The sequence below is a fragment of the Macaca thibetana genome, chromosome 18, assembly GCF_024542745.1.
Source record: "Macaca thibetana thibetana isolate TM-01 chromosome 18, ASM2454274v1, whole genome shotgun sequence".
In the NCBI taxonomy this organism is placed as follows: domain Eukaryota; kingdom Metazoa; phylum Chordata; class Mammalia; order Primates; family Cercopithecidae; genus Macaca; species Macaca thibetana.
In genome coordinates, this window is record NC_065595.1 from 36,225,204 (window position 1) to 36,297,292 (window position 72,089).

General features: G+C 37.1%; 1 long non-coding RNA gene across 1 annotated transcript; it reads right to left on the reverse strand.

The window, feature by feature from the left end:
- Positions 1 to 14,507: 14,507 nt before the first annotated feature.
- Positions 14,508 to 52,323, reverse strand: LOC126941349 (uncharacterized). Its single transcript, XR_007721270.1, has 3 exons — positions 52,130 to 52,323; positions 18,469 to 18,664; positions 14,508 to 15,678 (listed from the first exon to the last, which is right to left on the reverse strand). It is a non-coding gene; the product is annotated as an uncharacterized LOC126941349 (long non-coding RNA).
- Between the last annotated feature and the right edge of the window lie 19,766 nt (positions 52,324 to 72,089).

Below are 72,089 nucleotides of genomic sequence, written 5' to 3' on the forward strand. Positions count from 1 at the left end.
TGTGCTCTTGAAATTGCCGTTCAAATAATTTCAAGGTCTTATGAAGGATATCATATTTCCTTTGCATTTCGTGTACCCACCTCATGATGTCACTGGGATTCCTTTAGCTGATCCTCAGGAGAAACTCTCTCAACTTACAAGCTCTTCTAATTATGCTGTTCCTCTCCCTGAGCCATTCTTTCTTATTCCTCCCAGAACACACATCTGGTCACCTTGCAGTTATAGTTCAGCTCTGACATACATTGACTTTTCTGAAGAAGTCAAATCTATCTCCAGTTCTCAGTATGCTGCAATTACAACACCATGTTCTCTTCTTCTTTGCACTTGTCACAATGGTAAACTTAGATTTATTTTACTACAATTGTTGATTGTCTGCCCTCCTAGTTCATTACAAATGCCCTAAAATCAGAGAGCAAATCTACTTTGCTCACTGTTGTTTTCTCAGAGCCTCTCTCGGTGCTTATGACTGTAGATCAGTGAATATTTGTGGAAAGGATGGTTCGTTCCTGCTCCCCCACTGGCTTAACCAGGGTTATCCAGAGCTAGGAAACAGTACAGTGCTCAAGGAGTGACTCATCACTCAGCTCATTCAGTGCACATGCAGCCATTATGTCCCCGTTCTAGGCCAGCCTATGGGATGCAGTCATTCAGTGAGAAATGAATCACTTTGGGGAAATTTAAATGAATAGGATTTAAATGACCAGAAAGAAAAAATCAGAGGGCATTCTAAGTCAAAGAGGAAGAACAGCATCACAGAAATGGGAGAGTAAAACATAGTCAAGTGGTAATGCCTCAAGGGGAGTGATGTAAGGAAGACAGAAAATATGTGTAAGAATCATATTGTGGGTTATCTACACAGTTACAAGATGATTAGATGTATCCTTATGGGCATTTGGCAACAGTTGAAATTTTAGTCTTGGCCTAGTCCAGTTGCTTGGAGTTCTTTATAACTTTATTTGTGAAATCTTTCTATTCATAGTTTCACACACTTCATACATAATATTTAATCCTCAGATCTGCCATTTGCCTTTTACAGAGGAGAAATCTGAAATGTATAGCTGCAAATTAACTTGATCTAGGTCCTTGTGTAGTAAATAGTAGAGCTAGAAGTTGAGTCCAGGCAGTCTGTCTCCAGAACCCATACCCTTAACTTGGATGTTGAGTTGTTAGATGTCATTTTCATAAGAGGGCCTGAGGTCTCATCATTTCACTTTGCACCACAGTGCAGATTGTGGCTTCTGTGCACTACAGACTTGTAACAACTTTTGCATCTCTGAAGGAATGTAAATTTCATTTAATAAATTGAATTTCAAAAAGACACAGCACAAGCTTATGAAAATTATTGTTTTACCAATGAGGAGAAAAGAGGCAATACATACTACTGGCTGAGGAGCAATTAACACCATTCTAGCTCTGTTGCCATCCCTAATTATCATGGAATCTGCTCTTTGGCCTGCAGTTTCCTTACCCATAAAATACCAGGGTCAGCTGGATTATCTCTAAGATCCTTTATCACACTACTTTTATGCTCCTCTTCAAATCCTCTTGGTCTCAATCGCTTCTGACTTTGGCCTCTGATACAGGGACTCACAGGCTTTGATCAGCTTCTTGCAGATGTACCTCCCTGGGGCCATGCTGTAGCCCTCTCTGTTTCTGGCCTGGAGCTGTGCTTATGCTAGAATCTGCTTGCATGACGCTGCCTGGAACTCAGCATGCACAACCTGGAAGTCGCCTTTCATCCTCTGGAAGATGATTCTGAATGCAATTCATGAGCCTACTCCAAAGCTCTTGCAGAATTGAGAGTGAGCAAGTGGTCCTGTGGTAACCAGCTCAACAAATCTTTTATTGACTACCCTTCTTTCATGCTTGATTCCCTCTCTTCCTCATTCCTCATAAATTACTCTCATGCAAGGCTTTGTGTTACATTCTCAGTTGAAGATCACACAAGCTAAGAGTGGTGCCTTCCACAGTCAGGTTGTTGACTCTATGATCTAGTAAAATCGACTCTAAGAACATCTTGGTGGGGCTGAGTTGACTGAATAAATTCCTCAGACCCTTTCCAGGCTTTCCAGTTTAACTTTTGGAAAGTTGCTAAGATAATTGTTGGATACTCCTTTAGGAAGTGTTGCATATTTACAAAAGTCAGGAAGAATAAAACAGGTATTCAAAGGATTATTCTAGTCACCCATCAAAGACTACAATGTCACTTTTCTAAAATTAGTTGGAAAGAGATTTTGAACTCTTTCCAACTAATTTGAAAGCTCAAACGTTGAAATTTGAAAGCTCAAATTTCAAGGCATTGTAATTTTTAGCATGAGTTTTCCAAATACCTGAGAAATTATATGTTCATAATATTATCTTTCTTAAAGATTATTTCCCAGTAAATGTATATGAGTGTGAGTTTTCAGAAGGAAATATTAAAATCTAGCAAGTTTTGGTTAAGGAGTAATGAAGTTTATGTGGGAAACGTGAGGAGGGAAGAGAAGGAAAGGAGATTAACGAGCCAGTAGGCAGACAGAAGAGACATGATGCTGTGCAAAATTTTAGGATCCCTTGAGGCAAATCTTTTTAATGGAACCTTCATTGACCCCAATAAAGTATTATTATTTCCAAATTCTAGATAAAATCATCTTCATAAATAAGTCCTCAAATATATTCCACAGCAAAGCAGGAAAATGGAAAGAGCATTCAACTTGCGTGATATTGGGTAGTTCATGAACCTTTGTTTACTTATCCCTACAATTAAGATGTTGAATCGCTCAGTTCTTCAAACTCCAGTCTAACAACTGGGTCCTAGAAAACAAATGTCTGTGAGTTTAGACCACTGCTGCCTCTGCTCTTGGTGTTTTTTGAATAACACCGACCATTCTTTGTACTTGCATAGCCTTGAGTTAATGGATCAAACCTTGCAGCTTGTGACATTGTTGTGAAGATCATATGTAATACACATAGAACGATACTTAGTGTACCATGAACCTTTTTGAATTTTAGCATTAAACATCCATGGAAAAATTAAACATAAATGGCTACTGTCTAAGGTATTCTATTATAATGAATATGAAAAGTAGAGTAGAATTGTCTAGTTATCAAAATTATTGGCTCAATAAACAAAACCAATGCTGAAAATTGTTTGAAGAAAATGCAAAATGTCTTAGTTGTCACTACACTCAGGAAGACTTAAGAGTGTGATACAGAGGGCAAAATGGCTATTTCATTGCAAGTTTTCCCTTAACTGCATAGTATTAATGATCAAGTACTCACAATGTTCTGGGCATTTCTATAGATACATTACATGAAATCGCACAACAACCTTACATAGTCACTTGCTGTTCACTGTTCCTAGAGACAGTGTGCTGAGACACAGAGGTTAAGTGACCTGCCCAAAGTAACATAGCTACCAAGTCGGAGAGTTTGGGTTTGAACTTACACAGTCTGTCTTTGGGATAGGTGCATGTAACCAGTATTTTATACAGACTCTAAAGTTGGCCAAATGGAATTTATAAGCATACTCAAGAGAGAAATACATTACTACTCTATAATCAAAGTTCAAGTCACCTTTTCATCCCCATTTTCTATTACACTCCAGCCCTACTCCATGTTTCAATAAGTAGAAATGTATTTCAAAATCTTATATGTACCACTCTATCTCTTTTTAAAACATTGCCTCAAATATCCTTTGTACTTGTTTTGCCATTATTTAAGGCCTGTCATGTGGCCCAATTATTTCAAAAGGCTTTCTCAAACTTTTTCAGCCCAAACTGACACACCTCTCCACTGAAAAAACACCACATTTCCAGTTTTTATTGATAATATTTTAAAAATTATCCTACGGGTTTTAATTTCTGGTAGGTCAAATATCAACTACCATAATCCATATAAACTAAAAGTTATCTGGCATTCACTTCTTTTGCTTTAGTTAAAGAATAAAGAATTCTTAGGACCAAAAAGTGAGAAAACCACTGTGTGAATTAGTCTCAGGCATGATAGGTCCATTTCCTGCTGTAATTGTTATGAAATTCAAAGTACTTATATTATTTGTCCCTGGCTGGGCATAGGTTTTAGTTCTAGCTCTAGAAGGTAACTTTTGTTGCCCTGAAGGACTTGATCAAAATTAGTTTATTCCTTCCTTGGCTTTTCTTCTATTTTTGTCTACTTTGTTTTCCCTTTTTTTCTCTAGTTCTTTTTTTTTTAATCATTTTTAAAAAATCTAATTCATTAGTATTTGTTTTGTTTATCTCATTTTTGTCTAATATTGTAATTTGAAACCACTGTACTGATCAGTTCATTAGATAGACTTTGTACCTGGTTTTCTTTTGAGGCAATATGGACCTAGCTTGTTACCAGCTTTTCCCAATTTTAAGCTGTCCACGGGATACCTTGCCACCAAAGCCAACAGTAAGTCTAACATGCTGAATGGCCTTTCAGCCATCTCTGCTAAGGAGGAGACCCATATTAGCAACTACTGGGTCCTCAAGATCATTGGGAAGAATACCTTCACAAAGATGAAGTTGTCCCTGACTACAAGACCAAGGAAAATGAATTAATGTCCCTGGGTTACAAAAGGGAAGATATACAGGACTCATTAATGGGCCACAAATACAATGAGGTAATGTCTACCCATCTGTTCTTGAGCTATAAGAAAGTTGAGCTGGAGGACTATACCATCACCTTGAAGTCCCTGCCTCACCTACCAGCAGAATTTGTGGTATGGCATGACCCCAGCAATAGCCAGAGCCAGAAAGGGACACTGAAAGATTCTTCACCTTCATCTACAGACACCCGTGTTTTGGGTCCACCAGAAAGAATTGGCATGAAGCTGAAAGCAGTGTGGAGATGATTGAAAGTAATGTGATGAGGAGCCAAAGTGGCAATAAAAAACAAGAATGAATGAATGTGGGGAGGTCAAGCCATACTTCCTGAATTTTACATGGAATATGAAGATCATGAGAACCAAGGAATATAGTGAGATAGTGTGAGCTTCTGTGCCCTCTCTGGACATGCTACCCTCAATCTTTTCTAGACATTCATGATTTTTATGTTCAGGAATTGTTTGTGTTCAGGGATTTCTATGGATACGTCATCATGTAGCATGATCAATTATTAACTCAATCACTAGCATCTCTTTTTATTTTCTGGAGGATGGGGCAGCTGAATGTTCTAAGCTTCTAATCACAGCTTGATCCTCTTGGTGACCAGTCCCATTCAGGTGCCCAACAACAGTCTCTTCATCAGAACAAAACACACCCCAATCACCTAGGAAATTCCAAAGGATAAGATACTTTGTGTCAGAAACTGGGGTCAAACACAGTGTATAGAAGAAAAGATGCACTTGGTACCTCTATCACCCAGAAAATTACAAAGGATTTAGGAGCTTGGTGGCAGTTATTGGGGCAGAGACCACATACATATTTCTTATTATACCACAAAAACACATCTTTACAGCCAAAATTGTTAAATATGTTTTAGAAGGGGTATTTGAAAAGAGATATTGAAAGTTGTTTTGAAGGAGCTGGGTTGTGGGGAAGAAATGTAAGAAATTGGGAATTACCCTTCTATGCAGACTTTCCTAACAGTTTTAGAAAAACTCACAAGAATTTTAGTGCTGCTGACATGTTTTAATTACCATCAAAATGTCCACAATAGGATAATGAAGTCCTAGAAACCAGAATGTTGGGAGTTATAAAAGTGATGTGATTATGGTCACCCAAAGTAGCTTGGGGAGTCACTTAACTGTGACCAAATTTTCTGACTGTGTATTATAGCAAGAGTTAGGCCTTCACAGTGAGATTTTTTTTTCTCTTTATAATAGAAGTATGGAGTAGTCACTCTAAAAAGCTTAATTGAGGTAGGAGCCAGCCTGAGTTTCCAAGAGGTACTCCATGGTCAGTCAGATGCCCTGGAGTTCCCAGAGCTAAGATTTATGGCAAGAGACAGCAGCCCAGAGGGATGGAGTGGATGGCAAGAAAAGTGGCTTTTAAAAGCAAGTTGCGGGTTCTCAAGTTCTCATCTCCAATGTGGGCACTGAATTGATGATATTAGAAACCCATAAGGGAGCTTCGCCAAGGGTTCCTTTGCAACCTAAGGAGGATCCCACAAAGCCAGCAGGTACCCATCACCCTCAATCTGCCTCCTCCACAGTCTTCTGGGTGTTGATCATCTTGACATCCCATAATGTTTTGCATTCTAAGTACATTTTATGAGCTTTATTCTCTTCCCACACTTGGATCAAAAAGTCATTGAGTTTAGAACCAAGCTTTATTCCTCTTTTCTTCTGTGTCCAAAGCCTTGTAAATTTATCTATAAATAGTTGACTTAATAAATAAATATTAATAAATTGATGGTACTAAACCAAAGGTAAGATATTTTATAGTTATTTATTAAAGACTTGGGCTGAGTCTTTGAAGAATGTAATTTAAATATAAATAGGATGAAGGATGGGGTTGCAATTTTATCAAAGGCAAAGAAGATGCACATAAAATGGAAGAGTTGAAGTAGGGGCATTGGGCATGTGATCCAATGAACTGGCTCACACCTGAGGCATAAGGAATATAAAATAGGTATAGTTTATTCATATTTTGTAAGTCCTACTATAATATTGGTATTTGTGGAAGGTGCACAGAGAATGTACATGATATATTAAGTGGTTTACATTTATAGATATCAGTTGAATACATGAAGAACATCAGTGAGTCAGGATATTTATAGATTGAGGTACACTAAAACAACTATAAAACATAGAGATTTTGTAGAGTGGAAGGAAAAGTATAATTTGAAGAATGTCTAGATACCTATTGCTGCAATATCTATTGCCCAAAACTTAGTAGCTTAAGACAATCCATCTTTCATGATTCTATGGGTTGACTGGAATCAGCTAAAAGGCTATTACTTGGGATCCATCATGCAATTGTCATAAAATGGTGTCTGAACCTGGAGTTGTCTGAAGGTTTGACTCAGCTGTGTACCCAACATGGCTTACTCAGTTGATTCTTGCTGTCAGCTGGGAACTCAGCTGGTCTGCCAACTGGAGAATTTACATGTGGCCTTTTTTTTGGCAAATTGGCTTTCAGTATTTTAACGAGCTTCCCAGTGGAGAGTCATATAATTTTTTCTAAGATATTTGGATGGAAGTTGCAAGTCTTCTTATGACTTTCCAATGAAAGTCTCAAAACTTGGGGTGGGGCGGAGCAAGATGGCCGAATAGGAACAGCTCCAGTCTCCAACTCCCAGCGCGAGCGACACAGAAGACCGGTGATTTCTGCATTTTCAACTGAGGTACTGGGTTCATCTCACTGGGGAGTGCCAGACGATCGGTGCTGGTCAGCTGCTGCAGCCCAACCAGCGAGAGCTGAAGCAGGGCGAGGCATCGCCTCACCTGGGAAGCGCAAGGGGGAAGGGAATCCCTTTTCCTAGCCAGGGGAACTGAGACACACAACACCTGGAAAATCGGGTAACTCCCACCCCAATACTGCGCTTTAAGCAAACAGGCACACCAGGAGATCATATCCCACACCTGGCCGGGAGGGTCCCACACCCATGGAGCCTCCCTCATTGCTAGCACAGCAGTCTGTGATCTACCGGCAAGGCAGCAGCGAGGCTGGGGGAGGGGCGCCCGCCATTGCTGAGGCTTAAGTAGGTAAACAAAGCTGCTGGGAAGCTCGAACTGGGTGGAGCTCACAGCAGCTCAAGGAAACCTGCCTGTCTCTGTAGACTCCACCTCTGGGGACAGGGCAATAACAAACGCAGCCGAAACCTCTGCAGACGCAAACGACTCTGTCTGACAGCTTTGAAGAGAGCAGTGGATCTCCCAACACGGAGGTTGAGATCTGAGAAGGGACAGACTCCCTGCTCAAGTGGGTCCCTGACCCCTGAGTAGCCTAACTGGGAGACATCCCCCACTAGGGGCAGTCTGACACCCCACACCTCACAGGGTGGAGTACACCCCTGAGAGGAAGCTTCCAAAGCAAGAATCAGACAGGTACACTCGCTGTTCAGAAATATTCTATCTTCTGCAGCCTCTGCTGCTGATACCCAGGCAAACAGGGTCTGGAGTGGACCTCAAGCAATCTCCAACAGACCTACAGCTGAGGGTCCTGACTGTTAGAAGGAAAACTATCAAACAGGAAGGACACCTACACCAAAACCCCATCAGTACATCACCATCATCAAAGACCAGAGGCAGATAAAACCACAAAGATGGGGAAAAAGCAGGGCAGAAAAGCTGGAAATTCAAAAAATAAGAGCGCATCTCCCCCGGCAAAGGAGCGCAGCTCATCGCCAGCAACGGATCAAAGCTGGACGGAGAATGACTTTGACGAGATGAGAGAAGAAGGCTTCAGTCCATCAAATTTCTCAGAGCTAAAGGAGGAATTACGTACCCAGCGCAAAGAAACTAAAAATCTTGAAAAAAAAGTGGAAGAATTGATGGCTAGAGTAATTAATGCAGAGAAGGTCATAAACGAAATGAAAGAGATGAAAACCATGACACGAGAAATACGTGACAAATGCACAAGCTTCAGTAACCGACTCGATCAACTGGAAGAAAGAGTATCTGCGATTGAGGATCAAATGAATGAAATGAAGTGAGAAGAGAAACCAAAAGAAAAAAGAAGAAAAAGAAATGAACAAAGCCTGCAAGAAGTATGGGATTATGTAAAAAGACCAAATCTACGTCTGATTGGGGTGCCAAAGTGAGGGGGAAAATGGAACCAAGTTGGAAAACACTCTTCAGGATATCATCCAGGAGAATTTCCCCAACCTAGTAGGGCAGGCCAACATTCAAATCCAGGAAATACAGAGAATGCCACAAAGATACTCCTCGAGAAGAGCAACTCCAAGACACATAATTGCCAGATTCACCAAAGTTGAAATGAAGGAAAAAATCTTAAGGGCAGCCAGAGAGAAAGGTCAGGTTACCCACAAAGGGAAGCCCATCAGTCTAACAGCAGATCTCTTGGCAGAAACTCTCCAAGCCAGAAGAGAGTGGGGGCCAATATTCAACATTCTTAAAGAAAAGAATTTTAAACCCAGAATTTCATATCCAGCCAAACTAAGTTTCATAAGTGAAGGAGAAATAAAATCCTTTACAGATAAGCAAATGCTTAGAGATTTTGTCACCACTAGGCCTGCCTTACAAGAGACCCTGAAGGAAGCACTAAACATGGAAAGGAACAACCGGTACCAGCCATTGCAAAAACATGCCAAAATGTAAAGACCATCAAGGCTAAGAAGAAACTGCATCAACTAACGAGCAAAATAACCAGTTAATATCATAATGACAGGATCAAGTTCACACATAACAATCTTAACCTTAAATGTAAATGGACTAAATGCTCCAATTAAAAGACACAGACTGGCAAACTGGATAAAGAGTCAAGACCCATCAGTCTGCTGTATTCAGCAGACCCATCTCACACGCAGAGACATACATAGGCTCAAAATAAAGGGAAGGAGGAAGATTTACCAAGCAAATGAAGAACAAAAAAAAGCGGGGGTTGCAATACTAGTCTCTGATAAAACAGACTTTAAACCATCAAAGATCAAAAGAGACAAAGAAGGCCATTACATAATGGTAAAGGGATCAATTCAACAGGAAGAGCTAACTATCCTAAATATATATGCACCCAATACAGGAGCACCCAGATTCATAAAGCAAGTCCTTAGAGACTTACAAAGAGACTTAGACTCCCATACAATAATAATGGGAGACTTCAACACTCCACTGTCAACATTAGACAGATCAACGAGACAGAAAGTTAACAAGGATATCCAGGAATTGAACTCATCTCTGCAGCAAGCAGACCTAATAGACATCTATAGAACTCTCCACCCGAAATCAACAGAATATACATTCTTCTCAGCACCACATTGTACTTACTCCAAAATCGACCACGTAATTGGAAGTAAAGCACTCCTCAGCAAATGTACAAGAACAGAAATTATAACAAACTGTCTCTCAGACCACAGTGCAATCAAACTAGAACTCAGGACTAAGAAACTCAATCAAAACCGCTCAACTACATGGAAACTGAATAACCTGCTCCTGAATGACTACTGGGTACATAACGAAATGAAGGCAGAAATAAAGATGTTCTTTGAAACCAATGAGAACAAAGATACAACATACCAGAATCTCTGGGACACATTTAAAGCAGTGTGTAGAGGGAAATTTATAGCACTAAATGCCCACAAGAGAAAGCAGGAAAGATCTAAAATTGACACCCTAACATCGCAATTAAAAGAACTAGAGAAGCAAGAGCAAACACATTCGAAAGCTAGCAGAAGGCAAGAAATAACTAAGATCAGAGCAGAACTGAAGGAGATAGAAACACAAAAAACTCTCCAAAAAATCAATGAATCCAGGAGTTGGTTTTTTGAAAAGATCAACAAAATTGACAGACCACTAGCAAGACTAATAAAGAAGAAAAGAGAGAGGAATCAAATCGACGCAATTAAAAATGATGAAGGGGATATCACCACCGACCCCACAGAAATACAAACTACCATCAGAGAATACTATAAACACCTCTACGCAAATAAACTGGAAAATCTAGAAGAAATGGATAATTTCCTGGACACTTACACTCTTCCAAGACTAAACCAGGAAGAAGTTGAATCCCTGAATAGACCAATAGCAGGCTCTGAAATTGAGGCAATAATTAATAGCCTACCAACCAAAAAAAGTCCAGGACCCGATGGATTCACAGCTGAATTCTACCAGAGGTACAAGGAGGAGTTGGTACCATTCCTTCTGAAACTATTCCAATCAATAGAAAAAGAGGGAATCCTCCCTAACTCATTTTATGAGGCCAACATCATCCTGATGCCAAAGCCTGGCAGAGACACAACAAAAAAAGAGAATTTTAGACCAATATCCCTGATGAACATCGATGCAAAAATCCTCAATAAAATACTGGCAAACCGGATTCAGCAACACATCAAAAAGCTTATCCACCATGATCAGGTGGGCTTCATCCCTGGGATGCAAGGCTGGTTCAACATTCGCAAATCAATAAACATAATCCAGCATATAAACAGAACCAAAGACAAGAACCACATGATTATCTCAATAGATGCAGAAAAGGCTTTTGACAAAATTCAACAGCCCTTCATGCTAAAAATGCTCAATAAATTCGGTATTGATGGAACGTACCTCAAAATCATAAGAGCTATTTATGACAAACCCACAGCCAATATCATACTGAATGGGCAAAAACTGGAAAAATTCCCTTTGAAAACTGGCACAAGACAGGGATGCCCTCTCTCACCACTCCTATTCAACATAGTGTTGGAAGTTCTGGCTAGGGCAATCAGGCAAGAAAAAGAAATCAAGGGTATTCAGTTAGGAAAAGAAGAAGTCAAATTGTCCCTGTTTGCAGATGACATGATTGTATATTTAGAAAACCCCATTGTCTCAGCCCAAATTCTCCTTAAGCTGATAAGCAACTTCAGCAAAGTCTCAGGATACAAAATTAATGTGCAAAAATCACAAGCATTCTTATACACCAGTAACAGACAAACAGAGAGCCAAATCAGGAATGAACTTCCATTCACAATTGCTTCAAAGAGAATAAAATACCTAGGAATCCAACTTACAAGGGATGTAAAGGACCTCTTCAAGGAGAACTACAAACCACTGCTCAGTGAGATAAAAGAGGACACAAACAAATGGAAGAACATACCATGCTCATGGATAGGAAGAATCAATATCGTGAAAATGGCCATACTGCCCAAGGTAATTTATAGATTCAATGCCATCCCCATCAAGCTACCAATGAGTTTCTTCACAGAATTGGAAAAAACTGCTTTCAACTTCATATGGAACCAAAAAAGAGCCCGCATCTCCAAGACAATCCTAAGTCAAAAGAACAAAGCTGGAGGCATCACGCTACCTGACTTCAAACTATACTACAAGGCTACAGTAACCCAAACAGCATGGTACTGGTACCAAAACAGAGATATAGACCAATGGAACAGAACAGAGTCCTCAGAAATAATACCACACATATACAGCCATCTGATCTTTGACAAACCTGAGAGAAACAAGAAATGGGGAAAGGATTCCCTATTTAATAAATGGTGCTGGAAAAATTGGCTAGCCATAAGTAGAAAGCTGAAACTGGATCCTTTCCTTACTCCGTATACGAAAATTAATTCAAGATGGATTAGAGACTTAAATGTTAGACCTAATACCTAGAGGAAATCCTAGGTAGTACCATTCAGGACATAGGCATGGGCAAAGACTTCATGTCTAAAACACCAAAAGCAACGGCAGCAAAAGCCAAAATTGACAAATGGGATCTCATTAAACTAAAGAGCTTCTGCACAGCAAAAGAAACTACCATCAGAGTGAACAGGCAACCTACAGAATGGGAGAAAATTTTTGCAATCTACTCATCTGAGGGCTAATATCCAGAACCTACAAAGAACTCAAACAAATTTACAAGAAAAAAACAAACAACCCCATCAAAAAGTGGGCAAAGGATATGAACAGACATTTCTCCAAAGAAGACATTCATACAGCCAACAGACACATGAAAAAATGCTCATCATCACTGGCCATCAGAGAAATGCAAATCAAAACCACAATGAGATACCATCTCACACCAGTTAGAATGGCGATCATTAAAAAGTCAGGAAACAACAGGTGCTGGAGAGGATGTGGAGAAATAGGAACACTTTTACACTGTTGGTGGGATTGTAAACTAGTTCAACCATTATGGAAAACAGTATGGCGATTCCTCAAGGATCTAGAACTAGATGTACCATATGACCCAGCCATCCCATTACTGGGTATATACCCAAAGGATTATAAATTATGCTGCTGTAAAGACACATGCATTTGTATGTTTACTGCAGCACTATTCACAATAGCAAAGACTTGGAATCAACCCAAATGTCCATCAGTGACAGATTGGATTAAGAAAATGTGGCACATATACACCATGGAATACTATGCAGCCATAAAAAAGGATGAGTTTGTGTCCTTTGTAGGGACATGGATGCAGCTGGAAACCATCATTCGTAGCAAACTATCGCAAGAAGAGAAAACCAAACACCGCATGTTCTCACTCATAGGTGGGAACTGAACAATGAGATCACTTGGACTCAGGAAGGGGAACATCACACACCGGGGCCTATCATGGGGAGGGGGGAGGGGGGAGGGATTGCATTGGGAGTTATACCTGATGTAAATGACGAGTTGATGGGTGCAGCACACCAACATGGCAGAAGTATACATATGTAAAAAACCTGCACGTTATGCACATGTACCCTACAACTTAAAGTATAATAATAATAAATAAATTAAAAAAAAAAGGTCTCAAAACTTCACTTCTCCCGCATTTCATTGGTCAATACAAGTCACTAAGATCAGCATAAATGCAAATGGATGGAGATTGAACTTCATTTGATGTGAATAGGAGCAGACACATAAAGAGAAGGAAGAAATTGATGATAGTCATCTTTTACTATCTGCGACAGAGAATTAAAAAAAATTACTGAATAGCTTTTTTAAAAAAGTGTTGATTTAAGAGGTATTTCCTGACCTCCTGTAGTGTTCCAGATTTTAGGAATTGTAATAGCAATATTACAGTGGAAAAAATAAAAGTTTTGACTTTGTGAAGGTTGTATCCAAGTACAGAAAACAATTAGAAGCAAATAATCCATGGTCAGAGAATGATGAATGCTATGAAAAAAAATAAAATAGGGTAAATAATAGAGAATAATGGGGATAGCAACTTGGAGTTATCAAAAAGACCTCTCTTAGAAAGTAAAATAAGGATAGATTCTTAATCTATTCTTATACAGGGAGTGGGCTGTGTTATTATCTGGGGAAAGGTGGTATAGGCAGACAGGTAGGGATATGCTTGGCAGAGCATCAGGGCAGCCCGCATGGTTAGAATTATATGAGAGAGGAGAAAGAGGTTAAAAGTGAATTTGGCAGGAACCAGATAATTTAGCAGCTTGTAATCCATGAAGAAAAATATATTTTCATTTTGATTTTATTTTAACTATGAAGAGAAGCCATTGAAGAACAGGGGAGACCTATGGTCTGACTTATATTTTATATGATTGAATATAGCTGTTGTGTACAGACTAGACTATGGGGCCGAAAGAGGTGGGTGGGCATCAGGGCAAAAATGGAAGCCAAGAGAACAATTAGGAGGTTTGCAGTGGTTCAGGAAATAGTTGATGGTGGCTTGGCTTAGAATATTGGTATTGCAAAACTTAAAACAAAATTTATTCAGTTATATTTTGAAGGTATAGACAACATTATTTGTTGATAAACTGGAGTGGTAAGTCAAAGACGACTCTAAGATTTTGGCCCTGAGTGAGTAAGTGAATAGTGGTTTTTTTCTGAGACAGAATTTCTGAGGAAACAACAGCATTGAAGGGATAGAAGGCAATTGATTGCTTTTTTCTTCCTTTTTTTACCTTAAATACAATGAAATGCACAGATCTTAAGTATACTTTCACTGAGTTTTGACAGTTGCATACATCTGTTTAACCTAAACTCCTACAAAACATTAAACATGACCTTCACCTTAGAATGTTTCCTCACTCCTTCCCAGTTCATCTTCATTCTATCCACACAAATGACTACCTTGACTCTTTTTTCCCCATTTGAGGCTCCTTTCACTTGTTCAAGAACTTTATATAGGTGGAATCATATGACTCTGCTTACTCAGGAGAAGTGGCTTTTTGAAACACTATGTTCAATATCTTCATTAGATATCCATGTGAAAGATGCCATGCAAGCAGGATCCACTAAAGACAGCCAGTAAGGAACCTTATTGACAAAGGTAGTAGCATAGGGTCTAAGTGAAAATGTACGAGAGGAGTCTTGCAGGAGGTGAGTTTTGAACATAGTTTTCTGAGATGATGCTTTTTAATTGGTAGACTATTTGAGAAATGACACCAGGATGGCAACATGTTTTGTCAGAAATCCATATTAGGAGGAGCAAAAAAATTGGATGAGCCTTTCAATGACAGGTCTTGTAAGTTAAAAAAAATAAAAAAGGGCTAAGAAGAGTGAATTAAATCTCTTAGGCAATGTCAGTAGATGAACAAAATAATGTGTAGGGAAATTATTCCTGCAAACTTCTATTCCAGCATTGATTTGATAATCTCAGGCTAGTTGTGGAGTACCAAACTCAGCACATGGAACTTTGTCCATTCAACATAGTCTTGTAAAACCATGGTGAGGGGCTACAGTTTGACAGCACCCTTGTTATGTGAAAGAAATTGCAATTTTTAATCACTTGCTTTGGGTGATACAGTGGATAACCGACTCAGAAGAGATGGTTGTTATTTATTGCAGGTTGTGGGTGGTCTGTCTGCTTGGCACAGTCAATCTGGAGCTCTGAAAGTAAGCCAGAAGAAGGTTTCGTTTTGCTTTTTTTCTCTTTTCAAAGGCAATTGGAGAGTGGGTCTTAATCCTGGAACTGATATCACAGAAAGTCACAACTTTGCCCTTTTCTCTTAAGATACAAAATAGCAAAAGAAAGCTCATTTAAGAATATATTATCTATCAGACAGATGTCTGTAGGGAGTGATTTGATGGATCCTGGAAAACTCTTCTGCCCCAAAATATCTCCTCCTCCTTGAAATCTGTCGTGCTTTACTTTGGAGCGTGAAGGCTTTGGGGATTCCGAGAGTCTCTGCTGCCTTTGTAAATACCTTGGGGAGGGAGAACATATTAAGTTCTCATCAGTTGGGGGATTTATTTCATTTATCTTGAGGGCAAAGCCCTGTGGGAACAGAAAAAGCAGAAGGGAGGTGGTGATGCTAAAAGGAATAGAGCCTTGAAGTGGGGGCAGTTTGTAAGGGCGCACCCCAGGGAGGTCTTGTTGACTTCAGCATTTCACCACGGTCTGGGTGTGCCCATCTCACTGCACTCAGATTCCCTTCTGAGGCTGTTCATCTATTTCTCTCCTCCCCCTCTTTAATGTGTTGCAAACTCTACCTCTTAGCCATTATCCGAAGCACTTATGCATACTCATCCATCAGGAAGTGTCCCTTTCTCCCTTTTGCCCTCTCTGTGTCCTTTTGGCTCGCCTTCTTTCTGCTCCATTTAGAAATGTTGACAAGGCATTGTTCACTGCTGACTAGTTTGGTTTTTAAGTTTAGTTATTAAGCGGCTCTTTTGTTGTTATTGTTGTTTTCTGCAGCATTGGATCTTAATAGCTGCTGAACTGCAAATAATGGAAAAAGCAAACAACTAGAAAAAGAATGTTGAGAAGTAATATTTCCCGAATAATGACACCTGAGTTGGCAGAGCAGGGGACATTTCAGTAGTTTGGGTTGTGGAGGAGATAACTGTTAAAATCATTGAGGCTGGAATTCCATTAGGTACAGTGGGGAATTAGGAAGTTTATGTGTCTCCTATTTTTAGTGGAGAAAACCGAGAGACACTAATAGCACTGGCTTGCTGCATGTTTGAAATATTCACAGGTATTAGTAGAGAAAAGGGTTTAAGTAAAGAATAATATTGGAAAAAGAGGGCAAATGTGTGTGTGTGGGGGGGTGTTTGAGCTCGGAAAAAAGGAGATGTTGGTGGAGTCTATAAAGTACCTGATGATGGTGGCAAAAAAGTATACAAAATCTTATACATTTCCCCATTTGACTGTGGTTAAAGACAGGGGAATACAGAGAACAAAAGTAAGCCTTAACCAATTTAAGAACCAGTTTTCTATTCTTCTTTCTCTAAAACTTTGCTTTTATGATCATGAAAAATCAATAATTTGGGGATTTAAAAAGTCATATACATCCCATAGAGAAGGAAGGCTTCTTATTAGGGTGTAGAGTAATTACGCTAGCAAGCAGAGTATATGTACAAACAGTTACTTTGCTAATTGTTCTTCCTCAGTAGCCGAGAGTAACCAGCTTTCTTTAGCCTGGTGTGGGACAGATGACAGCTTGCCTCCCTACACCAAGTAGTCTTGGCTAGATTTAGAATTGTTCCTCAGTCAAGAATTAACTAAGCCTGGCCATGATCTCTAGGCTAAGGACAACTATGATGTACCACTTTAGTATTTAGGATTATTGTAAGACAGGCCCATAGTCACCCTGGTAAAGATAGATATAGTACCATGATTTAACTTCAGAAAAAGAAATGACATTGGAAGACATGGAAATGGATGGCCTTGCTTTATTGATGAATCCAGGTGTCCACAGCATCCAGAATCAGAGACCTATAAAAGTACAGTAATCCTTATCTCTGTGAAACTTGAGACTGATATATGATTTCTATATGCTCAGAAACCTGTTCCAGCCTGGCTAATTAAACCCAATGTTACCTTAGCACATCTGGCTGAAAGGAAGAACCTTGGAATGCAGGGAGATGCAGATTCTGGGAAACAGATTCCATGGAGCATAACAGTGAAAAACAGAAGTAAGAGCCAGTTATCAAGCACTTTTATGTACCAGACTCCATCCTAACTGCTTTTGTACATTTTCTCATTTAGTTCTTATAATCATTATGTGAGATAGGCATCAAGAATCTCACTTTCATGTTAAGAAAACTGCATTCAAAGAAATAGAACAACTTGTCTACTTAGAACACAATTTACAAGTAGTCAAACCAGGACTCAAACCCATACCTGTCTGACCTGAAAGGCCATGTTATTAATCACAAAGTTTAATCTTTTATGAAGCAAAAGAATGAGCTCAACATTGGTTTTGGTTTTTCACCCCAGATCAACACATTTGAGAAATGTTTTACACTGTGAAATTGCATGCTGCCTTGTATACTTTGAACATTTATGCAATTTGAGCCAGTTATATTTTGATGCATCTATCATAATCTTTCCTAGAGGAAAGAGGGAGGGTTGATTGACAGAGGAAATCCCACATTTACCATTAATTTGTGTAAAAAAATTCAATTTTAAATGTCTAACAAATTGAATTAAATTGAGAAGGGTCATAAGAGCTTATCAGTTGAGGTCGTCATGACGGCAGTAAAGAAAGTAGTTAGGAGGCTGATTTTATATTAGCTGGCAAGCCAGCCAGGTCACTCTATTAAAATTCTAAGAAAGCCTACATGGAAATGCTGCTCAATGTGACAATTAAATGTGATATGTAATTTATTCCACTACCCATTACACTGATGTGCTGAGGTAGCCACTAAAAATGAAAGCTACAGGAACGACGAATACAGTATAGTGTAGCATGCATATGGTGGGACCATGTGGTTTGTTTCATTAAAACATATTAGTCCCTGCTATTTTCCTCTCTTTGGTGGCCAAGTCTTAACTTTCAGCTGTAAACTCAGTTCTAATACATTTTTCCAACCTTGTTTATCATCCATGTATAATTAGAAATTATAACTGGTTTCCCTGTTTTCTAGCATTGAAATGCCATCCAGTCATTCACATCTCAAGGATATTGTATATACAGTTATGTTACTTGGCAGTTTAAAGTTACATATGCATGTATTTTTATCTTGAGCAAGCAAAGAAGCAGGCTCACCTGAAGCCCTCTTTGTGAAAGTCCACTGGCTTGACCTGGAGGCAAGAGAACTAGTGTCTGTTGTCAGTTCTGTGGTTCACTGGCTGTAGCATGTAGAAGCAATCACACCCTCTCCCTGGGCTTTAGTTTGCTGTTTTTGTAAGACTTCTCTAATTCCGAAAGGCTCTTCTGCATGAACTTCCAATGGTCCTCGAGTCTAATAAGAGAATATAATCAAGAGTGCCATTCAGTCCCAGGTAATAAGAATTATGTATTGGAAACAAAACAAGCACTTCTCTGAATGATGAAACAGCAAAAAATCAAACTTCTAAATTGGATGTGGCAATAAGAGATATGGGACTATTTTAAAGGAAACAAAATTATATTTATACTTTTTATTTGCTAACAATAAGCAAGAGGAAATAATGTCTAGCACATTTTGTAGAGAAGAAATTATTATCCATGGTATACAAAGAGCCATTAAAATAAATAGGAAAACCATTATCACCTCAACTGAAGAAAAGGCACAAATATGTTTATTATTTATAAAAAAAGAAAAATATCAATAATATATTTTATCAAAATTCTGGAGTTTACTCATGTGAAATATATCATACCTTTTAATGAGTATGTATTATTACAATTATTATTCAGTAGCACCACCTATCTTAAGAGTGAAACCAGTACATTTGAAACTTTAGTATACTCTTTTTAAAACTTTGCTTGCTAAAAGTAACCACTATTTTCAGTTGTATGTGAATCACTACCTTGCTTTTGTGGATGATGTAGCTCCATGTGTACACATGGCTTAACAGTATATTACCTGGGTTTGCCTGTGCTTTCACTTCATATGAATAGAGCCATACCGTGTGTATTCTTCAGTCACTTGTTTATGTCACTTAACTTTGTTCTTTTGAGCCATCTATGCTGTGAGTAAAGATATATTCATTTTATTTTCTTTCTACCTAGCATTCTAGCATAAAAAACATATCCTCTTTTATCTAACCTTTCTATTGAACATTTAGAGTTCAGGTTTCACAATTCCAAATAATGCTACCAAAAGCAATCACAGAGTTATTCTGTTGTACCTGAACAAGAGGTTATCTCAGATAAATGTATCCGGAAGTAGAATTGTTGGTCACGGATACGATGATCATTTAGTATATTGTTCAAATTGGAACATTTCGAAAACTTGAAGAGGATAATGTTAGCAATTATTCTAAAAGTAAGTAAAGTGGACTTACTACGATGCATGATTACACAAGTACAGTATATGAGTATGTTCAAATTCGGTGAGTAACGCTAAATTATTTTCTTAAACTGTATCAATTTAAACTCCCATTTGCCATGTCTGAGAGTTACCATTGCTCTTAATCTTTACCGATGATTGGAAGTGGGTTATTTTCCTGACATTTACTAAGTTTATTTTTGTTTTGTTTTGACATTTATTAACCATTCGTTTTTACTCTTCTCTGAAATATTTATGTAAAACTTATTCATATATTTTGGCCATTTCTTTATTAGAATGCTTACCTTATTTCTTATTATTTTATAGTAGTTCAATTATAAAGTTTCCCTGTATGTGTAAATATATTTCTGAGCTCCTTATTATATTTTACTGGACCATTTGTCGATCTCTGTGACAATTCCACACTGCCTTAATTACTACATTATTGTAGAAAGCTTGATGTTCTGCAGGATTACTATGAAACATTTGGATGCATATGTATATATATTTTTTTATTTATCTTGCTAGGGATTCACCAGGTTTGTGAGTTTAATCTTAGGTGCCATTAAATAGCTATGAAAAAATCTCAGCTAATATCTCTCCAAATGCTACCTATTCTTTACTCTCTTTTTCTGGAAGTTCAATCAGATGCATGTAGGGTATCTTCATCATTAGGTAATTTCTCATTCCTCATTCTCCTCCCACCCTTCCACTTTTCCGAGTTTTCAATGTCTGTTATTCCACTCTCTATGTTCATGTGTATATATTATTTACCTCCCATTTATAAGTGAGAACAGGCAGTAAATGACTTTTTGTTGGAGTTATTAAATTTAATATAATGGCCTACAGTTTCATCCATGTTGTTGCAAAAGACATAATTTTATTCTGTTTTCATATCTTGAGTAGTATTCTATGGTATAGATATACCACAATTTCCTTATGTGATAATCCATCAATGGACACTTACATTAATTCCATAAATTTACTATTGTAAACAGTGCTTCAATAAGCATAAAAGTGTAGGTAGCTTGTTGATATAATACTTTATTTTCCTTTGGGAAGATACCCAGTACTGGGACTGCTGGATTGAATGGCAATCAGTACTGGGGCTGCTGGATTGAATGGTAGCTCTATTTTTACTTCTTTGAGAAATGTCCATACTGTTTTCCACAGGGGTTTTACTAATTTATATTCCCACCAACAGTGTATAAGCATTCGATTTTCTCTGCATCTTTGCCAACATCTGATTTTTTTTAAAAAAATCAACAACTATTTTGATTAAAACAAACAAAAATCTATTAGCATACCCTTAATATGATAAAAGATACTACAAGATTCCTATGGAAAGCATAATAGTTAATGATAAAATATATAAACAAATTATCTTATTGATTTGTTTAAGTTCTTTATAGATTCTGGATAGCAGACCCTTGTCAGATGCATAGTTTGTGAATGTTTTCTCCCATTGTGTGGGTTGTCTGTTTATTGCTGGGTTGTTTTGCTGTGCAGAATTCTTTAATTAATTAGGTCACACTTCTCAATTTTTGTTTTTGTTGCAATTGCTTTTGGGGGCTTAGCCAAAAACTCTTTGCCAAGGACCATGTTGAGAAGGGTATCTCCTAGGTATTCTTCCCGGATGTTTATATTTTGAGGTCTTACATTTAAATCTTTAATGCGTCTTGAGTTAAATTTCCTATACAGTGAAATATAAGAGTCCAGTTTCATTCCTTTGCATATGGCTAGCAAGTTGTCCTAGCACCATTTATTGATCAGGGAGTCCTTTCCCCATTGCTTGTTGTTGTTGGCCTTGTTGAAGATCAGATGGTTCTAAGTGTGCAGCTTTATTTCTGAGTTTTCCATTCTGTTCCATTGGTCTACGGGTCTGTTTTTGTACCAGTACCATGCTGTTTTGGTTGCTGTAACCTTGTAGTATTTTTTGAAGTAGGGTAGTGTGATGTTTTCAGCTTTGTTCTTTCTGGTAATGATTGCTTTGGCTGTTCTGAATTTCTTTTGTTTTCATATGAATTTTAGAATACTTCTGTGTCATTCTGTGAAGAATGACATTGGTAGTTTGATAAGAATAGCATTGAATCTATAATTTGCTTTAGGTAGTATGGTCATTTTAATGATATTGATTCTTCCAATCCATGAGCATGAAATGTTTTTTGATTTATTTATGGTGTCTCTGATTTCTGTTTTATAATTCTCATTGTTGAAATCTTTCACCTTCTTGGTTAGCTTTTTCCTGGGTATTTATTTTCTTTCTAGTTGTTGTGAATAGGATTGTCTTTTTGATTTGACTTTCAGCCTGGACATCATTGGGGTCTAGAAATGCTACTGATTTTTTGTACCTTGATTTTTTATCATGAGGCTTTACTAAAATCTTTTATCAGTTCTAGTAGCCTTTTGGCAGTCTTTAGCATTTTCTAGGTATAGAATCATATCAGTGCTGGATTATGTTTATTGATTGGATGCAGCTGGAAACCATCATTCTTAGCAAACTATCACAAGAACAGAAAACCAACCACCGCATGTTCTCACTCACAGGTGGGAACTGAACAATGAGATCACTTGGGCTCGGGAAGGGGAACATCACACACCGGGGCCTATCATGGGGAGGAGGGAGGGGGGAGGGATTGCATTGGGAGTTATACCTGATGTAAATGACGAGTTGATGGTTGCTGACGAGTTGATGGGTGCAGCACACCAACATGGCACATGTATACATATGTAACAAACCTGCACGTTATGCACATGTACCCTAGAACTTAAAGTATAATAATAATTAAAACAAAAAAAGAATCATATCAGTGAAAAGAGTTTAGCTTCTTCTTTTCCTTTTTGGATACCCTTTTCTTTCTTTCTCTTGCCTGATTGTTCTGGCTAGGACTTCTAGGACTAGGTTAAATAGAAGTGGTGAGAGTGGGCATTTTTGTCTTGTTCCAGTTCTCAAAGGGAATGGTTCCAGCTTTTGCCTGTTTAGTATGATGTTAGCTGTGTGTTTGTCACAAATTATCCCATTTAAAAAATGGACAAAGGACCCAAACAGGGAACAAGAAGACAAGACATACAAGCAGCCAACAAATGTATGAAAAAATGCTCATCATCATTATTTGCATGAGAGAAATGCCAATAAAAACAACAATGAGATATTCTCTCATCATCAGAATGGCTGTTTCTAAAAAGTCAAATATAACAGATGCTGGTGAAGCGGAAGAGAAAAGGGAACACTTATACATTGTTGTTGGGAATGCAAATTAGTTCAGTCACTCTATAGAAAGCACTTGTTAATTTCTCAAAGAACTTAAAAAAGAGCTACCATTTGACCCACCCATCCCATTACTGGGTATATACCCAAAGAAAAATAGATCATTATACCAGAAAGACATATGCACTCATATGTTCATGGCCATGTTATTCACAATAGCAAAGACATGGAATCAACCTAGGTGCCAAACAATGGTCAACTGAATAAAGAACATGTGGTACATATATACCACCAAATACTACACACCCATAAAAAAGAATGAAATTGAGGCCAGATGTGGTGGCTCACGCCTGTAATCCCAGCACTTTGGGAGACTGAGGCAGGGGGAAAATTTGAGGTCAGGAGTTCATGACTAGCCTGACCAACATGATGAAACCCTGTCTCTAATAAAAATACAAAAATTAACCAGGCATGGTGGTGCATTCCTGTAATCCCAGCTACTTGGGAGGCTGAGGCTGGAGAATAGCTTGAACCCAGGAGGCAAAGTTTGCAGTGAGCCGGGTTCGCATTGCTGCACTCCAACCTGGGTGATAGAGCGAGACTTCCTTTGCAGCAATATGGATGGACCTGGAGGCTATAGCTCTAAGCAAACTAATGCAGCAACAGAAAACTAAATACCATGTGTTCTCATTTATAAGTGGTAGCTAAAAATTGAGTACACATGGATATAAACAAGGGAACAATAGATACTATGGACTATAAAGGGGGAAGGGAGGGAGGGAGGCGGGGATTGATTAATTACCTATTGGGTACTATGCTTACTGCCTAGGTGCAAGGTGCAATATACCCATGTAACAAACCTGGACATGTATCCCCCACATCTAAAATGAAAGTAGAAATTAAAACAAGAACAATGACAACAACAGAAAACATTCTCTGAAATTTAAGATGAGACAAAGGAATCCTATATCATCACTCCTATTCAATGTGTCCTACTCTTCTAAAATTGTTATTCACAGATGCCATATTGTGTATATACATATGATCTCAAAGAAGCTATAGATAAGGAATTAGATTTGAACTTAATTGTTTATTTTATATTCGATTAATAAAGAGAAATCAATTGTATTTCTATATACCAGAAATAAACATGTAGAAACGAAGTTAAAACCAGTACTGTTTATAGTAGTGCATACACACAAATTCAACTAACTAGAAATAAATCTAATTAAAGTAGCTTAAGAATTCTATACAGAAATCTAGAAAATGTTTTTGAGAGAAAATTAAAGTAAGTGAATAAAATATTCATGAATTGGAGGAATAACAATTATAAAACTGTCAGAATAAGTTTTTTTTTTTATAGATTCTATGTAATCCCAGTAAACATTTCGGGACTTTGTCGTTGTGATTCTACAATTTATCTGCACACACTTCTGGTTTTCAGTTTGGCAGGTAAGGAGCTTGAAAGTTGACCATAATAACAAGGCATAAAAAGTTGGACAAACTGAAAAATCAATAATTCTTTTTAGATCCATAAGAGATGTGAGGTCACAGGGCAAACTGCTGCTCCACAAAATTGTAGAGACAGACAGACTAGATATAGAGAATCACAACTTACCAGAGCAGAAACCCCCAAGAAGAAATCTCCATAGTAACCAGAGCCAGGAGAAGAAAACTTGAGTTGTAATTGACGAATTGCTGGAGGCTCAGTGTGGACAAGTCTGAGAGAAGAAAGACTCCAGGAGGACACAGTCATGGGGTGGGGAGGGTCCCACACTTTTGTGAATTTGACTTTAGGAGCTTTTCCAGATCCTCATAGTGAAGATTGGAGAAAAATACCCTAGTGCTTCTGGTAAGGGGAGGGGAAAAGAACAACTTTAAAATATACTAGTGCATTCTGTTCATCTTAAGAAGGCCCGCCCTCAAGAGAAACTATTTTACTAGAGCTTCAAGGGCTCACGAAAAGACTGCAACCTAATCATGGCACTATGAAACATTTTTTCTCCCTCTACACCTTACCACATTATTAAAGCCCTATTTACATTAGAGAACTCAGAGAACACCAAGCAAGAAAAATACCAAAACCCCAGCATTTCTTTTACCCATATATCATGTCAACTATCAAGAAAAATTGCAAGTCATACTAACAGGCAAAGAAACAAAGTTTGAAGAGACAAAGAAAACATCAGAACCAGAATCAAATATGGCAGAGATGTTGGAGTTTTCACAGTGAGAATTTAAAACAACTATGGTTAATATGCCAAGGGCCATTATGGATAAAGTAGACAGCATGAAAGAACAGATGGGCCATGCAATCACAGGATGCAAATTCTAGAAATAATAAAAAAGAATTGCTAGAGATCAAAAGCACTATAAAAGAAATGAGTAATATATTTGATAGGCTTGTCAGTAGACTGGGCATAGCCAGGGAAAAAAACCTTTGAGCTTGAGAATATGTCAACAAAATCTTCTTAGAAAAGCAAAGAGAGAGAAAAGACTGAAAAAGAAAACTAAACAGAATATCCAAGGAATGTGGGACAACTACACAAGGTATAACATATACATAATGGGAATACAGAGGAGGAACAAAGAGACAAGGGAAGAGAAGAAACATTTGAAGCAATAATCATAGGTAGTTTTTTCAAATGAATGTCAGGCGCTGCTATAGATTGAATGTGCCCTCCTCTGCCAACTCACACTTTGAAGCCTAACCCTAATAGATGGTATTTGGTGGTAAAACTTTTGGGAGGCAATTAGATCTTGAGTGTAAAGCTCTCATGAATGAAACTGGAATTCCTATAAGAAGAAATACAAGAGAACTTGCCTTATTTCTGTTTTTTCTTTGCCATGTGAATATACAGTAAAACATGACAATATTTAAACCCAGAAAAAGGCCTTCACTATGAAAGTGACATATTGTCATGCTGATCTCAGATTTCTAGCCTCCAGAACTATGAGAAAGAAATATTTGTTGTTTAAGCCACCCAGTCTACAGTATTCTAACAGTCAAACTATGGAAGACACCAAACCACAGATCCAGAGAACTCAGCGAACACGAAGCAAGATAAATGCCAGAAAAACCACGATACCTATGCATATGACATTCAAACTATAGAGCATCAATGATAAAGAATAAATATCGAAAGAAGTCAAAGAAAGTAAACACCTTACAAACTGAGGAACAAAGATTACTATTACATTTGACTTTTTAGAAGCCATGCAAACAAGAAGAGATTGGAAGGAAATATTTAAAATATTGAGGAAAAAATCACCAACATAGGATTCTGTATCCTGAATCACAAGAAACTAGACAAATCTGAATAGACCAATAACAGGTAACAAAATTGAATCAGTAACAAAAAGCCCCCCATCAAAGAGAGGCCTAGGACACGATGTTTTCATTGCTGAATTCTACTAAACACTTAAAGAAGAACAAATATCAATCCTGTTCAAACTATTCAAAAAGTTGAAGAGGAGGAAATTATTAACTATTTCTATGAGGTCAGCATTACCATGATACTAAACCAGCTAAAGACACAACAGAAAGGAAAAACTATAGGCCAATATCCCTGATAAACGTGGATGCAAAAATCCTCAAAATATATTAGCACACTGAAATCAACAGCAAGTTATGAAGATCATTCATCATGTTAGGATTCATTGCAGAGATACAAGAATTGTTGAACATCTGTGAATCAATAATATATCATATTACAGAATTAGAAGGGAAAAACCATTATCATTTTAATAGACATCCAAAAGGATTTGATAAAATTCATCATCCCTTTATGATTAAAAACTCAACAAATTATATATTGAAGGAATGTATCTCAACACAATAAAGGTCATATATGACAGACCCACAGCTAACATATTTAATGGGTAAAAAGCTAAAATCCTTTCCTCTAAGATCTGGAAAAAGTGAAGGATACCCACTTTCATTACTTCTATTCAACAGAATACTAGAAGTCCTTGCCAGTGCAATTGCACAAGTGAAAGAAATTAAGGGCATCGACATTGAAAAGGAGGAAATCAAATTATTCCCATTTGCAGATGACATGACTATACGTATAGAAAATCCTAAAGACTCTACTGAAAAGAGTTGGAGCTAATAGTTCAGTAAAATGGCAAAATACAAAAATCAACATACAAAAATCAGTAGCATTTCTATAAGCCAATAGTGTCTGAAAAGGAAATTAAAAAATGCAATGCCATTTACAAAACTACAAAAAGTAAAATACCTAGGAATAAATTTAATCAGGAAGGTGAAATATCTTTACAATGAATAGAGTATTTTTACAATGAAAACTATAAAACACTGATGAAGTTAATTGAGGAAGACAAAAGTGAATGGAAAGACATTACATGCTTATGAATTGAAAGAATTTATTTTGTTATTAATAAAACGTACCTACTACCCCAAGTGATCTAATGCAATCACAATCAAAATACTAATGACATTCTTCACTGAAATAGAAAGAAAATCCTAAAATTAATATAGAACATCAGAAGACCCTGAATAACCAAAGTAATCATGAGCAAAAGGAACAAAGCTGGCGGTATCACACTATTTGATATCAAAATATACTACCAAGCTATAGTAACTAAAACAAGACGGTACTGGCATAAAAATAACACACAGATCAATGGAACCGAATAGAGAGCACAGAAATAAACCCACATACTAACAACCAACTGACTTTCCAAAAATGCACCAAGAACACACACTGGGGAAAGAACAGTCTCTTCAATAAATGGTGCTGTGAAAAATGAATATCCAGATCCAGAAAAATGAAAATAGACTCCTATCTCTCAGCAGATACAAAAATCAATGCAAGATAGATTGAAGACTTAAATGTAAGACGTGAAACTTTAATACTAGTAGTTAAAAATAGGGAAATGCCCCAATTAAAAGACAGACTGGCAGATTGGATAAAGAATACTAATCGGTGTGCTGTATTCAGGAGACACATCCCACATGCAAAGACACGCATAGGCTCAAAATAAAGGGATGGAGGAATAGTTTCCAAGCAAATGGAAAGCAAAAAAGAGCAGGGGTTGCAGTCCTAGTCTCTGATAAAACAGGCTTTAAACCACTAAAGATCAAAAGAGACAAAGAAAGGCATTACATAATGTTAAAGGGATCAATGCAACCAGAAGAGCTAACTATCCTAAATATATATGCACCCAATACAGGAGCACCAAGATTCACAAAGCAAGTTCTTAGAGACCTACAAAGAGACTTAGATTCCCACACAATAATAGTGGGAAACTTTAACACCACATTGTCAATATTAGACAGATCAACAAGACAGAAAATTAACAAGGATATTCAGGACTTGAACTCAACTCTGGACCAAGTGGACCTAATAGACATCTACAGAACTCTCCACCCCAAATCAACAGAATACCCACTCTTCTCAGCACCACATCACACTTATTCTAAAATTGACCACAAAATTGGAAGTAAAACACTCCTCAGCAAATGCAAAAGAATGGAAATCATAACAGTCTCTCAGACCACAGTGAAATCAAATTAGAACTCAGGATTAAGAAACTCATGCAAAACTGCACAACTACATGGAAATTGAACAATGTGCTCCTGAGTGATTACTGGGTAAGAAACGAAATGAAGGCAGAAATAAACATGTTCTTTGAAACCAATGAGAACAAAGACACAACATACCAGAATCTCTGGGACACACTTAAAGGAGTTTGCAGAGGGAAATTTATAGCACAAATGCCCACAAGAGAAAGCAGGAAAGATCTAAGATCAACACCCTAACATCACAATTAAAAGAACTAGAGAAACAAGAGCAAACAAACTCAAAAACTATTGGAAGACAAGAAAAAACTAAGATCAGAACAGAACTGAAGAAGATAGAGACACAAGAAAACCTTCAAAAAATCAATGAATCCAGGAGCTGGTTTCTTGAAAAGATCAACAAAATAGACTGCTAGCCAGGCTAATAAAGAAGAAAAGAGAGAAGAATCAAATAGATGCAATAAAAAAATGATAAAGGGGATATCACCACTGATCACACAGAAATACAAATTATCAGAGAATACTATAAACATCTCTACACAAATAAACTAGAAACTCTAGAAGAAATGGATAAATTCCGGGACACATACACTCTCCCAAGACTAAACTAGGAAGAAGTCAAACTCCTGAATAGAACAACAGCAAGATCTGAAATTGAGGCAGGAATTAATAGCCTACAAACCAGAAAAAAGTCCAGGACCAGATAAATTCACAGCCGAATTCTACTAGAAGTACACAGAGGAGCTGGTACCATTCCTTCTGAAACTATTCCAATTAATAGAAAAAGAGGGACTCATCCCTAACTCATTTTATGAGGCCAGCATCATCCTAATACCAAAACCTGGCAGAGACAAACAAAAAAAGAAAATTTCAGGCCAATATCCCTGATAAGCATCAATGTGAAAATCCTCAATAAAATATTGGCAAACTGAATCCAGCAGCACATCAAAAAGTTTATCCACCACGATCAAGTTGGCTTCATCCCTGGGATGCAAGACTGGTTCAACATACAAAAATCAATAAGCGTAATCCATCATATAAACAGAACCAATGACAAAAAACCACATGATTATCTCAATAGATGCAGAAAAGGTCTTTGATAAAATTCAACAGCCTACATGCTAAAAACTCGCAATAAACTAGGTATTGATGGAACATATCTCAAAATAATAAGAGCTATTTATGACAAATCCACAGCCAATATCATACTGAATGTGTAAAACCTGGAAGCATTCCTTTGAAAACCTGCACAAGACAAGGATGCCCTCTCTTACCACTCCTATTCAATGTAGTATTGGAAATTCTGGCCAGGGCAGTCAGGCAAGAGAAAGAAATAAAGGATATTCAAATAGGGAAAGATAAGTCAAATTGTCTCTGTTTGCTGATGACATAATTGTATATTAAGAAAACTCCATAGTATCAGCCGAAAATCTCCTTAAGCTGATCAGCAACTTCTGCAATCTCAGGATACAAAATCAATGTGCAAAAATCACAGGCATTCCTATACACCAATAACAGTCAAACAGAGAGTCAAATCATGAGTGAACTCCCATTCACAATTGCTACAAAGAGAATAAAATACCTAGAAATACAAGTTACAAGGGATGTGAAGGACCTCTTCAAGGAGAACTACAAACCACTGCTGAAGGAAATAAGAGAGGAACCAAACAAAGGGAAAAACATTCCATGCTCATGGATAGGAAGAATCAATATCGTGAAAATGGCCATACTACTCAAAGTAATTTATAGATTCATTGCTATCCCCATCAAGCTACCATTGACTTTCTTCATAGAATTGGAAAAAAAACTACTCTAAATTTCATGTAGAACTAAAACAGAGCCCGCATAGCCAAGACAATTCTAAGCAAAAATAACAAAGCTGGAGGCATCAGACTACCTGACTTCAAACTATACTACAAGGCGACAGTAACCAAAACAGCGCGCTACTGGTACCAAAACAGATATATAGACCAATGAAACAGAACAGAGGCCTCCAAAATAACACAACACATCTACAACCATCTGATCTTTGACAAACCTGACAAAAACAAGCAATGGGGAAAGGATTCTCTATTTAGTAAATGCTGCTGGGAAAATTGGCTAGCCATATGCATAAAACTGAAACTGGATCCCTTCCTTATACCTTATACAAAAATTAACTCAAGGTAGAATAAAGACTTAAAGGCAATTCCTAAAGCCATAAAAACCCTAGAAAAAAACCTAGGCAATACCATTAAGGACACAGGCATGGAGAAAGACTTCATGACTAAAACACCAAAGTGGCAACAAAAGCCAAAATTGACAAATGGGATCTAATTAAACTAAAGAGCTTCTGCACAGCAAAAGAAATATCATCAGAGTGAACGGGCAACCTACAGAATGGGAAAAAATTTACAAGAAAAAACCCCATCGAAAAGTGGCTGAAGAATATGAACAGACACTTCTCTAAAGAAGACATTTATGCAGCCAACAGACATATGAAAAAAAGCTCCTCATCACTGGTCACTAGAGAAATGCAAATGAAAAACACAATGAGATACCATCTCATGCAAATGGCAATCATTAAAAAGACAGGAAACAACAGATGCTGCAGAGGATGTGGAGAGATAGGAATGCTTTTACATTGTTGGTGGGAGTGTAAATTAGTTCAACCATTGTGGAAGACAATGTGACGATTCCTCAAGGATCTAGTAATAGAAATAGCATGTGACCCAGCAATCCTATTACTGGGTATATACCCAAATGATTGTAAATCATAAAGACACATATGTTTATTGTGGCACTATTCACAATAACAAAGACTTAGAACCAACCCAAATGCCCATCAATGATAGACTGGATAAAGAAAATTTGGCACATATACACCATGGAATATTATGCAGTCATAAAAAAGAAGATGAGTTAATGTCCTTTGCAGGGACATGGATGAAGCTGGTAACCACCATTCTCAGTAAACTAACACAAGATCAGAAAATGAAACACCGCATGTTCTCACTCATAAGTGGGAGTTGAACAATGAAAACACATGAACACAGGGAGGGGAACATCACACACTGGGGCCTGTTGGAGGGTCGGGGGACTAGGGGAGGGATAGCATTAGGAGAAATACCTAATATAGATGATGGGTTGATGGGTTCAGGAAACCACCATGGCACATGTATACCTATGTAACAAACCTGCCCGTTCTGCACATGTACCCCAGAACTTAAAGTATAATAAAGAAACAAAATAAAAAAGCAAATAATATGTTTTTAAAATAAGCAAGGAACTAGATAGACATTTCTGAAAAAAGAAGACATACAAATGGCCAACTGGTATGAAAAACTGTTCAACATCACTCATCATCAGAACAACATGAATCAAAACCACAAGAAAAAGTAACAAGTGCTGGTGTAGATGTAGAGAAAAGAGAACACTTATACACTGTTGTTTGAAATATAAATCAATATATCGATTTTGCAAAAGATTATTGAGGTTTCTCAAAAAATTAAAAACATAGCTACTATATGATCCAGTACTTTCTTTACTGGGTGTTTATTAAAAAAATGAAATCAGTATGTCAAAAAGATATCTGCATTCTCTCATGTTTATTATAGCACTATTCACAATAGCCAAGATATGGACTAAATCTGAGGATCTATCAATAAAGGAATTGATAATGGAGATGTGATATACATATACAATAGACTACTTAGCCATAAAAATAAAACCCTGTCATTTGTAGCAACATGGATAAACCTGGAGGACATAATGTTAAGTAAAGCAAGCCAGGAGTGTGCACACACACACACACATGCAAATATTGCACGATTTCACTCATATGTGCGATGTAACAAGGATGGTCTCTGAGAAGTACAGAGTTAAATAATGGTTATGAGAAGCTGGAGAAGGCGGAAAAAATATGATGGGGAAAAGGTTGGCCAACAGGTACAAAATTACAGTTAGATAGGAGAAATAAGTTCTGGTGTTCCATAGCACAATAAGATTACTACAGTAAACAATAATACTGTATATTTCATGAGAGGATTCTGAATATTCTCACTACAAAATACGATAAAGATTTGAGGTAATGGAAACACTACCTACTATGATTTGATCATTACATAATGTATACATGTATCAAAACATTATATTGTACCCCATAAAATATGTATAATTACTGTGACAATTGACAACAAAATAAAAATAAAAATTAAAATGTGGAGAGGCTATAAAGACTTCTTTAGAGAAATAAAAATTGCGAGGATTTGCTACTAGTAAAGCTGCTTTATAAGAAATGTTAAAAGAAGTACTTCAAAGAGAAAGGGAAATATATTGGTCAAAGCCCAAATTTGCATAAAGAAAGGAAGAATATCAGAGAAGGAATAATTGAAGGCAAAATGAAACCTTTCATTTTTCTTATTCTTAACTGATTTAACAGATAAAGTTGTTCAAAATAATAATAGCAACATGAAGGTACCAAAACAGACATACAGACTAATGGAACAGAATAGAGGCCTCACGAATAATGCCACACATCTACAAACATCTGACCTTCCACACACCTGACAAAAACAAACAAGGGGGAAAGGATCATTCAGTAAATGGTAGTGGGAAAACTGGCTTGCCATATGCAGAAAACTGAAACTGGACCTTCCGCACCTTCTGCTCAATTTTGCTGTGAATCTAAAACTTCTCCAAAAAATAAAATCTGTAACAAAAGATTTATATGGACATAGGGTCAAGAAGAGTTAACACAATGTTGAAAATGAAAAAAATATTCTATCACATATTGAAACACTATAATTTTTTAATAAGACTGCTGTTGGTAGAAGAATAGGTTATTAATATAAGTGGACATAATAAAAAGCTGAGAAACAAGTATTTATAAATTGACTTACAACATACAACTCATACAAGGAAAGTGGCACTGCAGAGTAGGAAAGACATTCCCTTCAATAGTGTTGGTTCAACTAGATATTCTAACAAATAGAAAAGGAAAACCCAGAGAACTTGAAACCTACTTCATGCTAACAAATATCTATCTTAGACTCTTGTAAATCTAAATGTGAAATGTGAGACAAAGAAAAATATTTTATAATGTATGGGAATATTATCTTAATAATTTGGGATAGGGAAATGTTTATCGAATAGGTCACAATAAATGCCAATAATAAATGAAAATATTGCCAAAGTAAACTAAATTAAGATTGGGAATTTTGGATCATTGAAAGACAAGTTGAAGAAAGTGAAAGTCATAAGAGCAGGAAAAGTTATTTTGCCACAAATGTATAGAAAGTAGGTAACTTCTTCCTACCAATGAGGAAAAGATAGACAAAAAAAAAAAAAAAAAAAAAGGACAAGAGAATCAGACACTTCACAAGAGAGGATATCTAAACAATCAGTAGAAATACAATGCTTCTCATTAGTCAACAGAAAATGCAAACTAAAACTATAATGAGATGCTACTAGACACCTATCAAGATGGTTTGTGAAACTGTAATTGTGGAAGTATATACTTTTCTGTTGGATATTTGCTCAGGTACATACCCAACAGAAAACTGTTGTATGTGTAAGAATAGGCAAGTAAAAGCATATTCATAGTAGTATAATGCTTCATAACCACAAATTGGAAACACCTCTAACGTCTATTGAGAATATAATAGATAAATATAACTGATATAATTTACAATCGACTCCTAAACAGCATTGAAGGTGAAAAGATACATGCAATAAAGAATGAATCTCTTATCTACATAAAATTTTTAAAATGAGCAAAACTGATGTACGCAGATAGAAGTCAAGACAGCGTTTAATTCTGGAGAGATGAGAGGAGTTGTGACTGGTAGAGGCCAAGAAGCTCTGGATGTTGATAGATGTTAAATTTTTTAATCTGGGTAGTATTTTCACTTTATGATAATTTATTAAGCTGTTCATATATAAATTGTGCACTTGTCTCTTGTTATACTTCTACTGAAAAAAAGTTAAGTAAATAAAACAAATCATTTTTTAATTTTTTGAGATGGAGTTTCACTCTGTTGCCCAGGCTCAAGTACAGTAGCTTTATGTCAGCTCACTGCAAGCTCTGCCTCCCGGGTTCAAGCCATTCTCCTGACTCAGCCTCCCAAGTAGCTGGGACTACAGGCGCCTGCCACCACGCCCATCTGATTTTTTGTATTTTTAGTAGAAACGGGGTTTCACTGTGTTAGCCAGGATGGTCTAGATCTCCTGACCTCGTGATCCGCCTGCCTCAGCCTCCCAAAGTGGATTACAGATATGAGCCACCACGCCCAGCGAACAAATCATTTTTTTAAAAGGTTATTTGTTCCTGGCTTAGTTGGTCCAGTAGTGGAACAATTAATCAATCACCATATGACCTATTATATCAGCAGCAGCAACATTATTAAAATATTGGTAATCTGGACAGGATCAATGCTTAATCTGAAAAATTAAAAAAATTACAAATCTGATTTTCTGTCCTTGAGTAGTATAGTTAGGGACAAAATCATAATGTGATTTTAAAAATTTCCACTTAATTCTTACTATTTTCAAGTTTCTACTATTGCATAGGAGTTGACATGATATAACCCAGTACTACATCTCTGATAAACTTTCTTATTGCTCTTTCCCATGTTTAAAAACTGATACATAAGAGGTATACACATATTTTGATACATTTATGCAATATTTAATGATCAAGTCAAGATAATTGGGATATCAACCTCAAACATTTATCTTTATGCTAGGAACACTCGAACTTTTCTAGCTATTGAAATATACAATAGATCATTGTTTACTATAATCACCCTACTGACGTATCGAATACTACATCTTATTCCTTCTAACTGTAGTATTGTATCCATTAATCAACTTCTTTATCCACCACCACCCTATTCCCTTCCCAGGCTCTTGTAATCACAAATATTCACAAATATACTTTCTATCTTCATGAGATCCACTTTTTTTTTTTTTTTTTTTTTTTTTTTTTAGCTCCTACATAGAAGTGAGGACATGTAATACTTGTCGTTCTGTGCCTGGCTTATTTCATGTAACATAATGACCTGCAATTCTATCTTTGCTGTTGCAACTAACAGAATTTCATTAATTTTTAAGGCTAAGTAGTATTCCATTGTCTATATATACCACATTTAAGAAAACATTTATCTGTTCATAGAACTTAGGTTGATCCTATATGTTAGCTATTGTGAATAGTGCTTCAATAAGCATATGAGTGCAAATATATCTCTTTGATATATTGATTTCCCTTCTTTTGGATATATATCCAGTAGTGGGATTGATGGATCATGGTCATTCTATTTTTAGTTTTGCTCACACCTTTCCATCAATGATGGCCTCATTGCTATTTCTCAACTGTTTCTGTTTTTTCTTTCTGTCTGAAATGCACTTCACTCATATATCAGAATGCCTGGTTCTTTCATTTATTGAAAATTTCTGCTCCAGTATCATCTCAGAGTAATGTTTTTTGGCTACCTCAATCTGAAGTAGCATTCTTCTGGTTTCTGTCCTTTAAGCTCACTTCATTTGTGATCGTAACAGTTACTACAACACGACATTTTATTATGTATTCATGTGCTGTCTATAATTTGGTTTCTAATGTAAACTCCCAGGGTCAGGAACTTTTTTCTACTTATTGTTACATCTTCAGCACCCAGAACAATTTCCAGCACCTACTTAGTGCTCAATAATTGTTAAATGGATGAGTGCGTGAATAGTTTGTGTTAATGGCCAATGACAAACCATATAGACAAATTATTTTGTTGATTGGTGATAATATATTTGAATTAACATCACCATATCACCAGACTCTAGAAAACTTAGTGGTTAACCACTTTTGGTTTATTTGGGAAATTGTAAACCCCAAAACCTGGGCTTAACCATCTTCCTCCTTTATCCTGTTATACATATTCTACTGAGTTGCACAGTCCCTGGTGGGGAAACATTAAACAAACAGAACCCAGGGTTGCTATGCTGTTAAAGCCAGAAGTACATCATTCATTATGTGAATAAAATACATGGAGAATAAAATAGCCACAGAGTAATGGGAGTTTTATTCTCTCTCTATTCCATTTCACTCCCTCTCTATTTTACTTACGTTATGAAATGATGCTCCCGCCGCTGGCTGATAAATGTTGATTAATCTGATGGAGAGTTGGATTTGTTAGCGGGCAAAAGCAATGTAAATAAATCGAGCAGGTGAACTGGAGTTCACAGTGTCATTTCTGAGATTAAAGAGCCTGTCTAGCCCTCCAAGCTCACTTATTACAATCAGGATGCATGTTCTTCTTGTAAACAGACCTAGTAAGCCCCTTTAAGCAGCTCAGCAGGCCTCCTTTTGTGTTTCCTACTGACTGTCCCTTCCGCAAGTTTCATCTCCTGGGAATTGCCTATGATGTTAATTTTTGTTTCTTTTCCAGGGACTGGGAATTGGAGAGGGGGTACTGGAGAGAATAGAAAGGTCACTTTTTCTTTTTGGAAACCATTGCCATCAGCCAGTCAATAATTACACAGAACTTACAACATGCAAGGCTCTGAGCGAAATGCGGATTAATAACAATAAAGAGAATGATGAAAGCAGCAATTCTCATTAACACCTATATAGCAATTTACTGTTTATAAAGCACTTTAGGTAGTATTATATTGGTTGATGCTCAAGGTAATCCTAGGCATAGGGATTATTGTTTTATCTAGGTCACCCAGATGTCAGCTGTGTCACCCTTCCTTGTAAATACATTTATGCACTTTTTAAAAAAATTTTACTTTAAGTTCTGGGATACATGTGCAGAACGTGCATGTTTGTTACATAGGTAACGTGTATCTATGTAACATGTTATCTGTGTAACATAGGTATCTATGTGTATCTCTGTAACATAGGTATCTATGTAACATGTTACATAGATACATGTGCCATGGTGGTTTGCTAACATTTATGCACTTTTGTAATGGATTGATATCCCTGTTTTCAGTTCTGCAGGAGGTTCAATGCCTTCCTCAAATTTTGTTGTTAGTTCCCAGGCAGCTTATGGTCTTGTCATTTTTGGCTCTGGTATTGACTCTGCCAAAAAATTATCCTCCGCTGCACCTTCCCAGCCCCCACAGTTCCGTAGCTCTGTTCTGTGATTGTTTCCTTTTCTTCTGTTCCACATTGGCTTAGACACTGAACTGAGATCTGTTTCTGCATTTGTACTCCAGGTAATAAAACGCAGTCCTTGAACACTGCTCTGGAGTGTGTTCGTACCATATGTTAGAAGGCTTGGCTCCTACTTCCCTTGAAGGCTCCTAGCATGGCTTCTAAATACAGTTATGTTAATCCCGAGGCAAGAGATCCTGTCACCATATTAAAAAGAGGACTACCTGACTGCCACACTTTCTGCTTACAAAGCCACTTTTGTTGCTTTACATTATTATGTAGACAGGTTTTAGTCCTCACTGTTGTTTGACCTCTGACATTCAGAACTTGTATTAAAAATGATGGCCATAATGTAATTGCTATCTACTCATAACTATAGTACAATGCAGCAGAAGTTTTAAAAGAAATTTTCCTGTTCCTAAGGCCAGATAACATTCTCAACCAGTGTACCCACACTTTCTTTCTCCCAAACAACCTTAGAATATGGCAACTGAAATTGGTTGGTTAAGAGGGTGCTTCTGGTGTCTTATCCTTCTGACAAAGTTTGACTCTACCGGCTACCAGCCATGTGACCCAGGTCCCCGATGTACAGTTGCTCAGGCTCTGTCCTGAGACTCCGGAGGAAACAATCCTAGAACAGAGCTCTGGGAATGTGGGAGATGGGAAGGGGCAGGGGAGGATATGTTTTTAGCAGAGTCCATACCAAAGCCAGTAATGACAAAGACTCCTGAGTCACAAGACCACATGAGAATAGAAATACAGCTTGAACCCTAGTCATTGAGACGTCAGCCTTGAGGTAAGACTAGTTTAGCAAAGGTGAAGGTTCACCTTTTAGAAGTTGAGAGACACTCTTTTGAATTTGAGCAATGGCACTATAACTACTAATAGTTGTCCTAAGGGTGGCCTTTGAAAATTCACTTATTCGTTCTGTGCCTCAGTTTCTTTCTTTGCTTTTCTTTATTATACTTCAAGTTTTGGATACACGTGTAGAATATGCAGGTTTGTTACGTAGGTATACACGTGCCATGGTGGTTTGCTGCACCCATCAACGTGTCATCTACATTAGGTATTTCTCCTAACGCTATCCTTTCCCTAGCCTCCCACCCACCAACAGGTCCCGGTGTGTTATGTTCCCCTCCCTGTGTCCATGTGTTCTCATTGTGTAATGCCCACTTATGAGTGAGAACATGCAGTGTTTGATTTTCTGTTATTGTGTTAGTTTGCTGAGAATGATGGTTTCCAGCTTCATCTATGTCTCTGCAAAGGACATGAACTCATCCTTTTTTACGGGTGCATAATATTCCATGGTGTATATGTGCCATATTTTCTTTATCCAGTCTACCATTGATGAGCATTTGGATTGGTTCCGAGCCTTTGCTATTGTGAACAGTGCTGCAATAAACATAAGTGTGCATGTGTCTTTATAGTAGAATGACTTATAATCCTTTGGGTATATACCAAGTAATGGGATTGCTGGGTCAAACAGTATTTCTGGTGCTAAGTCATTGAGGAATTGCCACACTGTCTTCCACAATGGTTGAACTAATTTACACTTCCACCAAGAGCGTAAAAATATTCCTGTTTCTCCATATCCTCTCCAGCATCTGTTGTTTCCTGACTTTTTAATGATCACCATCCTAACTGGTATGAGCTGTTATCTCATGGTGGTTTTGATTTGCATTTCTCTAATGACCAGTGATGAGGAGCTTTTTTCATGTGCTTGTTGGCTGCATAAATGTCTTCTTTTGAGAAGTGTCTGTGCATATACTTTGCCCACTTTTTGATTTTTTTTTTCTTGTACATTTGTTAAAGCTCTTTGTAGATTCTGGATATTAGCCCTTTGTCAGATGGATGGATTGCAAAAATGTTCTCCCATTCTGTAGGTTGTGTGTTCACTCTGATGATAGTTTCTTTTGCTGTGCAAAAGCTCTTTGGTTTAATTAGATCCCATTTGTCCATTTTGGCTTTTGTTGCCATTGCTTTTGATGTTTTATTCATGAAGTCTTTTCCATGCCTATGTCCTGGATGGTATTGTCTAGGTTTTCTTCTAAGGTTTTTATGGTTTTAGGTTTTACATTTAAATTTTTAATCCATTTTGAGTTAATGTTTGTATAAGGTATAAGGAAGGGGTCCAGTTTCAGTTTTCTGCATATGGCTAGCCAGATTTCCTATTTACTGAATAGGAAATATTTTCCCCATTGCTTGTTTTAATCAGGTTTGTCAAAGATCAGATGGTTGTAGATGTGTGGTATTATTTCTGAGGTCTCTGTTCTGTGCCATTTGTCTATATGTCTGTTTTGGTAACAGTACCATGCAGTTTTGATCACTGTAGGCTTGTAGTATAGTTTGAAGTCAGGCAGCGTGATGCCTCCAACTTTGTTCTTTTTGCTTAGAATTGTCTTGGCTATAAAGTCTTCTTTGATTCCATATGAAATTGAAAGCAGTTTTTTTCTAATTCTGTGATGAATGTCAAGGGTAGTTTGATGGAGATAACATTGAATCTACAAATTACTTTTGGCCATATGGCTCTTTTCACGATACTGATTCTTCCTATCTATGAAATATTTTTCCATTTGTTTGTGTCCTCTTCTTTCCTTGAGCAGTGGTTTGTAATTCTCCTTCAAGAGATCCTTCACATCTCTTGTTAGCTGTATTCCTATGTACTTTATTCTCTTTGTAGTGACTGTGAATGGGAGTTCATTATTTGGCTGTTTATCTATTGTTTGTGTAAAGGAATGCTTGTAATTTTGGCACATTATTTTGTATCCTGACACTTTGCTGAAGTTGCTTATCACTTGAAGGAGTTTTGGGGCTAAGATGATGAAGTTTTCTAAATACAAAATCATGTCATCTAGAAACAGACAATTTGACTTCCTCTCTTCCTACTTGAATACCCTGTTTCTTTATCTTGTCTGATTGTCCTGGTCAGAACTTCCAATACAATGATGAATTGGAGTGGTGAGAGGGCATCCTTGTCTTGTGCTGGTTTTCAGAGGAAATACTTCTAGTTTTTGCTCATTCACTATGATATTGGCTGTGGTTTTGTCATAAATAGCTCTTATTATTTTGAGATATGTTCCATCGATATCTAGTTTATTGAGAGTTTTTAGTATGAAGGGGTGTTGAATTTTATCAAAGGCCTTTTTCTGCCTCTATTGAGGTAATCATGTGTTTTTCATTTTGGTTCTGTTTGTGTGATGGATTATATTTATTAATTTGCACATGTCAAAGCAGTCTTGCATCCCAGGGATGAAGCCGATTTGATCGTGGTGTATAAGCTTTTTGATGTGCTGCTTGATTTGTCTTGCTAGTATTTTATTGAAGATTTTTGCATCGATGTTCATCAGGGATATTGGTCTGAAATTTTTTTGTTGTGTCTCTGCCAGGTTTTGGTATCAGGATGATGCTGGCCTCATAAAATGAGTTAGGGAGGAATCCCTCTTTTTCAATTGTTGGGGATAGTTTCAGAAGCAATGGTACCAGCTTCTCTTTGTACCTCTGGTAGAATTCAGCTGTAAGTCTGTCTGGTCCTGGGATTTTTTTGGTTGGTAAGCTATTGATTATTGCCTCAATTTCAGAACTTATTTGTCTATTTAGGTCTATTTGACTTCTTCCTGGTTTAGTCTTGTGAGTGCATATGTGTTCAGGAATTTATCCATTTCTTCTAGATTTTCTAGTTTATTTGCATAGAGGTGTTTATAGTATTCTCCGATGCTAGTTTGTATTTCTGTGGGATCAGTGGTGATACTCCTTTATTATTTTTTGTGTCATTTTTATGTGTAGCTCTCATGTGGATCACCGCACCACACTGTTCTTACCTCCTCCCAGTGGATCACACCAGTTGCCTGGTCTGTTCTGATGGGAGAACCTGGGTACCTTGGTTGCTAGTGAGAGATTCACACACTTATGGTTCTTTTCCATGGGAGCCTCCAATTGCTGCTGTTTCTATTTAGCCATCTTGGCCCTGTTCTGCCTTCCCTCAGTTTCCTTATTGGTAAATGGGGGTTGTTGAGAGGACTAAATGAATTGATGTATGTAAAATGCCTCACACTGTCTAATACTGAAGCACTCCTTGCTCTCTGGCAGGTTCAACAGCTTTCTTTAAGCTCCCATGACCCCTGAGCTACCTTATACTAAGGAGCAGGCTGACAACATTTTTGCCAGTGCACTATGAGGGAATGCTGGGTTCTATGCCAGCTCTTTAAAATGGACAGTCCTGGCTGTCATGCTCCTCCTTTTGCTCTTCCCCTTTTTCTTGCCTGGGATGGAGATGTGGTCCCTGGAGGCATAGCATGCAACCTCTGGCCTAGGGGAAAGCCACAAGAAGACAGGAGGAGCCCCTGTCTTTAAGGACAGTATTAGGATACAGAACCGTTTCCGGAAGGCCTCTCTGAAATTTTTGTTCAGTGAAACAGATATGCATACAAGTTGTATGTTTTAGGCATTTTAGTGGATTTTTCTATTATTTGTAGCTGAATGTATTCATGACAGTACAGCTCCTCCTCCTCCTTTTCCTCCTATACTATCATTATCATTACTTTCCGTGAGAAGGAAAGCAACTTCTGTGTAAGCAACCTCCACAAATTGAGGGATGTAATTTGTTCTTCCAGTTACACCTAATTTACAGGTGAAAAAACTAAGTAAATTAAATTGCCCAGATTTCCCAATTTGTAACCAAGCAAATCATAATACACATCCACACACTGTCAGCAAATTTCTTGCTTTTCTACTATTGCATGTTGTTGCCAAGTTTCCATCCTGTGACTGTGCTATAAAAATACCACCTAAACCTCTTAATTTCAGATTTGTTTTAGGTCATCCAGTCTGTTGAGAACCAGTTGAACTTTGATGGTGTCATGTAATATATTAATTACATGCTCTAGTTATATGGAATCTTTAAATTTAATCTAGGACCATTCTAATGCATAATGTAATAATTTAGAATTATTGAACAGTACAGGGCCAAATTCAGCTTGAGACATGTGATCAGAGGATAACATTGTAATTCACAGTAGGAGATGTCTCATCCACTGGCCATCAACTGATTATTTACTACACCTCAACCAGTGTTGTTGGTTATAGGAGGAAAAACATTAGCAAACAAAAGTTTTCTTTCCCCACGTTGTTTTCTCCTCCTCTTCCTTTCTTCTTTCTTCTATTTTTCTTTTTCTTTTTTTCTTTTTTGTTTTTTTTTAAGAGATGAGGACTGGGTATGTTGTCCCTTGCCTCCCAAAGTGCTGGAATCTCAGGCATTAGTGCCAGGCCACTTTCCATACTTTCAATTGGCTATGCACTCTTTCCATTTTTTTATATATGTTATTTAAGTTAATCTTCACAGAAAGCCATGGAGTGACCCTATCATTATTTTCACATTTTATTTGTGAAAACAGAGGGATAGAGCACAAAGGTTTTTTTTTTTAGAGATAAACAACAGATTAGGTTATAATGCAGGCACACTTGGAATAGTTCTCAATAGCTACATGGAAAGATACATTACACTGGAAGATAGCACATGATACCTCCTCCCATTCTGATGGACTTGTTTTGTCAGGAAGCCATTCTGAGATGATAGTAAGATGGAATCCCTTGAATCTGGGCTAGGAGTTTTTTCTCTATGTGTAAGGCATATGAGATCAAAGCTCCAGTATCAGATATGGAGAGGGCCTAGGGAGGGGAATGTCCAAAACATATCTCAGGGAAAGAAGAGCTTCACATGAGCATCCCTCTAGTACTGGCAGCATATACAGGGAAGCTTGGGATGGAGGGCAGGTCTGGTCTACAGACCCTATAAACCACATTTACCCACTTTCTGGTTCTGCCTTACCTTCTTATTTCAGTGAATGTCCTTACATACTTGGAACAAGGACATCAATTGAGCAACTCTCCACACTCACTCATCTTCCTTTTTTAAGCAACTTTATTGACTAATAATTCAGACAATACAATTCACCTTTCTAAAGTACACAATTCAATGGTTTTTATTATATTTATTATTTGCTACCATCATCAGTCAATTTTAGAATATCAAATTTAGAATGTCACCTCAAATAGAAACTTCATACTATATACCTATCATTCCCCATCCTCTCATCTCTCCAGACCAAAACAATTACTAACCTACTTTCTGCCTCTTTATATAGTATTTGCTTCTTCTGAACATTTCCAATAAATAAAATCATATAGCTTTGGAGTCTTTTCTGACTGACCTGATTTTGGTATCAGGATTACTGGTTTCAGAATTATTTGGAAAGTGTTCCCTCCTCTTCTATTTTTTGGAAAAATTTATGAAGAATTACTATAATTATCTTTAAATGTTGGAATTCACCAGTGAAACCATCTGGGCCTGAGATTTTTAGTGGGTAGTTTTTGATTATGAATTCAATCTCTTTGTTATAGGCTGTGATGGTTAGTTTTGTGTGTTAACCAGATGGGGCCAAGTGATGTCCAGGTAGTTGGTCGAACATTATCTTTCTGTGAGAGTGTTATTGGATGAGTTTGATATTTGAATTGATAGACTGAATAAAGCAGGTTATCCTCTAAAGTGTGAGTGGATCTCATCCAATCATTGGAAGGCCTGGATAGAAAAGGCTGGCCCTTCCCTAAGAGAGAATTCTTCCTGTCTAATGGTCTCTGAACTGGAATATTACCTTTTTTTCCTGCTCTCAGACTTGAACTGAAACATCATCTCTACTTGAGTCTTGAGCCTGTTCGCCTTGAATTGAAGCAAAACTATTGACTCTCCTAAGTCCCTGGTTGGACAAGTCACCCTGCATGCATATGTTGGGACTCGTCAGCTTTCAAAATTCCATGAGTCAGTTCACATACATATACACACATAAGCATATTTTATTCATTCGGTTTCTCTAAAGAACACTGACGAATATATATGTCTATTAGATTGTATATTTCTTTTTGAGTCAATTTTAATAGGTTTTGTTTTTTGGACTGAATGTTTGTGTCCTCCTAAAATTAATGTGTTGAACCCCTAATCCCCAATGTGATGGTGTTAGGAGATGAGGTTATAACCTTTGAGAGGTTATTAGGTTTAGGTGAGATGATAAGGGTGGAGACCCCGTGATGGGATGAGTGTCCTTATAACATGAGAAAGAGACACCAGAACTTCTTTCCCTGCCATGTGTGGATTCAGCAAGAAAGTCTGCAAATCAGGAAGAGGGCCTTCACCAGAACTTTCCCATGCTGGCACCCTGATCTTGAACTTCCCAGCATTCAGTACCGTGATAAATAAATGCATGTTGTTTAAACCACTCAGTTTTTGGCATTTTGTTATAGAAGCACCAGCCGATTAAGAGATTTTTGTCTTCCTGGGAATTTGTTCATTTAACTTACCTAATTGGTACATATTTTGTATACCTTTTCTTCATAATCCTTTTTATTTCTGCAAAGAAGTCCATAGTGATATCTTTCTTCATTTTTGATTCTCTTCTTGCTTTTTTGCTTGGCCAATCTAGTGAAAGATTTGTGAATTTTGCTAATATTTTTCAAAGAACCAACTTTTAATTTTGTTGATTACTTTTCTAGACTTTATTAATTTCTGCTCAAATCCTTTTATTTTATTGCTTCTACTTCCATAGGTTTAGTTTGCTCTTCTTTTCTCAGTGCCTCAAGGTGGCAGTTTAGGTTATTAGCTTGAGAATCTTAATATATGGACTTACAGTTATCACTTCCTCTTGAAGCACTGCTTTACTGTATTCCATAAGTTTTGGTAGGTTATGTCTTCCTTTTCATTTATTTTAAATATTTTCTAACCTCCCTCTTGATTTCTTTCTTTGATCCTTTCCCCCCACCATTTAAGGGTGTGTTGTTTAATTTCCACATAATCTGTGATTTTCAAAAAATTGTCATAGACATTGACTTATGGTTTCATTCCATTATTGTATCAATCTTTTAAAATTTGTGGAGGTTTATTTTATGACCTAGCATATACCCTATCTTGGAGGATGTTCTGTGAGCACTTGAAAAGAATGCATATTCTGCTGTCATTAGCGGTGGCATTTTATAGGTGTGTTAGGTCTACTTGCTTTATGGTAGGCACGTGTTTCATTTCCTTCTTGTTCTTCTGCCTGGTTTCTTTCTCCATTATTGATAATACAGTATGAAAATTTTAAACTACTATTGTTAAATTTTCTACTTTCATTTTCTGTAAAATTTTGCTTTATATATTTTGGTGCTGTTATTAGGTATATATATGTGTATAATTGTTAGATCTTCCTGATGAATAGACCCTTTTATCACAATAAAACGCTTCTTTTTATCTCAGTATTTTTTTTTGTTTGTCTTAAAGTCTATTTTGTCTGACATTAATGTAGCTACTTGGGCATTCTTGTTGTTGCTATTGGCCTGATATGTATTTTTTTCTCTTCTTTACTATCAATCTATATTGTCTTTGAATCTAAATTATGTCTCCTGTAGATAACATAGAACTGGATCTTCTTTTTTCATCCAGTTTGAAATTTTCCTGCCTTTTGTTTGGGTTTTGGAATCTATTCATGCTTAACACTAATATTGACATAGCTGGATTTATGCCTGGATTTTATTTTTTAAGGTCTCATGTCTTAATTTTCCTTTATGCCTATTTTACTACTTTTTCATTAAGTGAACATTAATTAATTTCTTTAATGATTAAAAACATTGTAGGTTTTTCCTTAGTGATTGCTCAAGGGCTTACCTTATGCACCTTAATTTATAAGAATCAGATTCAAGCATGTGTCAATATATTATACCCACTTGGGCACTGAATAAAAATGAATTGTCCTACTGGCTAGATCACAGACGTTACGTAGGGGAAGTATAATTTTAAATTATCTAATGCTTTGAACTATATAGAGTTTGAAGGCATTTAAGAAATCAAACAATTATTTTTTTACTTATCTACAAAGATTTATAGAAGAAAATAATACAATTCCCTATCTGTTTATTACACATGCCCAAAAATCCTCCTCAATATTTTTCCCCCAATGAAAGGATCAAAGTGGTCTAGAAATAACAAGAAATGATAGCAGCCCTTAGAATCTACAAGCCTTGAGGGGTGACTGTCACCAGTCTGCTGCTGATAGACACAAAGTGATGACTATGAATGCATGGCTCAATTGATGGTCCGTCCTCCAAGGACTGATCTGGGTCTCATTTTGCTATTTTTAATTATGATCCCGGGCTTGCAAGATGACATCATATTTGGGGGTCTCAATACTCACTAACTCTTAAGCATGCAGGAGACCTGAAACTCCTGAGGCTAATGATAAAAATAATTTATACTTAAAACGAGTAAACATATCCTCCTACAGAAGAAAGAACTGAACATGGACTGAAGTTTACATCCTGGACTTTGATTCCTGAAGAAGTGAGGTTTTTGCGGGACACTTTGCATATCTGTTTACTACTACAGAGGATTTTAACTTCACAAGGAAACTCATAATAAAAGGAATGTAGCCTCTTGTGTATAAAAAAAAAAAATAAAGGTACTTATTGTAACAGATTTCAAGGTGAAATTGTTAGTTCAGAAAAGATGGTAGATAGAGCCTTTAAAAATACAGTCACTGGGGTGGGTGCCTGTTCTTCTGTAATTCTTCCTCCAACCCCCACCTCAAGGACCACACCCCTCCTCCCTCCTTTGCATGTAAAGCAGTAGTTTTGACAAATAAAACCAAACATTAAAACCTGAAAAAAAAAAAAAAAAAGAATCAGCTTCAGATTTATGCTACTTCTAGTGAGATATAGGAACATTACTCCTACATAGCTCTATTCTTGTCCTCTCTTTTTGTGATATTATTGTTATATATATTTATAAATGTTACAGATGTAACAATGCATTGTTAAAATTATTACTTTATATAATTTTATCACCATAAAGAAGGGAAGAAATATAAACAAGTAAATACTTGTAGCTTTGTTACTATTAACTTTTTAAAATAACATTTCTTGTTCTTTACATCTATACTTGTGGATTCAAGTTATTATCTGGAATCATTTCCCTAACTCAATACAGCTTTGCTGTCAATTACCTCTTTCTCCGTTATTGGCATATATATTACATTTCTATATATTATAGGCTCAGTGCATTATATACATATGGTTCAATATAATTGTTTTTCCAATGACTTGAGAGGAAAGGGAAATAAATATACATTTATGCTTTTATAATAATTTGCTTAATTACCTTTACTGATGTTCTTACACACACACATTCTCTCTCTCTCTCTCTCTTTCTCTCTGTGTATGTGTATTTGAATTACTGTTTGGGGTCACTTGCTTTTAACATGAAGAATTTTAGTATTTCTTGTAAGATAGATCAGATAGAAAAAAATCCTGTCAGGTTTTGTTATTGGGAAATGTCTTTCTTAAACCTTCATATTTGAAGGTTAGCCATACTGGATATAGAAATCATGGTTGGCTTTTTTTTTTTTTTTAATTGCACTTGAAATATTTTATCCCACTGCCTTTTAGTCTTCATTGTTTTTGACAGAAAGTTAGCTGCTAATCTTAATGGAGTTCCCTAGTGAATAAGTCATTTTTCTCTCACTGTAAGATTTTGTCCTTGTTTTTTTGCATTCAGCATTTTTACTATGACATGTCTTTTTATGAATGTGGGTTTATCATTTTTAGAGTTTATTTATTTTTCCCAAATGAGGAAGGTGTGTGTAATTTGCGATGTGTGTAATTTACAGTTATTATTTTATTGAAACAAATACATATATACATATTCCTTCTCTGTCTTCTCTCCTCCTCATATTCCCAATATGTATTCTTGCACTGATTGATGTTTCACATTTCTCTGAGACTCTGCTTATTTTTCTTCATTATTGTCCTCTCTGTTCTTTGGATTTAATAGTTTATTGCTTTATTTTCAAGTTTGCTAATTCTTTCTTATGTCAATTGAAATCTACTGTAGTCTCACTAGTAAATATTTATTTCAACTTCTATACTTTTTAACTCTAGAATTTCCATTTGGTTCTTTATTATACTTTTTTTTCTTTATTGATATATTGTATTTGACACAACATTGTTTTCATTCCTTCTGTTACTTCTGTAACCATATTTTTTATTTCTTTGAACATATTTCTGATGGCAACTTTGAAGTATTTTCCTTTTAAATCTGACATCTGTACACTCTTACAGGCAGTTTCTATTGCCTACTTTTATTCCCCAGTGTATGGGTCATACTTTCTTAAAATGGACATTTTAGATAATATATTGTATTAATTTTAGGTACTAGGCTCCCCTTCCTGGACTTGTCATTGTTATTTATCCTTTTGTTGTTGTAGTTGTTCAGTTACTATCTGCATAATTTTAATTTTAGTGAAGCCTATTTCACTCCAAAGAAAAAGCCTTTGATGGTCCTCCTCAGGAGTCAACAACCTTGGGTATGTCCACTGTTGCTCTGGAATTACAGTGTTTTTGGCAGAACTGTCTCTTTTACTGTCACTTTCCCTGACTGCACCTACTTGTTAAGCTCCATTAATTATCTGTCAAATGCCCTATCGTGTTCAACAATGCTTTTGAGGCATAAATTGTTCTGTAGACTAATCTAATCAAATCTACAGTCCTTTGAAGAAATAGCTTTCAAGGTCAGTCTTTGATACTTTTCAAACAACAGTTAAACTTCTGGGTGTCTCCTTTCTTGGTTCTCTCTGATAAATAATCAGGCTACAGTTTAGCCTATATCTTCAATGACTCTACCAATTTCCTCTCACTATGCTTTATCTTTTATGTATATTTATGTTTATATATTATTACCTCCACTTTTTTTTTTTTTTTGAGATGGAGTCTCACCCTGTCACCCAGGCTGGAGTGCAATGGCGCGGTCTCGGCTCACTGCACCCTCTGCCTCCCAGGTTCAAGCAATTCTCCTGCCTTAGCCTCCTGAGTAGCTGGGATTACAGGTGCACACCACCACACCTGGCTAATTTTTTTGTATCTTTAGTAGAGACGGGGTTTTACCATGTTGGCCAGGCTGTTCTCAAACTTCTGACATTGTGATCCACCCGCCTCGGCCTCTCACAGTGCTGGGACTAGAGGCAAGCCACCATGCCCAACCACCACCACTGTTTTTGATAGTTCCCTTAGGCTTGAACTTCTCTGTATTATGTTGCAAATTAAATTAGTTTCTTACAAAAAAAAAATTAATTTAAAATAATAGGAGCTATTTGTGTTATGGCCTGCTTCTCATGCCAGGCAAAATGGTTGAGCCTCAGCGTTGGAGTTGGGGGTGAGGACAATGGCATATTTCTCTCTGAATGATATGCCTTTGTTAGGGGATGAACACTAGATGGGGGGATGACAATAGTCTCAGATCCTCTTAGCCTGCCTCTCCTGGCATTCACCCACCACCCTATGAACCATGGTAAGGATGATTAGGGTCCCAGTATTCTAGACAATGTTGTTCCCAAGGTATAACTTCCATTTTATGAATTGGGGCTGGGCAGAAGAAGGGAAGCCCCCAGATTTGGCCACACCCATAACAACCTCAAAAATAGATAAGTGGTGGCAGGATGAAAAATGCTGACATTCTGTTCCTTCTTAGAGGTTATCCTCCCAACTAGAAGTTGGTGAGAGTAGGAGCTCTGTGTTTCTGACTGCACTAGTCTGAAATAAAGTCTCTACCTCATTGAGTGACAGGTAGGAGATTGAATAATGTTAGTTAAAATACCACAGACTCTCAACTTTCTTACAGAATTTCAGCAGATATTCTTGAATAGATATTTTTTTATTTGCTGTATACCCTTGGGACCATTTCTGGAGACTTCAAATGGTTGTTTTATTAAATTTTCACTAGATTCTCTGTGGAGATTGCCTACAGAACTTCTCATACTGCCATGCTGGAAGTTAATCTCTTCTCCATTCTTTCATAATATCAATGTTTCCATTTTACTGAATCACTTTTTATCAGTATACACAGTAACTATTTTCTTTTCTCACTTAAAAAAATATAGTAAAACTCTTAAGCCCACTTTTCAGCTATTACCACAGTTTTCTTTTTTCACATAACAGTTCCATAAAACAAACATATACATGCTTGCCTCTAATTCTTCTCTCATTTTTCTTTTGAACCCATTGCTATAGTATGACAGGTCCCTGACCAGGTTACTTGAGAGTTTATGTCTCTTAGGTTGAGCCAAAGGCATAGTGCCCAGCCAAGGACCAGGTGTCCCTGAGAACCCAAACATACCAGAGAGTATCTGAGAACCTACTTAGGAAAACAGTCCTATCACACATACACAGCAGGCAAAGAGCCAGAATATTAGCTTAAAAGCAGTTTAGAGACAGGAGGCAGGGAGGATCTCTAAATCTGTTCTGCTGCCACCCAGGAGTGCCTTGTATATAAGTCCTAATAAACTCATCTACTCACCAAACTGGACTTGTCCCAGTCACTCTTTGGTCTCTCAGCTCCCTTCCAGTTTGGGGAAAGGATTTTTAATATGATTCCAGGTTGTTCTCATTACAGTTGTTATGAGGATTTTGTTTCCCCTCCTATTCCCCACTTCATTATTTTAAACAAAACCCTCGGTGATGGCCATGTTGTTATATTTAATGATTAATCATTGGTGTCATCTTAATTGACTTTTGTGAAGCACTTTCTTGTTTTCACTACTCCATACCACATTCCCCATCTTAGCTTTGACTGCTGATTCTTTCCCATCTCCCTAACCTCTAAATATTGACTGGTTCAGAGCTCAGTTCTTGGACTTTTTCCCTTTTTTCTTTACACTCATTCTTTGGTTATCAATTTAGTCTCATAGTTTTAAATATTAACTAAGTCTAATGACTCTGAAATTCATATCTTCAGTCTAAACCTGTCTTCTGAATACCAGGCTAATATATACAACTGCCTTCTTTAAATCTCTACTTGGATGTTGTAGTAAGCTTTCTTATTATTTTCATTACTATTACTGCCACCATTATTGTCATCATCATCATCATCATCATCATCATAATTGGCTTTCTCCCTAAGAAAAAATTACACCACTTCATCACTTTGATGATAGTTCTAAACTTATGACTTCTTTTGGTCAATTAAATGTGACATGCACAGTTTAAGTAGGTTTTAAGATGCAGTGTGTGAACTCTCATATCTTTTTTACATCTACCATGATGATTAGGAACATTCTGGTTAGAGAGACTGACCATAAGCTTTGGTCCCAAAGAGAAGAAAACAGAAGCAGAGTTGTATCCAACTCTATAGTGTATATGTAACTCGAGAAGTACATAAACTACATTGTTGTAAGTGATTGTTGTGATGAAAATTTGGGGGTAAATTCTCACTTCGTGTACAGTTATCACCAGCTTAACATGTCCCAAAGAGAATGCCTCAATGTCACATCTGACTCTTAGTTATTCCCAATGAAGTAAAAATGTTTTATCCCTACAGTTTCTCATGATCCTTGACTCATTCCTTTCTGAAACATTATAGGAGATTTCACTGTCTCATCATTCAAAATATAACAATAATCAATCATTTTAATTACTGTATCTTTCATTATAGCCCAAGTCACCATTGTCTTTTGTTCCAATTAGCTCAACAGCCTCCTTCCTGAGCAGTCTCTCAGCTTCCATTCTCACCTGGTTTTTCTTTCCTCAACTCAGTAGCAACCATCATCTTAAGATGTAAGAGAGATCATGTCATTTGTGTGTTCAATACTCTCTGAAGGTTTTCTTCCTCACCAGGAAAAAGCAAACAAAACAAACCCAAGGTCCGAACAATAATCAGTAAGTCCCATCCACTGCCCCTCACTTTCTGACCTCCTCTCCTAATACTTTGTTACTCACTGCTTGTCAGTTAAACTGTTCTCCTCACAGTTGGTTGAACACAACAGGCATTCTTCTGCACCAGGGCCTTTGCATTTAATTCTTTCTCCTACCTAGAATGCTCCTTCCTTCAATATATATGGCTTATTCTCTCACTACTTTCTTGATGTAAACCTTTCTCACCTTCCTATGCAAATTCTAAAATTGCATCTTCCCCCATTTGTTTTTCTATTCCCAGTCCCTGTTTTGCATTCTGCCATAGTACTATCTGCTCTCTAACATAATACAAATTTACTTCCTTAGCTTAGTTATTGTTTGTTTCCCTCACTAGAATACATGCTACGTGAGGGCAAATAATTTTGTCTGTTTTTTTCTAGGTTTAGTATCAAAAAGAATGCTTCACATGTTGTAGATACCACACAAATATTGGTTAACAAATATGAAAATTGTATCATGTGATTCTAGAAAATGGACCTACTTCTCATAACTGGGATTAAGAATGTTCCTAGAGTCCATTTTATGAGTGGATTTGGTCTATTTAAGTGGGTCATGCCGTATCAGACATCTACTGAGAATTTTCCTTTCTTTCTTTTCCCTCCTCTTGTAACCAAACCCTCTTTATTTTTCTTCTTTCTGCTATACATACTTTTTATTTAACACCTGTTTTTAGAATGTTATTTACAAAAAATGTTTCTGCTTCCTGTTGAATTACATATTCAAAACTTTGGGAAGGCTTCTTTTCATTACTTCCTGAATCTTTTAAGAAAAATTCCATCTTTCCAGGAGCTCTAGAAAATACAGCTTTTAATATTATCATCTTCCTTCATAATTTATTTCTTTATCCATCTGTATTTACAGAAATAATGACAAACTATTTAGGCTTACATATCTTTAAAGATTCTTACCTAGAACTTCAATGATCATGAATCCTATTTTTTCTGATGTATGCTATGATTTTCAAAAGACATCAGAAATTGGCAGGTTAGGCGGACTATATAAATTGTCAAAATCTTGGTCATATTTTAGGTTTATTTTCTAAAAATAATATTGATTTCAATTAGCTAGATCGGTAAAAAGTTACTAGCTCTCATTATAGGATTTAAGGTAGTTTATTTTAATCAGATTAGTTTCCTCCTAAAAGCTGGTACAGTAGGGCAAGGAAGTAGAGTAAGACTTTGATTGGTGGAAAGACAGATGAGTAAATATTGAATATACTGCTTAGCTTGAGGAGAATGGCTGGGTAGAACCCTTGTAATCAGGGCCTTGAATTGGACTGATCAATGGGTTGCACAGGTGTCTGGGCTCTTGGAGCACACAGGATGTCAACTGTGAGAAGAAAGCTGGTATGAAAGACAAGAAGAACCATAAAGAAACTCTGTTAACTACACAGTTGTAGAAATAGTCATCACTGCTCTGTGTGTTCTCTTAGAAACGGGCTTTTCCACAAAACCCAAACGGGTCGTTGGATAGTTAGGGTTAAATTAATTATAATCTTTTGTGTGTCATGCAGTTTACACATTCATGCAGGGATTGGGTGATTTTGCCTATGGCATCGTCACAAATGGTGAAATAATAGGCAGTAAAATAATAAACTTTAAGCTCCTTCTTTGTCACATTTGTTGCATTGTTTATCACATCTGTTGTTTTTCCCCCCTGAACAGTGAAATAATCAATTATTCATCACAGAAGGATAGCAGCTTCATAATAATCTCACTGGTGGATGAAACCACTGTGTCCATTTAGGCACCCATGGAATCAGTATCACCAGAGGAATAAGTCACTATTAAGCACCCACCTGCTCTGAGCATTTCTCTTCATCTTTATACATATATGTATTTTTTTTTGAAACGGAGTCTCGCTCTGTTGCCCAGGCTAGAGTGCGGTGGCGCGATCTCGGCTCACTGCAAGCTCCGCCTCCCGGGTTCACGTCATTCTCCTGCCTCAGCCTCCTGAGTAGCTGGGACTACAGGCGCCCACCACCAGGCCCGGCTAATTTTTTTATTTTTCTTAGAGACAGGGTTTCACCGTGTTGGCCAGGATGGTCTCGATCTCCTGACCTTGTGATCCGCCCACCTCGGCCTCCCAAAGTGCTGGGATTACAGGCGTGAGCCACTGCGCCCGGCCACATTTCTCTTCATCTTATTTGTTCAGGCTTTAAAAAGTTACTGCAGAAAATTCTGCAATAGTCACTTATGCAGATTACAGCAGTAGACACTATGCAATGCCTAACAAATGACCCCATTACTATCTTTCAGTTGATAAATATAAAGTAATGAATACTGAGAGAAACTGAAAATTCTTTTTATTTTTAAAAGAGGGTGTAAATGGGCCAGGTGCAGTGGCTCATGCCTGTAATCCCAGCACTTTGGGAGGCTGAGGTGGGTTGATTACCTGAGGTCGGACGTTCGAGACCAGCCTGACCAACATGGAGAAACCCTCTCTTTACTAAAAATACAAACTTAGCCAGCATGGTGGCTCATGCCTATAATCTCAGCTACTTGGGGGGCTGAGGCAGGAGAATCCCTTGAACCTGGCAGGCAGAGGTTGCGGTGAGCCAAGATTGTATGGTTGCACTCCAACCTGGGCAACAAGAGTGAAACTACGTCTAAAAAAAAAAAAAAAAAAAAAAAAAAGAGGTATAAATGTCATTTAATTGCCTATTCTTGACTGGTAGGTCAGGGATAAGGCAGGGCTAAGGGAGAGGTTGGAATCCCATCTCTGAAGAACCAATGGCTAGCTGATGTTCACAGTTGATAGATGTCTAATGAGCTAGTAGAAATAAAGCTGGTTTAAGGGACGCCAATGAGGTCTGGTGGAGTTCAGGGTGATTCTTCAGAGATCAGGAGAATCACCCTCACTGCTAAATTGAATTGAGGTCAGAAACAACATTGGTGATGAGCGATGAGGAGCAGTACTGTATTCTAAGGGAAATAAGCTTGAGGCATTTTTAAATTTCTGGCTTGTGTTTGTGCTTGCGTTATTTGGCATCAATTTTCCCAGCTCCAAAATTGACTATAGTAATTATCTAAACTAGTTTTCCCTGATATTTAAAAAAATGATCTTGTATTTAAATTTACAGTAGTCTTTACAAATCTTTGAAATCAACATCAAAGTTTGGAAGCTAAAATTTCTCTTTTTCTTTTTGTAATACACTATGGCCTTATTTCTGAGATTTCTGGTACTAGAATTCTTCAGTGTATTAGGGAAGTGCCAGCTTCAGGTAAAATGTGAAACTGATAAAACTGTTTTGGTTTCTGAGTCCTCCGTTTTTACGCTATTTCTGTATCTGTTCATTAAATGTGTCTTGGGAACCAAGAAGCCCCAGATTCTATTTCTATAAACACTTCTTCTCAGATACTTTTAACTAAGGTATAATAATGTATTTATATAATTTCAAAATTATAAGGTATCATAAGATCATTTTATGATGGTCACAGATAACTACATAAAGTGTTACTTTTTCCTCTAGGGGCTTTTGTATTTAAATACTTAAATAATACAATTGTCACAATACAATTTTAACTTCATGAAACTTGGGAAGGGTGTATTTTTACATGTCACCTCCTGAAGCCTTTTAAATAATACTACATAGGAAATCACCTGCTTACAAGCAGAATTGATGAAGGTTTTCTTCTTTTTTTTTTTTTTTTTTTTTTTTGAGACGGAGTCTGGCTCTGTCACCCAGGCTGGAGTGCAGTGGCGCGATCTCGGCTCACTGCAAGCTCCGCCTCCCGGGTTCACGCCATTCTCCTGCCTCAGCCTCCCGAGTAGCTGGGACTACAGGCGCCCGCCACCTCGCCCGGCTAGTTTTTTGTATTTTTTAGTAGAGACGGGGTTTCACCGTGTTAGCCAGGATGGTCTCGATCTCCTGACCTCGTGATCCGCCCGTCTCGGCCTCCCAAAGTGCTGGGATTACAGGCTTGAGCCACCGCGCCCGGCCTGAAGGTTTTCAATTATACTAATAGCCTCACATTTTTTTTTTAATAGAATAACCACATCCTCTGTTTCTGAATTTTGTATTTCATTATGGAAGTTGTTTCTCCAGGGATTCTTTTTCTGAACCTCAAGATGTTTTCATACTATTTCTTATTCTGCAACGTCTAAAACTCAGTAATACCTTAAGGAGTGTTTGTTTCCAGGAGTGCAAATAAACAGATGTTATATGAGATATCAGTTTCAGTTCATTCACAAGGAGTTATTGAGTGATATGTTGGAATAGAGTGTCAAGGCAGAGATAATAGAAAAAGAGGTAGTTAGAGATAGAGGACAAATCATGTTTCTTTTGTTGTTGTTGTTGTTTTTTTTGCACTTTGTCATGGGATGATTATGGTGTATAAGGATAAAAATGTGAACAACATTAAATTTAGTTTCTTATACGAGAAGAACTTTGAAGGTTTATTTACTCATTTCACCCTTATTAAAATATTTTGAACACTAAAGTGGAACTAAAGTTTTGAAAAACATGGACTGAGCTCTATAGTCGAGTCATATCATCTACTGCATTTAATGTGAGGCAAACAATATCATCATCATCATCATCATCATCATCATCATCATCATATTCCTTGATTAAATAGCATGGACAGATGTTCAAAATTGATGGTTTAGTAAGATCATTTAAATAATTTCAAATACTCTTTTAATTCTTTCTGGTAACATTGGATAATATTGAATTTAAAAGTTAGAAATAAGACCTCATATTTGATAGCACAACAGGGCAACTATAACCAATAATAATTTAATCATACATTTAAAAATAACTAGATGAATATAATTATATTGTGTGCAACACAAAGGGTAAGTACTTGAAGGAATGAATTCCCCACTTACCATGATATGATTATTACGTATTGCATGCCTGTTTCAAAGTAGCTCATGTACCTCATAAATATATACACCTACTATGTACCAACAAAAATTAAAAATTAAAAAAGAAAGTTTGTCATCACAGATGATTTAAAAATGATGCAAATGTATCCCTGAAGGTGTATTAATATGTGGGTCTCTTAACTTTGGATAAATGGGAGGGGGAACTTTATAACTCATATGAAACTCTCCTGGGTTGTTTGGAGTCCGGGAACAAAAAACAAAATTAGATTAAATACAGATCATAAATGTTTCAAAATTAAATGAGAAAGAGAATTAATTGCAGTAGTCACACATTTCAATCTGAAGTTTCTTTATGCAAAAATAATTTTCTATTATATTTAGTTATTAGATTAGTTTTGAAATCTAATTGAAGAGGGGGATAAACTCTCATTTGCAGATTAATTTTTCAAACAATACAGCCAAGATATCAGTGCTCATTCAAATGTATCTGACTTGCAAATAGAAATGTACAAAGTGATAATTATAATGTCCTTTCAGAATTCTTCACAAATTTCAGTGAAATCTATAAAATTATCAATTAAAATATAGAATTAATTTTATCTTTTAGATCTACAATACAATTATCAAGCCATTCTAGTTAAGTAAATTAAAGTGCTCTACTAAAGGAGAGTAGAATTGCAGGAAGAATAAGTTCTAGTAAGTATAAAGAGAAATATAATGAAATTAAGGATTAGGCTACTAAGGAAGATTATATCTGGAGAAAGAATTTTGAGAAAAAAATATTTACAAACATAATTCTGGAGATACATGAAAGTTTACTGAGATTTCTTCAACCCTAAGAACTCTATTATCACTAATATTTTAAAAAGAGATTATTCTGAAAAATGTATCTTAGAAAACATTATGATCATACATAGGAATTAAAATTTAATATGCAATATGTCCATTTCTTCACAATTGATTTTCATAATCCTAATGGGTTTAATAAGCATAAATTTCCATATTTTTACAAATAAACAAACTTTCCATTTTAACCATGTCAGTGGCAGAACCAAGGTAGCCCCTGTATGACAGATTCGCCACTCGTGGAAGATACATGCCAGGGTGATTTCTAATATTCCACATTGGCGCAACCACATATTGATGTGTGTAATTCCAGCTTTGATGAAAGCAACAGTGACAATTCCATATGGGCTGCATCCAGATTTCCTGGAGCTTAACTAAACTGTTAACTCTTCTGCAGAATGGATCAGACTATTTCTAACAAGTCTGGCATTTCTCCTATTAAGAGGCTGATGCTGAAAGCAAAACAATATTTAAGAATCCTTTGTCAAGTTTGTGTGAAAACAATAAAGTGAAGGCATTGGTATGGTTCCTTCTATGTCATCATTTTGGGCCAGAAAGCAACTACTCTTTTCCCTTGACTCTCCCTTCACACCTGCTGATGGGGCAGTGAGAGCTAACAGTGTGAAAAAGCTGCAAACTGCAGAGGGAGGTTGCTCCCACACACCTCATTAGGCCTTTAACACATTTGACTTTGTCTTTCCCTAGCACAGTGCATATTACAATTAGAAGCAGTTGGGTACTTCCTATTTTTCTCTGAAAGGTGTAATTGGGTAACCAAGGAACTGTCACTTTCTGGACATTGCCAGCTTTGCCATCTGCCTTTGGAGCATCAATTTACTGGCTATTTCTCTATTTCTTTAAGAGGTTTTGACTCATGGAATATTCCATTTTAAAAGAGCTCACCAGTTCTTTTGTTTAATATCTTATTTTACAGATGAGGAAATTGAGGCCAGGAAGATTAAATGTCTTACACTTGGACACACAGTTACTGGATTTATTTCAAGTTGCCTGATTTAAAGATTAACTATCTTTACACAAAACCAATCTTTAATATATCCATGATCCTTTTATTTTCTCCAAACCTGGCAACCTCATGAGTTTAACAGGTTAATTTGGCTCATTTTACATTTGGATATGACATAGCCCATTTAGGTATAAAATACAAGACAAATGGGGAGAACCAGGCTATTATGGAAAAGCTCCAGGCTATAGCTTCAAGAAATTGTTTGCTCCTCATTGTTCACCATAGTTATAAAATATTGTTCTGTAACTATCATGGGTGAGAGGAAATGGGGCAAAAGAATTGGAGAGTACAGGCAAATTTTAGGCTAGACTGTCATCATCTTGAATGTTTCTCTTCTATAAGACTGTGTTAGAGCAACAGAAATAAATTTGCACTGAGACAAAGGAGTCTGAAGTCTTCTTGCTACATGGCTAACGGGCAGTATGTATCTATGAACAAGACATTTAGCTTACTGATTATTGGTTGTTGTTATGCAGTATCTCAGCAAATTTTAGGGTTTGTGTATAGCTTAGGCTGTAAGCAACAGGAAATAGCCAAGTACTGTGAACGTCATGTGATTTTTTAAATTGATTTTTCACCTAAACTGTAATTCATTATATATAAAAAATAATAAGAGTTAAGCTTTAGTAATGTGAAGTTGTAGGATTTTCTTGGAAGGTCTAGATCACTACATTTTGAATCATGCCACTGCCATCATTCTTTCATCCTCTTCCTGTATACTCATCAGGCTCATAATTCTGTCTCACTTTTCTACCTAAGCCTGACATCTTGCAAGTCTTTATCTTCCTTCTTCATGACAATTAATAGGGAGGTTTAGAGGCTCCTTATTACAAAACTCTAGATATAATGAAATATTGACCTCCGTCAGATGGGCAAAATTAGAATCAAGAGTAAGGATAAAGGCCCAAAAATTATGCATTTAATTATCTCTCTTTCCATTGTCAATTTGTAGACATTGTAGAAAGAATCTGGGTAAGAGAGCTGGACATCTGGGAATGTTTGTCAGCCAGTAAGAGAGTCATGTGACCTCAAACTTCCTATTCTTACCTGTCTCCTTCCTGTGGCATGCATCTCTAATATACCCAGAATCTCAGAAACGTAAAATTTCTGCACTTAAGGGAGCCCTGCTTAGAAAATAAAGTTATTTTGAGGTCATTTTTCTGCTTTGAGAGGTTTCAATGGTAACTGGGAAATATTACTGTTACTTTATTTTTTTCAATAACTTTGAAGCTCTTTGTAGCTCTCTTCCTACACTCTAATACACTCTATAGTCTACTGTCATATCAAACTTCTTAAAGTGAAACTTCATTTTATCACTTCATTTCCTTGATATCTCAATGACTCTGTTGCCAATTACATTAAATCTGGAGTTCAAGGTTCTTTATAACCTTTCGTCTCTCAGTATTATACTGTTATTTAAGTATCAGTCAGACCAGGCCACTCAAATTGTGCTGAATAAATGGCCTATTTCCTCATCTTTGCCTTTGCTAATGTCCATGTTCATGTCCACTTGCTTACCACACTCTTCCACACTTGTTCACACTTGCTTATTGTGCCTGCTCACAGAGCTGATCTCAATTTAGAACCAAGCCTGACACGGTACCTTTCTCAAACCACTTCAGCCCCATCTTGACTCCCATTGCATCTCTGTTTCCCAGGGATACAAGTCTCTACTGGTTCAATACTAAACATATTATAGACATGAAACAGCTATTGAGTTGAAGCATTAATAATTATAATCTAATAACGAGTATTTATTTAGGACACCTATTTGTCAGGCACTGTGTGATATATCTCATTTAGTCCTTATGACGATTGTGTGTTGTAAATATAAAATAACCCATTCAAGGAAATGAACTCTGAAGCTTAGAGAAATTAAACACATTGCCGGCATTACACAGCTAGTGACAGAGTTGAATGCTTATCGTCTGTCTGCTTCCAAAGTCTGTGCTCTCCACGTTCTGCTCCCTTGCCTCTAAGTAAATGACACTCAGGAGAATTTTAAAATTATATTTCAAATATGTAAATTTCAAGTTTTTCTGACACAATGCACAACTGCAGGGAAAATGTGTTTTTATTGATGTTAAAGGAAACCCATGCCTACATTTGTGATAAATTGTAGCACTGTTAGCTTTTTGCTGTAGTCTATATTTGGGGTCTGAAGGACTTGTCAGTGTCTCTTTAATAATATCACTGTTCTTTTTCTTCAGACTGAATCTCATTGTCTCTAATCACTGGTTTTATTTGTATGTGTAGCTTCCAGTCTTCAATTTTCCTAAATGTCATGTAGATATAAATGTACGACTCAATTGCTCAGCCTGAGTTTTTGTGTCTTGACAGACAGTTAGGCGGGGGAGGCAGAGAATGCTTGGTGTTGGGTTTCGCCCTAATTTTGTGGGTATTTTGTGCAAAAAAGAACTGAAGCATATTTTTGTTCTTTTTTTTCCTCCCCCCCCCCCCCCATATAAATATCTTCAGGGAAACTGGAAATGAAAAGAAAAACACTGAGCCCCACAGTTTCAAGTCAGAGACAAATTATCTCAAGGTAAAAAGCTTGGCCAGGTTTCTTATAATGAGTGAATTACAGCCTTTTTTTTGTAAGATTAATATCAATGTTGACTAAAAGAACATTGTGCTTTTAATACAAAAAGGCTCAAATTAGAAAAGTACATTGGCATTTTCTAAAAACCCACCACAAGGTATGGCCTTGTGCCCAGATGATGTAGGTGTCATTGCACCTAGGCAGCACAATTAAAGATTAACTGAGAGACTGTTTCCAGGCAAACGTGTTCCTCTTTGTGCTGTTACACAGTATTAAAAGTCAAATTGTAGAGACTAAAGGCTTTGATTTAAAGAATTATCCTCCCCCATCATTTATTCACTACTGTAGGACAAAACCTGGGAAAGGAGTAACACATAAAACATTTTGGAGTGAGCTTCTTTTGACAACTAATTGAGTGTTTCAGATAGGAAAGAGGCATGTCTCTCTAAGACATGGGTATTTGTGTTCAAATATTGGGGGTGAGGAGAAGGCAAACCTGTCTTGGGCACTCTTCCTGGAGTCATAGTAAGATTGGAGCCAGGGAAGTGCTGAGAAGAGAAAACCATACATCACTTAGTGCCCACTTCCAGAAAATTGGCATTTTTAGATTGTTACCACCTATACCCCAGAATAAAGGCTGGGTTGACTAACTGGTTCCCCAGGGTCACTGTGTTAATCTAGACTTTTCAAATTCCTACCTCTTTGAGCAGGGAAATGCAGCCACAATGGTTTGAAAAGGCCTAGAGTTTTTGGTATTTGATGCAGTAACTCCTCTTCTTTCCAGAGACTCTGGTTAGTTAAGAACCTAACTAATTGGTTGGAGGCCATAGAGATACTCAGGACAGTGGAGTTCTTACATTGAGTGTCCTCACTTACTTCTCTCTTCCATAATTATTGCTTAGATGATAATTAAAAGTAAAATATAGTTTCAGGGCATAATGTCAAAATTGTCCTATTTTTTTTAGTTGATAAAGATTTGTACACAGTGTATGCTTCCTATATTTGGACTACATTTTCCTTATTTGTAAGATAATTTGTTGAGCAGATAAACTCTGCAGTTCTTTTTATAACAACATCAATAATTTATATTTTAAATTTATGGGTTCCTAAGTCTGATTACTTTAGTCCCAGGTAATCTTGAAAAAAACAGAATGTATGGATACTCAAGGGAGCTAAGATTTCATAAAATTTCTTTTAATGTACTCTTTTGGCTTGCTTTTTTCATTTTTGGAAAAAAAAATGTTAAAGCATCTATAAAAAGAAAAGTTATACTATGCATACCAGTTTCTAATTCTTAGATTTAATAGAAGGGATGCTGTGACTTTAGTAGCAACATATAACTGAGATTCAGAAAATCACAGCATGAAAAAAAGCAATACAAATTATTATTCATAGCACCTGAGGAGCATTATTCAACAGCTTCAGAGTGTCTTTAGAAGACATTAAAGTCAACTTCTACATTCACAGTCTACATTTTAAACTTTGAAGAAACTATAGACATCATGAGCCCATAAATTATTTTCAAATAAAGAAACTGAGCTCCAGGCATAGGAAGTGCTTTACTCAAAGTCATGCCACAGGATTTAGCTATCTCAACTTCCAGTTTTGGAGTGAGGCTATAAATTCAGTAGTTGCTTAAAGATTCCTTTTGGTATATGATAAAATAATAACCAATTGGGAATAGAATAGAATAGAATTATCATGGTCTACAGAAAAGAAATGGAGGATAGTAAGAATGTGTGAGCTCTGTGAATTTTGGAAGCCAGCAGCAGAGACATTGGGAATCTCATTTCCCCCAAGAGATGGGACTATCTGCAACAGCTGCGCTAAAGCCCTTGGCTGGGATGGGCTCCTTAAGTGAGATATTCCATTAGATTAAAACTAAGAAGGGGGTAAAGAGTCTCATGGGCTATGACTTATAAATAAGGAAGTCTTGGATGTTTCCTCAACCCTGAAATATACTAAGTGACCACAGGAAAACCACTTTTCCCTTCTGGCCCTCAGTTTCTTCATTCGCAAATTAAAGACGATGCTGCCTCCTCTGTCTACTACACAGGGTTGATACCAAGATCAAATGTAAAAGTGGATGTGACAGTGTATTCAATGTGTTTTAAAACATAGACAAATCAGAGCGATTATTCTTTTAATATCTTTACTCCTCATCAAGTCCTAATTCTTATTTGAACAAGATTGTCCCTTTTGGGTCCGGTAATTGTAAAGCACATGCAAGTGACCTGCTTTTTTTTCTTTTACCTGCACTGTTACTTCCTGATTGACATTAGACATCTCAGGAATATCCAATGGGTTCTCAGTTATTGGGTTTCTTGGTTCTATTCTTAGCTTTGTAAGAGGAAGTGTGTGCTCTGGGGAGAGACATCAATTTTTAGACCCTTTAGTTATTGCCTCAAGCTTCAGAGAAATAACTTGTCTAAGGCTTATATTTCTTCTGAGTATGGCCAACACCTAGTGACTGATCAATGTGGGAGTATAAAAAGGCTCAGCCAACAGGGGGCAACTCTGAAGTGGCAGTAGTTTCACATCACCCCAAGGGGCTGGTCAAGCCTGTCAGTAGTCTTGCAGTGCAGCTTGATTTTTTTCCTCCCATCCAACTTTCTTCACCTTTTTTCTGCAGGCATTGGTACCAAGATAATTATCTAATAAACATCTGACATGCAAAACACTGTCAGTATCTGGTTCCCAGAGAACTCAAGCTAAAACATGCGTGTTTTAGCACATTTTCTTATTATTCCCCCTTGAAGGGGAGAATCAGACTGGGACATGCAGATGTGAGTAGATCTATCCATCCAATAGAAAGAATGATAGCCAGGCCCGGCATCCCCATTCTACCTCTAATATCTGTCTACACACTATTGACTCTCCTTGTAACCTCAATCTCAGTTTTCCAACTTTGGATAAGATTAAATTCCACGATAAAAAGTAAATACATGACACCTAGCAGAGCTCAAAAGATCATGTTTGGTCTGTGATTTTATTGTTCATTGTAAAGCACTGGGATGTAATTAACTTTTAAAACTCATGCCAAAGAATGCCATTTACAATTACCAAATGAGCCAGCAAACCAGAAACAAACAAACAAACAAACAAACAAACAAAGGCAGTATCTAAATGCCTGCTGACCCTTGTCCAGGCTCATGGGGAAAAATGTTATTTGGATAATGAAAACTATTGAGCCATTTCTCATTTAGTCAACTCATTCTCTTTCTTGAATTTCTGCCTACATGATGATTAAATGGCCTTTTTTGTTTGGCCTCATTGTCTGTACTTGAATTTGACCTAAGAGGGTCTAATCCTGTCGTTCTTTGGTAACTGTTCAGACTTCAAATATCTTCTTCCCTATGCATGAAAGAAGATAAATTAAGATGGGTTTCCGTGATTAAAGGCCTGTCACATTATTTGTGTTTCTTTTATTTCTTGAATTTTCTTGCCTGTTAAGAGTGAGATGTTATGCTTGATACTGGTGAGTAGATGGTGGCTGTGATCAAATCAGTCCCTGCCTTTCCTGAGCTTACAGTCAAATGGAGGAGCCAGAAAAATAAATAGGCAATTATAACTTAGTGGAATAGAACCCAATAATGGAAAAGTCAGAGTGCTCTTGGAATTGGAGAAGGAATACAGAACAGGCTTTGCAGGTCAGAGAAACTTCATTTATCCCAACTTTGTCTGAGTGCTCACTGAAATGTTAACCTTGTTTTTCTCCAAGTATCGGGAAAAGAGCTGCTGTTCACACTCTCTCAGGATGTGAGGAATTATATACTTTGGGCAGGCCAGCTCCCAAGGCACCTGGTGATCTAGAGCAGGCCTGAATCTAACTCGGTTTCTAGTGCCAAGGAAGGGGAACTCTGTCCAGTGCTACAAGGCGGTGACAGTTCTGCATAGAAGGTGCTCAGGTCCTTGTATTTGGCTTCTCAGACACTGAGTTTAACTAATTACCTGATTCCGAAGATAATGAGAGAAATCGCCTGACTGTTTAATGGAAGGTCTCTGTTTTCTTACCAAGTTCAAGTCGTTCCTTAAACTTCCACATTCTGTTTCCTTTGTTTGGAGAAACTATGGTTTTTATTGCACATATTCAAATACTTCTCTGCCTTGTTCTCTAGGGGATTTAAAAGAGAAAAAATGGGCTCCATCCTACAAAAGCATGTAGTTTTGTTTAGGAAAGGATAGGATAGATTAAAAATGAAAACTTTTGCCAAAATCATACATTTTAAGAGATACATTTACAATATAACCAGTAATTTTAATGTTACTTACCCAATAATAGTGACACTTGGCAGTAATTTGGTATAATGAAAAGAAGAAGCACAAGGCCAACCTGTTGTTCAGCCTAAGATTCTCTCCCACCTCTTCCATTCCTTGTCTCACTGACTTCCATTCATTATCAGTTCATGTGCCACCTACTTCATGGAGCCTTCCGTTTTTCCACTCCCTGACCTCTGCCTAAATCCTCTGGCTCTGTCCTGCAGAGCTCTATAATCATTCATGTAATTTTTTTCTGATAGCTACGTACATATATTTTGATCTTTCTTATTTACCTGTGAATTCTAGGATTGTTCCTTTCCAATATGCAGAAAAGATTTATGGAACTCTTGTGTTTCCTGAGTGTTGAAATAATAGCAGCCTATTTATCTGTCTTTAAATAGGTGTATGATTTTGAGGCAGAATGTCTTCTAGAACTACCACAGTTAGTTATGTATTCAGCAGATAAGAGGCGGCAATAAAAGGGCATTAGAGTTAGGCACCAGTATATTCTCATTGTAAACCATCTTCTGGAAAGCTAGAAATGCTATGGAGATAGAAGGGGTTCCTTGTAAATTAAAAAAAAAAAGTTACACTCAATTTAAAATATTAGTGCTTAAATATTGACCTAGATTTGAAACCATGAACACTCTATACTTTCATGATGGTGGGGGCAGGTGGTTAAAAAGATGGCCTCTAAGATACTTCTGTGCTTCACCGAGCCCTCTACCAGATTTACTTGCTTATATTACCTCTAGGAAAGTATATTGTTTTATGTCCACAATCAATCCAATTTCAAATGGATTCCAAAAGTTATAAAAACTAAAAAGCCAAAGCATCAATGACTTTAAGGAACTTTGAGTAGGTAGCAAATGGAACTCCATGAATGCTAAGGGACTCTGACATCAGACATTTTTCTAAGAGCAAATCAGAATTTAGAGTCGCATATTCAAAACTGTACTTCTAGCCTAGTATGAAGGTTCCTGAAAGATTATTCTATGGTGAAATACTTTTGGGAGCTTTGCCTACAGTTTCCCCCCCACCCCTTGGAATATCATTGTGCATTTTAGCTATTAAATGTTCTGCCAAGCTCTGCAATAAAATAACCAGTTAAACTTTGTTTAACCTCTCTTTTTCTGAACTAATTTGATCACAGAATCTTTTTTGTGTGTATTACCAATTATAATTTCATGGAACTAGACTTCTAAGGAACACAGCTTGAAAAAGGTTGACCTGGGCTCTTTGTTCTGCTGCTCTTTAGTACAATGTTAGGTCCATATCTAGAAGTCAATATTTTCCCTCACTCTAACCAACTTCTTCCTTAAGACTTTTTAAAAAATGTACAGAACAAGATAGAAACTGGCATAGTGTCCATTTTTAACTTTGGAATGTAGCTTCCAGAACATTTTCCTGAACTTTTTTCATGGAATAATAACTACAGAATAACAACCATTCTATGAATGATAAAAAAATACGTACAAAATAACCTTTGCCTTAAAGAAATGCCTACTTGTGCAGGAACTGTGGCTACTGACTGTAATCTCAGTGACTAGGAAGGCTGAGGCAGGATGACTGCTTGAGGCCAGGAGTTCAAGACCATCCTGAACAACATAGTAAGACCCCATCTCTAAAAATGTTAAAAAGAAATACCTAGCTATGTAAGCATAGAGAAAGAAATAAAAGTGAGTATTAACACCAACTAATATAGACTATGGGTATTATAATTTCAGAGAGACAACAACCAATAATTATGAGAAGGATAAATTAAATCTTCTAGGAGACAAAATTGGAGCCAGCAAGTTGAGACACTTAGAGGAACGAGCTGGATAACACCGAAGAAGTTAATCCAGACTAAATTCATAAATGAACCCAGGCTCAAGTAATAAATGATGATTCTAATTAGGTTTAGGTATACTGCCATGTAGGTTACTACTGAGCCAGCAATTATGTAGTTTGGGAAGGAACACATAGATAATATTATACATCAGTATTTAAGGCTCTCTCCTCATACTTCCCATGTGTCTCAGAGACATGGCCTGAACTGACATTCGGTGGTTTTAGCATCCTGCAGGAGTGGGAGTTCTCCCAGATTGGAGAAGCTCAGTGCTTCAGGTTCTCTGCATTTTTTTTTTTTTTTAAATTCTGGCAAGGCCACATTAGGGGGCAAGAGTCTCACTCTTACCAAATAGGAATTCATTAGTAGACCACAGCTATGAGATTTCATGTTCTATTTCTGTCAATATCACTGGGTTAGCAGTAGGTAGGGCCATGGCCTCTCACAGAGCTGATGGAGAGTATTTGAAACCAAAAAAAAATTTAAAAACTGACAAAATTAGGAAACCAGGAGGAGAGCTTTTATGAGGTCAAGTTCTTACACTTTTAGGTACTAGAATTGAAAACTGTGTACATTTTGTATGTTGGTGTGGTCCTTTATCTAAAACCCAGGAGAACACTACCTCTCTAAGTTTCTGAAGAGAGAAAAGGAAGGTGGCAGCTTGGGCTGCCCAAAAGCCTTAGACACAATGATCACATCCCTGTTTCTATTTCCCAGGTTCTCTTGCCAGCAGAAGCCTGCTAGAGAAAATAAAGTATTCCCATTAAATCTTTATAATTTCAGAGGGATTTGCTATATTATGAAAGCCTTCATCAGTGGCTTTTTAAATGGTAGATGAGGTTATCCTTCTGCATGTTTTATAAAGTTATCTAGTTTGCATTAAATATGTATCATGTATATTCTGTTATTTTACACCAACAACTTGATGGTGCCAGTAATTTTGCCTTCTTTCTCTGAGGTCCCATGCTCTGTCCCTCCCGCACAGTACACAGCTCCCTCTGGGTTCCAGGGAAAATTGGGCAGCACTACAATCAAAATGATGTGTTTCCCCAAGTCTCATTTTTAAGGAGGCTTTATCAGGTTTAATTAGACAGCTGCCATCTCTCGTGGCTTGCAGTGTATATTTAAGGAGAGAAACATGAGTCGTCCTCTGTGAAATGAAAAACAATGTCATCAACACTGTCTCTCCAAAGCTCTGCTGGCTCTTTACCCGTAGCCTAGAAACACATTGGAGCTCTTTCCAGGGCTCTGTGGAGAGTTTCTCAGTAAAGATGTGCAGACTGTGTTAGCTTTGTTAGCAGCGTTTTTTATAGGAAAATGCCTAAAATGGATTGAACATTTCAGGTAGGAAATATGTGGGCAAAAAAGGTGCAGACTGTTTTTTTCTGGAGCACAAGAGAGGCTTGACCCCAAAAAGGCAAAGCTAAATGTATTTTCCACTCTATATTCAACTCCGATATTCAGTAGTCATCTAGTATGTTTTGGTTCCTGAAGCTAAGTAGGGAAGTGTGAAGATAGGGGAGCAAATGATAGGAGGGAAAAAATGATAGGAGGGAGAAAAACGGAGTGAAAAAGTCTCTGACTGAGCATACCATGAGGTGCTATGGAAGATGATGCCTCCTCCTACTTTCTTACTCATACTTAAGTGACATACTATCCTATTTTATTTATTTTCCTTCCATGCCTGTCCTTGATGGTACCTGTTTCCAGAATTCCCTGGATAACAATATTGAGGTGTGGGAAGTACATTTTGGACATGCCGGGCATTATGCTCATGCTAGACAGGTATCTAGAAGAAATGATCCCTCTGACACCTTTGGTTTTTAATTTTTTTTGTTGTTTGGCTACAATTCTGTGTCATTACCATTTCTGAAATAAACTTCAGCAAGACAAATACCTGTTGGGTCTTCCAGTTAGTTTCCATTCTTACAGCAATATAGGGGGAAAAACATGAAGAGGCTTCCAGGAATCTCCAATCTTCCCTATAGAATGACTTGGTGATGTCTGAATCCCTCTAGTGTCCCTGTGAAGCTGAACAAATCTCTAGCCAATATTTTAGAAATTAGCTGCAAATTAGCTTTTCTTCCCTAGATCTTTCATCATTTCATTCAGCATTGGCTTCCCTCCTCACCAATTTCCCTGATATCCTGTGCATCCATGGAGCCTGGAAGTACCAATTAGAAGGTTTGTGACTATATTCCAGGCTTTGATGCTACTCAGGATCCAACCATTGAAGTGGCAAAATGTGTGTAGCAAGGCATGAGAGCCTAGGATGTATTGGCTTAAGTATGAATAATCAGAATGAAGTAGAAAATGAAGAATTGTTAAGAAGCATATGGGTAGCAATTTTGGTTGCTTCCAATGTGCCAGTCACTGTGGTAAATTCTGCACATAAACATCCTTTTTTTTTTTTTTTTTTTTTTTTTTTTGGTGAGACAGAGTCTAGCTTTGTTGCCCCAACTGGAGTGCAGTGGCACAATGTTGGCTCACTGTAACCTCTGCCTCCCAGTTTCAAGTGATTCTCCTACCTCAACCTCCGAGTAGCTGGGATTACAGGTGCCCACCATCATGCCCAACTAATTTTTTGTATTTTCAGTAGAGAAAGGAGTTCTCTATGTTGGCCAGGCTGGTCTCGAACTCCTGACCTCATGATCCACCCACCTTGGCCTAAACATCTTATATAGTCCTCAAAATCATCCTATGAGGACTTATGTTACATATAATGACATGTAACTACAGGTTCAGAACACATTAGCACATTTTATTTTTTATTATTTATGTATTTATTTAGACAGAGTCTTGCTGTGTCACCCAGGGTGGAGTGTAATGGTGTGATCTCGGCTCACTGCAACCTCCGCCTGCTGGGTTCAAGCAGTTCTCCTGCCTCAGCCTCCTGAGTAGCTGGGATTACAGGCATGCACCATCATGCCTGGCTAATTTTTGTATTTTGAGTGGAGATGGGGTTTCACCATCCTGGCCAGGCTGATCTCAAACTCCTGACCTCATGATCTGCCTGCCTTGGCTTCCCAAAGTGCTGGCATTACAGGTATGAGTCACTGCACCCAGCCAGCACATATTATTTCTACTAGCTGTTTGCTTTCCATGATATCAGTTATATGAATTGACCGATTATTTCGTCAAACTATTTTGATCTCATATACTTCAAGTAAGAAATCAGTTAGTTCTTCAAAAAATAGGGATGATGTTTGCATCATTGGATTGTGAGGATAAAATGAGATAATTCATGAAAATGGAACATAGCTTTTGTAATCTATAGGAATTGTTCACTGGTTAATGTATTTTCTTATTCTATCACTGATTAATTATAGAGTGTGATGTTAATATGCAGTTCACAATCGAAGGCTGATTGTTGACAATTTCTGATGATCATTTGGCAAATATTTATTGGGAACCTTTAATTATCCTAAATGTTATGTGCAATACTGAACTAAATAAATTCTCTGTCTACAAGGTGTTTATAATCTAGCAGTTTAAATAAAACATGAAGAAGCATTAGATATTTTCCAAGATAAAACCTAAGTGGCAAAGAATGTAGAACTGAAGAGCCTTTTATTTCAAAAACAGAGCCAATTTTTCCAATGAAACTTTCCCCAACACATTATCCTTTTCTCCAAGTTTCCTCTGTGTACATGTATGCATGTGCCTGAGTGTGCACACACATGTATTTTTAGGTGGAAGTCCAAAGAAAATGAAGTGTATTGAGGTATTTTGGAAAACTCTACGAATAGCTTCCTTGCACTGGGGGAAAGAGGGCCCTATGTTCCTTTGATGATAATAGATTATCTTTTGAGGTGTAGTTTGTGTCCTTACATCTCTGGGTGGTCTGCTAGTGTGTGCTACTGAGAGACATAGTTGCCAAACTCAGCATTCTTTGCTAAAACAAACATCTCCCCTCAATTCTTGTTGGCCTCGCAGATATGGTTGAATCACTGGCTCAATTTTTATATTTGCTTCCAGGTAGCATTGCACTCTGTTCCTCTGGGCAGACTTAATGGCAAGCCCATTATCTCTCAGTTCAACATCAGTGCCACATGGGAAGATGCATTAACCTTGAACACAAACTTACCTCCCCTTTTATGCCTGGCCATGCTGTTTCATCATCTTGAACTATTCTGGGGCTATTCCATTTTAGGGTATAGCTGCCTGCTGTGGAGGTTTCCTCCTAGAGTTCTAGATGGGGAGCCAGTCAAGAACTCCCTTGGCATTTCTGCTATCTAGCAATGCCCTTTTCTGCCTAGGCTCTGAATCACTTTGGTGGGGAGATTAGGACTCACATTTAATTAACTCCTTTCTTTTTTCTCTCCACAAAATAGCAGACTGCAAGAGTAAATTTTCTTTTTCTCTGTATGTGACTCTTCTTACTCTAGTGCTCTAGAACTTCTGGACTAGCTTTCATGATGGAAAAAGTGTTCTCTTCGTA